At 33.9% G+C, this 72,089-nt stretch overlaps 2 long non-coding RNA genes and 1 pseudogene across 7 annotated transcripts; all 3 read right to left on the minus strand.

The window, feature by feature from the left end:
- Positions 1 to 21,197: 21,197 nt before the first annotated feature.
- Positions 21,198 to 50,820, minus strand: LOC139874421 (uncharacterized; annotated as a pseudogene).
- A 1,499-nt stretch (positions 50,821 to 52,319) lies between these two features.
- LOC139876683 (uncharacterized) lies at positions 52,320 to 56,295 on the minus strand. 5 transcript variants are annotated; one of them, XR_011768245.1, is made up of 9 exons: positions 56,151 to 56,295; positions 55,869 to 56,027; positions 55,736 to 55,772; positions 55,281 to 55,542; positions 54,899 to 55,180; positions 54,341 to 54,433; positions 53,772 to 54,055; positions 53,363 to 53,649; positions 52,320 to 52,516 (listed from the first exon to the last, which is right to left on the minus strand). It is a non-coding gene; the product is annotated as an uncharacterized lncRNA (long non-coding RNA). The 5 variants fall into 5 exon arrangements; XR_011768246.1 differs by having other exon boundaries at positions 53,363 to 54,055; positions 55,118 to 55,180; XR_011768243.1 differs by having other exon boundaries at positions 53,363 to 54,055.
- Positions 56,296 to 62,494: 6,199 nt separating this feature from the next.
- On the minus strand, positions 62,495 to 64,737 carry LOC139877669 (uncharacterized). Of its 2 annotated transcripts, XR_011768715.1 has the most exons (4): positions 63,720 to 64,737; positions 63,333 to 63,433; positions 63,051 to 63,207; positions 62,495 to 62,708 (listed from the first exon to the last, which is right to left on the minus strand). It is a non-coding gene; the product is annotated as an uncharacterized lncRNA (long non-coding RNA). The 2 variants fall into 2 exon arrangements; XR_011768714.1 differs by having other exon boundaries at positions 62,495 to 63,207.
- Between the last annotated feature and the right edge of the window lie 7,352 nt (positions 64,738 to 72,089).

A 72,089-nucleotide genomic window follows, 5' to 3' on the forward strand; every position in this document is an offset into this window, starting at 1 on the left:
CTAATGAGGACAGCTGACTTAATAAACTTAAAACATCAAAATGTATTAAAAGTGTTGTAAATATATTTTGAATATACTTTGATATATATTTACATATTTGTTATAGGTTCGTGAATCGACCAGTGGCCAAGTCTTACTTCCCGACGAAGTAAAAATCTGTAAAAGTGAGTTATAGTCCCACTTTTAAAATCTAATATTTTTGGGATGAGAATACATGCAGGTTTTATAAATGATTTACAAAATAGACACAAGTACGTGAAACTACATTCTATGGTTGAATCATCGAAATCGAATATGCCCCTTTTTATTAAGTCTGGTAATCTAAGAATTAGGGAACAGACACCCTAATTGACGCGAATCCTAAAGATAGATCTATTGGGCCTAACAAACCTCATCCAAAGTACCAGATGCTTTAGTACTTCAAAATTTATATCATATCCGAAAGGGTGTCCCGGAATGATGGGGATATTCTTATATATGCATCTTGTTAATGTCGGTTACCAAGTGTTCACCATATGAATGATTGTTATCTCTATGTATGGGATGTATATTGAAATATGAAATCTTGTGGTCTATTGTTACGATTTGATATATATAGGTCAACCTATAACTCACCAACATTTTTGTTGACGTTTAAAGCATGTTTATTCTCAGGTGAATATTAAGAGCTTCAGCTGTTGAATACTAAAATAAGGACAAGATTTGGAGTCCATGTTTGTATGATATTATGTAAAAACTGCATTCAAGAAACATATGTCGATGTAATATATTTCTATTGTAAACCATTATGTAATGGTCGTGTGTAAACAGTATATTTTAGATTATCATTATTTGATAATCTACGTAAAGCTTTTGAAACCTTTATTGATAAAATAAAGGTTATGGTTGTTTTAAAAATGAATGCAGTCTTTGAAAAATGTCTCATATAGAGGTCAAAACCTCGCAATGAAATCAATTAATATGGAACGTTTATAATCAATATGAAAGGGACATTTCAGTTGGTATCCGAGCGTTGGTCTTAGAGAATCGGAATTTTGCATTAGTGTGTCTTATCGAGTTTGTTAGGATGCATTAGTGAGTCTGGACTTCGACCGTGTTTACTTGAAAAATGATTGCTTAACAAATTTTGTTGGAAACTATATATTTTTAACATGTGAATATTATGTGATATATTAATCTCTTAACGCGTTTGATATTATGTGATAGATGTCTACCTCTAGAACAAGTCTTATTGACTCACCTAATAATAATGAAGAGTCAAATGTAAATTGGAATGATTCGTGGACTGATTCACAAGTTCCCGAAGAGGAACCGGAAGAAGAGTCAGAACCGGAAGAAGAATCGGAACCGAAAGAAGAATCGGAACCGGAAGAAGAAATAGAACCAGTGGGGGAAATAATAAAACGGTTAAGTAGAAGAAAATCCTCAACCAACCAACCAAAGTTAATTATGGTCAATGGTGTTTCCGCCAAGGAAGTAAAGTATTGGGAGGATTACCAATTCTCCGATGAATCGGATCCCGACAAGGATTCCGATGATGTTATAGAAATTATCCCAACACAATTTAATAAGGCAAAAGAGAACAATAAGGGAAAGGGCATAAAATAGAGAAATTTGATTCCAAACCCGATGAACTTTATATGCATCATCAACACCCGTATTTCTTAAGTTGTGACAATAACCCGGGAACCTCTAAACCACCAGGTTTTTCTAAACCAATGTGGAAAACAACGGCTCGTATTAGGGGAACATCATATATCCCTAGAAACTTGGAAAAACGAACCAAAACCGAAGAAGAAGAAACGAGCGAGTCGGAATAAGATAGTTGTATTCGTGTGGTGTAATATATGTAATATAGTGTGCTTATGCTTTATGATATATGTAAAAATTGCTTGTATTAATAAGTATTTTTTTAATGAATCTAACTCTTGTCTATTTTACAGTATAAAAACACAAAATGGATAGACAACCCAATATTTTAAGAGACCTACCCGGAGACATGATTGATGAAATCTCGTCTAGAGTCGGTCAGAATTCCTCGGCACAACTATTTAAGGCGAGATCAGTTTGTAAGATATTCGAAGAACGTTCCAAGAATGCCTTGATTTATAAAAGGCTTTCGTTCAAAAGATGGGGGATATCACATTGGGAAATCCATAAGTTACGATGTGTTTACTTTGACGCATATATTGCGGGGAACCCAAATGCTATTTTACGCAACGGGTTAAGAAATTATTTTGACTCAATATATCCGAATATAGGACTTCGTGATTTAGAAAAAGCGGCTAACATGCAACATAAAGAAGCATGTTATGCTTAAGGGTTAGTAATGTTTGCTTCTCACCAAAGTGAGAACAAGAACATCGGGCTACAACTATTAAACAAAACATTCCCATAAGTGACGGAGTCCGTAATTGGGGTAAGAAATGAGGTTTTTAGGTTATTACGAGACTGTTGGTCATTATGTAACCTTCATCCTTTTGACGACGTTACAACACATTGTCTTACTATCGGTCACAACGGTTATGTTCCACAAAACCAAGGATGGGAAGTGGTATTAGTAAAACCAGAATGCATGACTTGTTTCTGGACGTATGAATTACGTGTCTTTATTGCCTTTGCTGAACGCCTTATTTATTATCTAGAATTATCTTCGCAACTACTTTGTATCAAAGTTTTATGTGCTATATTTCATGCTATATGTAAAAAAAGCGGTATTGTAAGTTTGCAAGTTATTGTATAAAGGTTTGAATATGATATATTTTTTTTTTTTGTGATTAGTTTTTCATATAGAATTGTAGCAGTTGAAATGGTATGTTAGCTACTAAGTATGAACTTAACGGGTAGGTACTACCCGAATTAAAGAGTATAAAACGCTAATATGAAGAAAGTGCTTTTATAAATAAGTTCATATTACGCTACGAAATACTATTGACTACTCTTGATATTCTATATGATTAACTCGTTTCATTTGACTATTTTGAAGGAAATGGCACCGACTACTCGACACACCTTGAATATGAGCGAAGAGGAATTTCGTGCCTTTCTTGCTTCAAACATAGCCGCAGTACAGGCTGCGCTACATACCAACAATAACCTTGGATCTAGCAGTACAGGTTATTGTGTAGGATGCACCTACAAAGAATTCACTGGCTGCAAACCTTTAGAATTTGATGGAACCGAAGGACTGATCGGATTGAAACGGTGGACCGAGAAGGTCGAATCGGTGTTTGCCATAAGTAAGTGTACTGAAGAGGACAAAGTGAAGTACGCTACGCATACCTTCACAGGTTCTGCGTTAACATGGTGGAATACCTATCTAAAGCAACTGGGACAAGATGATGCTTACGCACTATCGTGGTCAGCATTCAAGCACTTGATGAACGAGAATTACCGTCCTAGAACCGAGGTCAATAAGCTCAAGACAGAACTTAGAGGGTTACGAACCCAAGGATTTGATATTACCACGTACGAAAGACGATTCACAGAATTATGCCTATTGTGTCCGGGAGCGTTCGAAGATGAGGAAGAGAAGATCGACGCGACGCGTTTGTGAAAGGATTACCGGAAAGAATCCAAGAAGATATAAGTTCACACGAGCCCACCTCCATACAACAGGCATGTAGAATGGCTCACAAACTAGTGAACCAGATTGAAGAAAGAATTAAAGAACAGACTGCTGAAGAGGCCAATGTGAAGCAAGTCAAAAGAAAGTGGGAGGAAAACGGTGATAAGAATCACCAATACAACAACAGCAATTACAACACTAATCGCAACAACTATCCCAACAATCGCAACATCAATCGCAACTACAACAAACGGCCCAACAACAACAACAACAACAACAACAACAACAACAACAACAACAACAACAACAACAACAACAACAGCAACTACAACAATCATCCCAACAACAATAATAACCGCAACAACAACAACAACAACAACAACAACAATCAGAAGCAGCTATGCCAAAGGTGTGAAAAGTATCACTCGGGGTTCTGCACCAAATTTTGCAACAAGTGTAAAAGAAATGGTCATAGCGCGGCGAAGTGTGAGGTCTACGGATCAGGGGTTAACAGAACGAAAGGAACAAATGGTGTCGGAACGAGTAATGGCGGAGCAAGTAGTGTCGGAGCAAGTTATGCCAATGTAGTTTGTTATAAATGTGGAAAACCGGGCCACATTATTAGAAATTTCCCGAACCAGGAGAACACGAATGGACAAGGCCGCGGAAGAGTTTTCAATATTAATGCGGCAGAGGCACAGGAAGATCCGGAGCTTGTTACGGGTACGTTTCTTATTGACAATAAATCTGCTTACGTTTTATTTGATTCGGGTGCGGATAGAAGCTATATGAGTAGAGATTTTTGTGCTAAATTAAGTTGTCCATTGACGCCTTTAGATAGTAAATTTTTACTCGAATTAGCAAATGGTAAATTAATTTTAGCAGATAATATATGTCGGAATCGAGAAATTAAACTGGTTAGCGAAACATTTAAGATTGACTTGATACCAGTAGAGTTAGGGAGTTTTGATGTGATAATCGGTATGGACTGGTTGAAAGAAGTGAAAGCAGAGATCGTTTGTTACAAAAATGCAATTCGCATTATACGAGAAAAAGGAAAACCCTTAATGGTGTACGGAGAAAAGGGCAACACGAAGCTACATCTTATTAGTAATTTGAAGGCACAAAAACTAATAAGAAAAGGTTGCTATGCTGTTCTAGCACACGTCGAGAAAGTACAAACTGAAGAAAAGAGCATCATTGATGTTCCCGTCGCAAAAGAATTTCTCGATGTATTTCTGAAAGAATTACCGGGATTACCCCCACATCGATCCGTTGAATTTCAAATAGATCTTGTACCAGGAGCTGCACCAATAGCACGTGCTCCTTACAGACTCGCACCCAGTGACATGAAAGAACTGCAAAGCCAATTACAAGAACTTTTAGAGTGTGGTTTCATTCGACCAAGCACATCACCGTGGGGAGCTCCTGTTTTGTTTGTCAAGAAGAAAGATGGTACATTCAGGTTGTGTATCGACTATCGAGAGTTGAACAAACTTACCATCAAGAACCGCTACCCACTATCGAGAATCGATGACTTATTTGATCAACTACAAGGCTCGTCTGTTTATTAAAAGATTGACTTACGTTCCGGGTATCATCAAATGCGGGTGAAAGAAGATGTTATTCCAAAGACTGCTTTCAGAACACGTTACGGTCATTACGAGTTTATGGTCATGCCATTTGGTTTAACTAATGCACCAGCTGTGTTCATGGACCTTATAAACCGAGTGTGTGGACCATACCTTGACAAGTTTGTCATTGTTTTCATTGATGACATACTTATTTACTCAAAGAATGACCAAGAACACAGTGAACATTTGAGAAAGGTGTTAGAAGTATTGAGGAAGGAAGAATTGTACGCTAAGTTTTCAAAGTGTGCATTTTGCTTGGAAGAAGTTCAATTCCTCGGTCACATAGTGAACAAAGAAGGTATTAAGGTGGATCCGGCAAAGATAGAAACTGTTGAAAAGTGGGAAACCCCGAAAACTTCGAAACACATACACCAGTTTTTAGGACTAGCTGGTTACTACAGAAGGTTCATCCAAGACTTTTCCAGAATAGCAAAACCCTTGACTGCATTAACGCATAAAGGGAAGAAATTTGAATGGAAGGATGAACAAGAGAAAGCGTTTCAGTTATTGAAGAAAAAGCTAACTACGGCACCTATATTGTCATTGCCTGAAGGGAATGATGATTTTGTAATTTATTGTGACGCATCAAAGCAAGGTCTCGGTTGTGTATTAATGCAACGAATGAAGGTGATTGCTTATGCGTCTAGACAATTGAAGATTCACGAACAAAATTATACGACGCATGATTTGGAATTAGGCGCGGTTGTTTTTGCATTAAAGACTTGGAGGCACTACTTATATGGGGTCAAAAGTATTATATATACCGACCACAAAAGTCTTCAACACATATTTAATCAAAAACAACTGAATATGAAGCAGCGTAGGTGGATTGAATTGTTGAATGATTACGACTTTGAGATTCGTTACCACCCAGGGAAGGCAAATGTGGTAGCCGACACCTTGAGCAGGAAGGACAGAGAACCCATTCGAGTAAAATCTATGAATATAATGATTCACAATAACCTTACTACTCAAATAAAGGAGGCGCAACAAGGAGTTTTAAAAGAGGGAAATTTAAAGGATGAAATACCCAAAGGATCGGAGAAGCATCTTAATATTCGGGAAGACGGAACCCGGTATAGGGCTGAAAGGATTTGGGTACCAAAATTTGGAGATATGAGAGAAATGGTACTTAGAGAAGCTCATAAAACCAGATACTCAATACATCCTGGAACGGAGAAGATGTACAAGGATCTCAAGAAAAATTTTTGGTGGCCGGGTATGAAAGCCGATATTGCTAAATACGTAGGAGAATGTTTGACGTGTTCTAAGGTCAAAGCTGAGCATCAGAAACCATCAGGTCTACTTCAACAACCCGAAATCCCGAAATGGAAATGGAAAAACATTACCATGAATTTCATCACTAAATTGCCAAGGACTGCAAGTGGTTTTGATACTATTTGGGTAATAGTTGATCGTCTCACCAAATCAGCACACTTCCTACCAATAAGAGAAGATGACAAGATGGAGAAGTTGTATTTGAAGGAAGTCATCTCCAGACATGGAATACCAATCTCTATTATCTCTGATAGGGATGGCATATTTATTTCAAGATTCTGGCAGACATTACAGCAAGCATTAGGAACTCGTCTAGACATGAGTACTGCCTATCATCCACAAACTGATGGGCAGAGCGAAAGGATGATACAAACGCTTGAAGACATGCTATGAGCATGTGTTATTGATTAATGAAACAGTTGGGATCGACATCTACCGTTAGCAGAATTTTCCTACAACAACAGCTACCATTCAAGCATTGAGATGGCGCCGTTTGAAGCACTTTATGGTAGAAAGTGCAGGTCTCTGATTTGTTGGAGTGAAGTGGGGGATAGACAGATTACGGGTCCGGAGATAATACAAGAAACTACCGAGAAGATCATCCAAATTTAACAACGGTTGAAAACCGCCCAAAGTCGACAAAAGAGCTACGCTGACATTAAAAGAAAAGATATAGAATTTGAAATTGGAGAGATGGTCATGCTTAAAGTTGCACCTTGGAAAGGTGTTGTTCGATTTGGTAAACGAGGGAAATTAAATCCAAGGTATATCGGACCATTCAAGATTATTAATCGTGTCAGACCAGTAGCTTACCGACTTGAGTTACCTCAACAACTCGCGACTGTACATAACACTTTCCACGTCTCGAATTTGAAGAAATGTTTTGCTAAAAAAGATCTCACTATTCCATTAGATGAAATCCAAATCAACGAAAAACTTCAATTCATCGAAGAACCCGTCGAAATAATGGATCGTGAGGTTAAAAGACTTAAGCAAAACAAGATACCAATTGTTAAGGTTCGATGGAATACTCGTAGAGGACCCAAGTTCACCTGGGAACGAGAAGATCAGATGAAGAAGAAATACCCGCATTTATTTCCAGAAGATACGTCAACACCTCCAACTGCTTAAAATTTCGGGACGAAATTTATTTAACTGGTAGGTACTGTAGTGACCCGAAATTTTCCATGTTTATATATATATTAAATGAAATTGTTATTTACATGATTAAATGTTTCCAACATATTAAGCAATCAAACTTGTTAAGACTTGATTAATTGAAATAGGTTTCATATAGACAATTGACCACCCAAGTTGACCGGTGATTCACGAACGTTAAAACTTGTAAAAACTATATGATGACATATATATGGTTATATATATAGTTAACATGATATTATGATAAGTAAACATATCATTAAGTATATTAATAATGAACTACATGTGTAAAAACAAGACTACTAACTTAATGATTTTGAAACGAGACATATATGTAACGATTATCGTTGTAACGATTTTTAATGTATATATATCATATTAAGAGATATTTGTACATCATAATATCATGATAATATAATAATTTAAAATCTCATTTGATATTATAAACATTGGGTTAACAACATTTAACAACCTAAAGGTTTCAAAACAACACTTACACGTAACGACTAACGATGACTTAACGACTCGGTTAAAATGTATATACATGTAGTGTTTTAATATGTATTCATACACTTTTGAAAGACTTCAAGATACTTATCAAAATACTTCTACTTAACAAAAATGCTTACAATTACATCCTCGTTCAGTTTCATCAACAATTCTACTCGTATGCACCCGTATTCGTACTCGTACAATACACAACTTTTAGATGTATGTACTATTGGTATATACACTCCAATTATCAGCTCTTAGCAGCCCATGTGAGTCACCTAACATATGTGGGAACCATCATTTGGTAACTAGCATGAAATATCTCATAAAATTACAAAAATATGAGTAATCATTCATGACTTATTTACATGAAAACAAAATTACATATCCTTTATATCTAATCCATACACCAACGACCAAAAACACCTACAAAAACTTTCATTATTCAATTTTCTTCATCTAATTGATCTCTCTCAAGTTCTATCTTCAAGTTCTAAGTGTTCTTCATAAATTCTACAAGTTCAAGTTTCATAAAATCAAGAATACTTCCAAGTTTGCTAGCTTACTTCCAATCTTGTAGATTGATCATCCAACCTCAAGAAATCTTTCTTATTTACAGTAAGATATCTTTCTAATACAAGGTAATACTCATATTCAAACTTTTATTCAATTTCTATAACTATAACAATCTTATTTCGAGTGAAAATCTTACTTGAACTGTTTTCGTGTCATGATTCTGCTTCAAGAACTTTCAAGCCATCCAAGGATCCTTTGAAGCTAGATCCATTTTTCTCATTTCCAGTAGCTTTATCCAGAAAACTTGAGATAGTAATGATGTTCATAACATCATTCGATTCATACATATAAAGCTATCTTATTCGAAGGTTTAAACTTGTAATCACTAGAACATAGTTTAGTTAATTCTAAACTTGTTCGCAAACAAAAGTTAATCCTTCTAACTTAACTTTTAAAATCAACTAAACACATGTTCTATATCTATATGATATGCTAACTTAATGATTTAAAACCTGGAAACACGAAAAACACCGTAAAACCGGATTTACGCCGTCGAAATAACACCGCGGGCTGTTTTGGGTTAGTTAATTAAAAACTATGATAAACTTTGATTTAAAAGTTGTTCTTCTGGGAAAATGATTTTTCTTATGAACATGAAACTATATCCAAAAATCATGGTTAAATTCAAAGTGGAAGTATGTTTTCTAAAATGGTCATCTAGACGTTGTTCTTTTGACTGAAATGACTACCTTTACAAAAATGACTTGTAACTTATATTTCCGACTATAAACCTATACTTTTTCTATTTAGATTCATAAAATAGAGTTCAATATGAAACCATAGTAATTTGATTCACTCAAAACGGATTTAAAATGAAGAAGTTATGGGTAAAACAAGATTGGATAATTTTTCTTGTTGTAGCAACGTGAAAATTGGTAACAAATCTATATTAATCATATTCTAGCTAACTTATATTGTATTATACATATATTCTAATATATTATGTAATCTTGGGATACCATAGACACGTATGCAAATATTTTGACATATCATATCGACCCATGTGTATATATTATTTGGAACAACCATAGACACTCTATATGCAGTAATGTGGGAGTTAGCTATACAGGGTTGAGGTTGATTCCAAAAATATATATACTTTGAGTTGTGATCTAGCCTGAGACGTGTATACACTGGGTCGTGGATTGATTCAAGATAATATATATCAAATTTTTTCTGTACATCTAACGTTGGACAACTAGTTGTAGGTTACTAACGAGGACAGCTGACTTAATAAACTTAAAACATCAAAATGTATTAAAAGTGTTGTAAATATATTTTGAATGTACTTTTATATATATGTACATATTTGTTATAGGTTCGTGAATCGACCAATGGTCAAGTCTTACTTCCCGACGAAGTAAAAATATGTGAAAGTGAGTTATAGTCCCACTTTTAAAATCTAATATTTTTGGGATGAGAATACATGCAGGTTTTATAAATGATTTACAAAATAAACACAAGTACGTGAAACTACATTCTATGGTTGAATCATCGAAATCGAATATACCCCTATTTATTAAGTCTGGTAATCTAAGAATTAGGGAACAGACACCCTAATTGACGCGAATCCTAAAGATAGATATATTGGGCCTAACAAACCCCATCCAAAGTACCGGATGCTTTAGTACTTCGAAATTTATATCATATCCGAAGGGTGTCCCGGAATGATGGGGATATTCTTATATATGCATCTTGTTAATGTCGGTTACCAGGTGTTCACCATATGAATAATTTTTATCTCTATGTATGGGATGTATATTGAAATATGAAATCTTGTGGTCTATTGTTACGATTTGATATATATAGGTAAACCTATAACTCACCAACATTTTTGTTGACGTTTAAAGCATGTTTATTCTCAGGTGAATATTAAGAGCTTCCGCTGTTGAATACTAAAATAAGGACAAGATTTGGAGTCCATGTTTGTATGATATTATGTAAAAACTGCATTCAAGAAACATATGTCGATGTAATATATTTCTATTGTAAACCATTATGTAATGGTCGTGTGTAAACAGTATATTTTAGATTATCATTATTTGATAATCTACGTAATGCTTTTGAAACCTTTATTGATAAAATAAAAGTTATGGTTGTTTTAAAAATGAATGCAGTCTTTGAAAAACGTCTCATATAGAGGTCAAAACCTCGCAACGAAATCAATTAATATGGAACGTTTATAATCAATATGAACGGGACATTTCATGAAAAACGTCTCATATGGAGGTCAAAACCTCGCGACGAAATCAATTAATATTTAACGTTTATAAACAATATGAACGGGACATTTCATGCAATACTAAGAAGGTGGCTTCTCTTTTTGGTGAAGTTTCGTTAGCTAAGTCCACCTCGAATCTAGGTAATGTGGGGTCTTCATTTGCTTTCATTAAGACCGGGTGTGTCAAGCATATCATTGACACCGTTGAAGTGGACTTACAAGATAGACGTTTTTCGAACACAAGCTTATGGGTTAATGAGGTGAATTCAATGATCGTGGATACCAATTGGTTAAATGATGTTTTTCCTTCCTACCTTTTAGACATTTCCAATTGGATAGTTATGGCGGGTCATCCATTTTACGAACAACAAGCTGAAAATGTGCAAGATGCGTTAGTGGTTGAAAATGTGCAAGATGCATTAGTGGTAGAGGATCCATTAATTGCTCATGATGATGAAGCTGTTGTGACAGAATCACAGTCGTTTGATACTCAAGCTATTTTTGTCGAAGTGACTGATACGGTGATCGATCAGGAGGTCAATGATGCTCTTGGTTCAGGTTTGAAATTTGGTAGTACTGATGATGGTGTTCTTGCCAAATCGCCGATTCAAGTTCAAGGTGTTCGTGACTAGGTTGATAATTTTGGTGAAACCCCTGTTTTAGAAGTGACAAAAGAGGTGTTGCAACATTCTGATGTTGCGACCAATGTTGAAGTTGTTTCTTCTACTTCTCTTGGTGAACAACGTGTTATTGAGCGTCCTTGGGTTCCTCGCATAAAGAATGGTAAAAACAAGAAGAAGAAGGATAATGGAGTGTTTGTGCTTCGGGATGAAGATGATGTGGAGCAGTCGAATGGAAACGGTAAAGGCTTTTTTCAACGATTGGAGGATGAAGGCGTGATCCCCCCTTGTGTCCCGGGTTCGATCATCAACGGTAGCTTGGTCGAGGTTAGCTCCTACGACTTCAAATCTAGGAAAGGTAAAGGAGTGCATATCGACAAGGTTGACGGGAAGACTTCTCGTCCGGACGAGAGGAACAAAAAACGTGCCTCTAAAGCCGGTTAATTGGTTTTGCACGCTTTTGGTTTTGTCAATGTGGTATTGTTGATTTATTATATTTGGCATTGTGTTTTGTCTACATGCTTCGTGATATTGTGATATCTGCAGTTTAGATTGTGTTATAGGTTTTGGTTTCGTTGGGCTTGTTTTGACTTAGCGTATAGTTAGATTGGTCTAGGTTGGTTTTCTTGTTTCGAGCCCTTTGTTGGTTTCTTTCTTGTTTTAGTTTGGGGGTCTTTCATCTATTAATGAAGGTCCCTTTAATTTTAATAGTAATCGTTATTTTAGCAACAAATATATATATATATATATATATATATATATATATATATATATATATATATATATATATATTATAAATTACATAATGGTATAAACTCCTTTCCTTTTGTGATATTTAACTTTTTAATAATCATGTTGGCCCGTTGATATTTAACTTTTGATGTGTGACGACCCGGGAATTTCCGACTAAATTTAAACTTAATATTTATATGATTTCGATATGATAAGCGAAGTATGTAATGTTGAGTCTCAAAAATTTTGAACTGATTCATATATTCAATTGACATTTGACTGTTCTCGATGATTCACGAATAATTAATTGTAATTAGATATGTGTGTGTATATTATATATGAATAATAATTAGAAATATAATAGTATATGATATTATCATTTAAAATTTATTTTGTAAAATAAAATGAAATATGATATTATAATAATTATTATTTAAAACAAATCTATAAATAAAAGTATATTAAAAATAAATATGAAATAATTGTAATACTCGTTGGATATTTCGATGGATATTAAGCCAGTTAAAATTCAAACTTATATGATTTTAAAATAAATGGTGATCCGAAAATGGGTTTTCTAAATTATAGGCTTAGTAAAAATGTATTTAGGAGCTATGTATTAAATTTTAAAACTTTTTATATTTTACTTGGGTTGGAGTGAATAATTAATGTAATTTTTATTTAATAATTAATGATTGAATTTTATACCATAAGGACCAAAATAAATAAATATAGTTAAATTAAAAATATGGGATTTTTCTGAACACTTTTATCCGCCACTGTTTAACAACGGAACGCGAAATCTAGTCCATGATAGAAAGTTAAAATAATAATTGGTGGTGGCTAAGGAATTATGCACGTTATTAATGTAAATTCATATTATAATTAATATAATATTAATTTATTATTATATCATATGATAATATCTTTTATATACCACCTCTCACTTTATCTGTCAACTTGAGACATACTAACAATAATTTCATCCGTGAATTAAATTGATCATTGTACTTGCTGCACTATTCGTTTAACTTAGCATGTGTATTATATTTATTATTTATTACTAGTATTTATAAATAGAAATATATATATCTTATATATATACCTATGCTGCATACATATATCTCAACCCTCACCTTGATCACCACTCGTAACCACCATCCTCACCACCACCTCCGCCGTTTGCTATCACCATGACCACCTTGGCACCACCATCGTGCACCACCTCATCGGCCATCCCCACCACCCACGATTATTCGCAAGCCACCATCCTTTTACCAATCTCACAACCATCGACAACCATCAATGAACGCCACCTTCAATCACCATTCTTCAAATCTCTCTCTCTCTCTCTCTCTCTCTCTCTCTCTCTCTCTCTCTCTCTCTCGTTTGTCTTCTCTCTCCCTTTCTTAACTCTTGTAACCAAAGAACCACCCTTCCATCCACACCATCGAGAACCATCTCTCTCTCTCTCTCTCTAAATCTCGTTGATAACCAACACCTACATCACCTCACCTCATTCATCTCCCAACCACCGCCACTACCACTGCAACATTCGATCAACCATCACAAGGAACCACCAACCCGTCAACCAACACCTCCACCATCTCCAAAACTCACCATCTCATTTATTATGTTCCTGTTGGTATTCAACCATAACCACAACAGCCTGTTTTGCTGCTGCACCCTTTCGTTCTATTTTTTTTCTTCGATACAGTAAATGAGGAAACAAAGAAACTGATGGAGCTACAGTAAACATGACCAACGAATTACGCGTTTCGTGTAACACCACACGATCCGTGTATTTTGATTTCAAAACATTACGTGTTTTGCTTAATCTTCCACGCGATCCGCTGACGAGTGATACATGATGAAGATGATGATACGAGTAGCTGATGATCTTGATGTTAAAGGTGATATAAGAGATGCTTTGATGGTGATGATGAAACGGAAATGATAATGATGATTATGATGTCGATGATGTTGATGGTGATGATGGTGGTAACGAAGGAATGATTGATGATGATGTATGTCACGGTGATGACATGATAAGCATTGATAATAATGCGAGTATGAAACTGAAGAGGAGATTGATGATGAGTGAGTGACGGAATGATGATGACACGATGACACAAAGAAGAAGAGACAGACGGTTATAATAGAATAAATAAAGTTTAGGCTGTGTTTTAATTCAGAAAAGAAGTGGCAGAGTAGATGGTTTAGGGGGCGCTTGTTAAGCGAGAGGTCCTGAGTTCGAAACCAGGCTATGGCATTTTTTATTTTAATAATAAAAGCTGTCAATATTGGGCTGGTTGTTGGGGTTGTTGAATTAATTTGATCCTGGGCTGCCATGTTTTCTGTTGGGCCGAGATGAACATGGATTGGTTAGTTTAATAAGAAGAAGGCAGTGGACATGGGTTATAAAGGTTTAATCCGAGAATTAAATCAGAAAATAATAAATAGAGCATTGGTTTGATGTGTTAGTGAGTGAACGAGAGGTCTTGGGTTCGAGCCTCGTCTGTGTCAATTCTTTTTAGAAAAAAAAACATTTTTGAAAGGGTATACACTTTAATTTTCATTTCCATTATCATTATTATTATTATTAATATTATTATTATTATGATTATAGTTACAATTAGAATTATTATTATCATTATTGTTAAGTTAATTATTATTATTACTATCATTAATATTATTATTATTATTATTATTATTATTATTATTATTATTATTATTATTATTATTATTATTATTATTATTATTATTATTATTATGATTATTATTATTATTATTATTATTATTATTATTATTATTATTATTATTATTAGTATCATCATTATTATTATTATTATTATTATTATTATTATTATTATTATTATTATTATTAGTATCATTATTATTATTATTATTATTATTATTATTATTATTATTATTATTATTATTATTATTATTATTATTATTATTATTATTATTATCATTATTTTTGTTATTCTAATTATTATTATCATCCTAATTATTATTAATATCATAACTAATATTAGAATAAGAAATTACTAAGTAATATGATTAAGATTATTGATATTAGTAATATTATTAGTAGTATCATTATTATAAAAATTAACACTTTTATTAAAACTATCATGTTATATAAAAATTATCATTTCTAGTATTATCATTATTATTATTATTATTATTAGTAATATTATTTTTATTATCATATTTATTTATAATATCATTTTATTAAAGTTATAATAATTATTAAAACTACCATTTTATTAAAATTATCATTTTTCATTATTATTATTATATTATAACAAATAAAGAATTTACACATAAAATATATTTATATTACCTATAATTATATATTAAACATATTAACATATTATATATATATATATATATATATATATATATATAATTTAAAATATAATATATAGACACAATGTAATACAAATTCTATATAAACTACAACACTAAATACATAAATATTATATAATTAATAGATGTAATTATTTAATTATCATTATATGTGTTAATATATATAAATGATATAGGTTCGTGAATCCGAGGCCAACCCTGCATTGTTCAGTTGTTCAATGCCGTCATATGTATTTTTACTATAAAATACAGTATTGTGAGTTTTATTTGCTCCCCTTTTAAATGCTTTTGCAATATATATATTTTTGGGACTGAGAATACATGCGATTTTATAAATGCTTTACGAAATAGAAACAAGTAATCGAAACTACATTCTATGGTTGAATCGTTATACCGGATATCGCCCTTGTTGAACTTGGTAGCCTAAGAATTGGTGTTTATTATAATTGCCACCAATTGACACGAATCCTAAAGATAGATCTATGGGCTTTGACACGCCCCAGTCAGAGAATTTGAACTGCTTTAGTACTTCGATATTTATATATGGGGATATTCTAGATGCATTTTGTTAATGTCGGTTACCAGGTGTTCAATCCATACGAATGAATTTTTAAACACTTGTGAGTGTATGATTATTGAATAAATGAAATCTTGTGGTCTATTAAAATTGTGAAAATGATTGATTACGATAAACTAATGAACTCACCAACCTTTTGGTTGACACTTTAAAGCATGTTTATTCTCAGGTTTGAAAGAAATCTTCCGCTGTGCATTTGCTTATATTAGAGATATTACTTGGAGTCATTCATGACATATTTCAAAGGACGTTGCATTCGAGTTGTCGAGTTCATCAAGATTATTACTAAGTCAGTTATAGTTGGATACATTATGAAATGGTATGCATGCCGTCAACTTTAGATGAAATGAAAGTTTGTCTTTTAAAAACGAATGCAATGTTTGTAAAATGTATCATATAGAGGTCAAGTACCCCGCGATTTAACCAAATATAATGTATTCGTCCAGATGGGTTAGGACGGGTCATGAAAGTTGGTATCAGAGGTGGTTTAACGCCGTTGGTGCGGGTTAGTCGTAAAGGAGGTTCTCACAGTGTTACCTGTGACGAAGCATGGGCTCTTACTCCTTGCGATCCCTTACGAAGGTTGGCAATTATCGAGAGGCAGGCCCTAAAATCAGTGTCTGAGGTACACTCAGTGGTCACCAGGCGATTAGCTGGGAAGACACTGGGTGGGACGTGTGGTGTCCTCACTATGAAATGATGAATACTTGGTTTATGAAAAATCGGAAACGGTGGACCCTAAACTAGATTATGTTATTATTGGCGATGTTTCTATTGATGATCTTGCAGGTTCTAGTAGGAGTTCGGAAAATAATGAATTGTCGATTAACGGTGATGGTTCGGATCGTAACAATGATGGGGTTGGTTCGGAGAACAGTGATAATTGAAAACATAGAGCGAATTCTTGTGATGAAGAGGCTACTAATGAAACCAGTTTAACCTGTGCAACACACACCACACACGGACTAACACGCGTAGTGTGTGTGATGTGTGTTGAGTGGTATACTAGTATAACCAGCAACGATGTTTGGTGATCACGCATCACTCACCAAGTTACACACATCATGCGTGATGCGTGGTCAGGGGGAATTTTTGCAATATCCGTAATTTGAAAGCATATTGCTAAGCGATTTCGAAAATGGAGGCATTTTGATAAATTTTCATTTATCTTTTAACTATGCAGGCTCAAAAACATATAATTTATTTGAAGACTAAGTCACTTGATCATTTTAGTTTTATTTATTTTTAAGTTTCAAATTTTACATCATACATTGATTTTTAATTACATTAAGGCTATATGTTATTGATTTCTTTGATAACAACAAATGAATATGATAACATTTATATTATGAATGTTGGAGATATGACTATTCTAATGTCACCATTTTTAATCTAAGTTTTACCATTAGTTTTTTAACTATTGTGTAATGTACGGGGTCTTAGACTAGTTATGTATATAATCTAAGTGATTAACCTATAAGGCTATAATGTACTATGTAAATATATGTAAATGTAAATGATATATTTGTGAATAGATGTCGATAATAAAAAACGAAAATTTGAGATATATTCCTCCTTTATCTAAAAGATAAAGACTTGTGAACACCAACAATATACAGCTTCTTAGTGCGCTCCTTACAACTTCTTAATGCACTTAAACATAATGAGATATATTAATAACGTTAATTACTACGTGTAGTATAATGTTTCTATAACGATATCCCTTTCTATATGAATAAATATCGGTATGAAAAATCTTTTTCTTTGGGTCAGAAAACATCACTTTCATATTAAAATTAAAATTCATAATAATTTAATACGTCCAACTAGTCCCTAGTGTATAGCAATGGGCCTACGATGTATATGGACCCATTCTGTAACATCAAGTTTTTGTGATACAATCAATTTTGTCCTTTCTATATTCGTATACGTAGTATAATATTTCATTTATATATTTATATAATTTGTTATAGTATAGTATAACAATAATAATAATAATAATAATAATAATAATAATAATAATATTGCTCGGCCTTTAAATGGTGTTAAGTTGCTGGGGGCCCCCGCAAGTTCCGATCCTGGTTTTAGTAGTGAACTGGTGATGCTAAGGGTGACCAAGTCCATTGCGCTTATGGATAAGGTTGCTAAGCTTGATGATCCTCAGTGTGAGTTGTTGTTGCTTAGGGCATGTACGAGAGTTTCTAAACTCTACTTTACCTTGCGTACTTGTCCTCCTAGTATATTAGAGGCGGCTCAACGCGCTTTCGATGGAGCCCTTCGATCTTCCTTGGAGCGTATTGTTACTGCTTCAGGGCCTGGGTTTGGTGATTGGCAGTGGCGGCTTGCCACCTTGCCATTTGCATTTGGAGGGCTTGGTGTTTATTCTGCAGGAGATGTTCGTCATTATGCTTTTCTGGCTTCTCGGTTACAGTCTGCTGGGTTGCAGACCAAGCTCCTACGTCATGCGGGTATTGTTGGTTTTGGTCATGCTTTTGAAGATGCATTGGGTCTGTTTAATAATACTGTTGGGTTTGATATTTTAGGTAATCCGAGTGAGGTCGCTGCCCCAATACTCATGAAGAAATTGGCAGATGTTTATTTCACAAAGGTTACCGCTTCTGCAGAATCCACTTTTTCGTTATCTCCCCGACAATCTGCCTTATGGAAATCACAGCAGGGTGTTCACACCTCTGCTTGGCTAAGGGCAGTCCCTATTTTGGGGTTGGGTCAGACGATGAACGCAAAGACTTACCGATGTGTGTTGTGCTACCGGTTAGGTGTTCCATTGTTCTCTATCTCGACGGCATGCTCTGCCTGTTCAAGGGTTTTTACTGGGGATATTTTCGGGGATCACGCGGTGTCTTGTGCTGGTATGGTGGGTATTAAGCATCGACATAATATTGTTCGGGATTCCCTTGTTGATGTTTGTTATCGATCTGGGATTTCTGCGAGAAAGGAGGTTGACATTGGGTTGTCTGGAGGGAACGACAGGGCCCTCAGACCTGCAGATGTGTTACTTTATTCCTGGGATTGTGGTCGCGATGTCTGTGTTGACTTGACAGGGTCTTCTCCTTTGACACAGTCTGGGCTTTCTGACTTTGTCCCTGGACGTGCTGTGGTTGAGGCGGCTCGTCGGAAGCGGTCAAGTACGAATCTTGCTGTCAGGCGATTGGTTATGGTTTCATTCCTTTCTCATTTTCTTCCCTTGGGGAATTAGAGAAGGAGGCTATTTCTTTGCTTAAGCGGGTTCAGAAGAGTTCGATGGCGCAAGATATTGGTGCCGGTGCTGCTGCTCATATTTTTACTAGGATAGGTTTTGCTATTGCTAGAGGTGTGGGGGCCCAAATTGTCTCTAGGCTTTCCACTAATTTTTTGTAAGTTTTAAAACTTTTAAGTTTATTATTATTATTATTATTATTATTATAATAATAATAATAATAATAATAATAATAATAATAATTATTATTATTATTATTATTATTATTATTATTATTATTATTATTATTATTATTATTATTATTATTATTATTATTATTATTATTATGGATGAAATTTAGTGACGAATATATTTATTGTGTTGAAGTGGTTGTAACGTTATAGAACATGAATCATTTATATCACATATTCAATTTATCATTCTTCAATCCACATCAAGTTTTTATATCAAAGTATGTGGTAAGGAGAGTGTGAGTAAGATTAACCCATGTGAAATTGTAAATAAAATGTACGAATGAAAGTTATGAGCATATGAGTGCCAACTATGAGAGTTAAATAAAACATTGATCAGTTAATAAGAGAAAAATGGAACAATGAAATTATATGTTCACAAAATGTTGTTGGATGGATTTGATAAATTTAATGGAATGTGAAAAATGTATATTTTTTTTATTGACATGGAGTCGAAAACGCTAATAGAAAACCTGGGTCAAAAACACGCATCGAAAACGCGAATTGAAAGAGTGCGTTGTAAATGTGCAGCGAAAACAGGGGGCGAAAACGCGCTCCGAAAACACGTTTCGAAAACCAGCTGCAAAAATGTGCGCTGAAAACGTGGGTTGAAATATAGGTAATATGAACATTCTATAGATAAAGAAATTTCAAGATTCTAAAAAATTAAAATCCTTTCAAAATATGTCAACCAAAAGTGGTCAAAAGAATTTAATTCAAATTCCATCAAATTCCTTGAAATTCCGTGAACCAAAAGGGACCTAAAGTTATATTATCAATGTGAGTTTTATATTTAAACATCAATATATCGACGTGATTTGTATTTCAGGACGCAGAATCGAACAGAGACCAAACCAGGTTTAACTGCATACAAGTAGCAACAAGATGCGTTGCTGAACAAGCGTTAAAGAAGTTGAAGGACGACTGGGCCGTGATCGATGGAAGCATCCCGATAGACGTAAGCTACAGTTAATCGCAGTGGCTTGTTGTATACTTCATAATATCCAAATATAAACATGTGTTAACAGTTATATAATATGATTATAAAAATTGATCAAAACCAAACCTCACAATTAAAAAAAGAATCAAGCATTATTACAATAGCCGCTAATAAGCATATTACGACAAACACCTATGATCATGTAAGTAAAACTAATGTCAATATCAAGTCAACAACCTTGTATTATGTCCCCATTGTCTACCAAAACTTGTGGGATCCAAATATGAATATCTAGTAACAATAACTATTAATAGTATATTTATCATAACAAAAATAATCAAAATTTAACCCCACAACCAAAGTAGAATCAGAGGATGCACCCCACAATGTATAACAAAAACAACAACGTAATCACATAGCAACAAACATTATACAATAGAGAATCATCAAGCAACTTGTCTAGGCAAAACAGAGTTGTGATCAAACTAACATCACCAACACCAAAAAAGACTTCTTTTGCCTTATGTTAGTTGGCATCATTCTGTTTAACACTAATTTGTGGAGTAACAAATAACTTTAAACAACACTTCCACAACAAATGGCATTATAAAACCTACAATAAGTAAACACAACAAAATTAATCAAGTAACCAAATAATATTAGAAATCAAGAAATACAAAAGGGCGAGTAAACAGTCTTGCATCTCTCTGTGAATATCTGGCATATTCCCACCTCCAAACGCCTAAAAACAAATACGAGTATGAATTAGTTTAGATAAGACAATCAATAAAGATCACAATATACTTGTCAATTATCAATTAAATGCTTAACATATGCAATGGCAAACATGAAAATTTAAGCTAGTGTATTCCATAAGCATAAATATGAGTTTATCTGTGATATACAAAACATAGTGATTGTAAGCTATATACCTCAGTTTGACTGTTTCCAGAAGCTGAATGCAACAAACTAGAACCCTGCAAATCTCAGTACATCAAAAACGTCACTACAATCTTCATGAAGAGACCTATTTATCATCTCAAATTTATTTTAAATCTATAAAGCTTATTTATTGCATATATCTAATAGTCAAGAAAACATCATGGGTATAAAATTTGCAAAAAAAAAATAAAAAATAAAAAAAATAAAAAAAAAATAAAAAAAAATAAAAAAATAATACAATTTATACATTTAGTAACCAAACTAGTTGTGGAGCCCTCGCTTCGCGTCGGGGCTCCGTTTTGAATGCGAGTTAAAAAAAAGTCTTGATCTATTTTGTAAAAAAGAATTTTTTTTCGACATCTAACATTGAAGGGTTGTTCCTTCTGTGAAAGTTGCTTCTTTTAGCGTTCCTTTTTTTTTTAAAGTTAGTTGATCTTATTTATAAAAAAGAATGTTTTTCGACATTTTTTGGTAGCATTGAAGGGTTGTTGCTTTTATGAAAGTTGCCTCTTTTATCGTCGAGGAAAAAAAAAAAGTAGTTGATTTTTTTGTAAAAAAGAATTTTTTTTCGACATCTTTTGGTAACATTGAAGGGTTGGTTCTTTTACGAAAGTTGCTTCTTTTATCGTGAGAAAAAAAGGGAAAATGACGAAAATATTCCTGGTTACTATTGATGAATAGTGCTACAGGGATTTGTCTTTTAGATAGTAACTAGTTGTGGAGCCCTCGCTTCGCGCCGGGGGCTTCGTTTTGAATGCGAGTTAAAAAAAAAAAAGTCTTGATTTATTTTGTAAAAAAGAATTTTTTTCGACATTTAACATTGAAGGGTTGTTCCTTTTGTAAAAGTTTCTTCTTTTAGCTTTTTTTTTTTTTTTTAAGTTAGTTGATCTATTTTGTAAAAAAGAATGTTTTTCGACATCTTTTGGTAGTATTGAAGGGTTGTTCATTTTATGAAAGTTGCCTCTTTTATCGTTGAGAAAGAAAAGAGAGAAGGAAAAAAAAAAGAAAAAAAAGTTAGTTATTTTTTGTAAAAAAGAATTTTTTTCGACATGTTTTGGTAACATTGAATGGTTGGTTCTTTTACGAAAGTTGCTTCTTTTATCGTTGGGGACAAAAAAAAGGGGAAATGACGAAAATACCCCTATTTACTATTGATGAATAGTGAAACAGTGTTTTGTCTATATATATATATATATATATATATATATATATATATATATATATATATATATATATATATATATATATATATATATATATAAATAGTCATTTTTCATTATGTAATAACCATGGGTATGATTTTAACTGATTTTCTATGGTTGTTATGTTAAAACTTTATACAAGAATTCCCACTTCCCATGCTGCTATTGTTGGTTATAGTTTTGGTTAGAAGAAATGGATATGGTTGCTTTGTATTTGTGAATGAATGTTAACCCACATAGGTGGGAGGAAAAAGTTGGAGGGGACTTGCTTGGTTATAAAAGAGGGGTTAAGTCTTCATTCCAAATTGCACCAATCAATACACTTTAAGTATTTGATTATTTCTTTCTTTCTTATCCTTGTTTGAGAGTTGTATTAGTTAAATATTTTGGAGAGTATAGTTGGCTTAAGAGAGTCGTCTATATCATTGTAACAATTTGTGATATAGTGTATTTCTCTCTTTGGGGGCCGGTGGTTTTTCTCCTGTTTTGGAGTTTCCACGTTAAATCTTGTGTTGTGTATTGTTCTTATTTCTTTACTATTATTGTTGGGCTGGGTGGTGGGAATTAGTGATGTGACGATCGCTCCAAATCCATTTGGCTGAATACGTCATTCATTGATTTCATTGCGAGGTATTTGACCTCTATATGATACGTTTTATAAACATTGCATTCTTTTGAAAAGGCACACCATAAATGAATATTAAATCAAAGGTTTTTGACATCTGATGATTTCTACATATAAACAATCACCTTATATAATAGTTTACAATAATAAATGCAGTCAAAATAGATACATGATGATGGTTTGTGAATGCAACGTTTTCTTGAATAAAGCATGCAAGACTCCATGCACATAGCTTGTATAACATGTAAGCAAACAGCGAAAGACTTCTAGGGAACCTGAGAATAAACATGCTAACAAGTGTCAACACAAAGGTTGGTGAGTTCATAGTTTTAGTGTTTCGCATAATCTGTATATAAAAGTGGATTACAAGATTTCAGTTGTTTCATCCAGAAACGTTTATCAAAATATTCTACGAAATTGAGCACCCTGGTAACTAAACTTAACGTATATATAATTTATACCCTTTGTATAATCATCTTAATAATACACGCAAACCAACGTGTACGCTTCTCAAATAGCATACGTCCGTTAAAAGGCTAGTGCTCTAGCTCGGACGGGGATATCAAGCCCTATGGATCCATATACAACTATTCGCGTCCACCAGTTCTTATAACCGGCAGTTACTAGTTACCAAAGCTAAGGGATTTTCGGTTCAAACTCAGTGTAGAATTTAGTTTGTACTTGTATCCATTGTGTTTAAAATAAATTGCATGTATTCTCAGCCCAAAAATATATATTGCAAAAGCAATTAAAAAGGGATCAATGAAACTCACGCATATAAATCTAGTATTTTCAGTATTTATAAACAGTCGCATGTATTCTCAGCCAAAAAATATATTGAGTAAAAGGGATCATATGAAACTCACTGTTTAATATTGATATACAATATTGTAGAAAAGCACGTAGACGCATCGGAGATGATAAACACGAGATTTTCTTCACAAAAATACCCCCGAACATTACCCATAACCTCCTTGGTAATAACCCATATTTTCCTTAGCTCTAGCTCGCTTGGAACTCGTTTTGAAAATTACTTGGACAGCACTCCGTCGTAATATTTTATGTACATTATTATTTTTGTATCGCAAAAATAATAACACTAATAATAAAAATAATAAGATTAATAATAATCTTAATAATAATAATAATAATAATAATAATAATAATAATAATAATAATAATAATAATAAATATTATACGGAGTAATATATGTGAAAAAAAATGGAACGAATTCGACTGAATTTATAGATGTTTTCTGGATCCAGCCTCCATGCGATCGCATGGAGTTTCTTTGGTATGCTCATGCGATCGCATGAGCTTAAATGACAGCTCACATTTGATTTGTTTTGTAGTTCGTCGACATAATTAAATATTAATATAATATATATAATTTATATAATTAATTATATATTATATTAAATTCACGTGCATAGTTGATTTGTAATTTTCGTTCCGATAAGTCGTACGTCATCACTCGACTTATGTCCCGGTTCCGATTTCTCGAACGCATTTTTGTACGCTTAGAAAACTAGTACTTTTCGTTTTGTGACTCATACCTTTGTCACAATATAACTTAAATTATCCCTAAATTATATCACTCAAATTATAACTTATACATTTGAGTGTTTTGGTCATTTACTTCTATAAATCATTGTCTCGCTATTTGTTAAAATACATTTTAAAATAGTGTTTTACTGTAGCAAAGTTACTGTAGCAAAGTCAATTTTTACTGTAGCAATTCAATGTAGCAAAGTCAATTTCACTGTAGCAAATAGTGATTTTCGAAAACACTGTAGCATTTTGAGTAATGTGGCAATTTGAAAACACTGTAGCAAATTAGTGTTTTACTGGTTCATCTTAAACGTTTTAGTTAACTTATCTAAATATCAATCGAATCAATAATCGAATGTTATTATCGTTTACTAAATAACTTGAAATCATATATATTCAAATAGATATATAAACCAATAAGTTTAATGTACGGTATCATGCAATTAAAACTTTGTTACATTTTCAAGTTATAGTATATATATGTATCTATTTACATATAATGGTTCGCGAATCGTTGAGAATAACCGAAAGGTATTTGAATAGTTCAAAAATTTTGAGATTCAGTTTTACAGACTTTGCTTATCGTGTCGGAAATGTTAATCATACAAAGATTAAGTTTAAATTTGATCAGAAATTTCCGGGTCATCACAGTACCTACCCGTTAAAGAAATTTCGTCCCGAAATTTGAGTGAGGTCGTCATGGCTAACAATAAAAATGTTTTCATGACGAATATGAGTTGATAAATAGAATTTTATTACCGTTGAATAATATGGATAAAACAATCCGATTACTCAAAGCGTATGAGAGAAGTTATCGTAATAGAGTGAAATGGAGAATAGAGATGCGTCTTATCTCTTGACGTAGTAACAATTGATTTCCGGAATTTAAGGAATAGAAAATCTTCATAATCTAAATAAGATTTGATTCTTCAGAATTTGCGGAAATTAGGATTTTCTTTGATTAAATGCGTAATCTACCTCGATTTCTATGTCAGATATTTCGCTATAAATTGACCTCTTCCGTCTCATTATTTTTACCATCCCTACTTTCTTATTTCATACTTACAAAAGATTTGTGAAAATGCTTCATCCAGTTCTGATTCTTGATATTTTCTTGGCTATCATATCATTCATTCTTCTTTTTGATCTGCCACCAGAGGAGGTTATTTTCTTCTACTATTACCTTGGGGTTATATTGTTTTTCATTCTCCCGTGTCTTTATATTGCTATACGCATTGATATACACGATTTGTAATTTCGGGGTTGTTTTCGGGCTTTATATTTTCCATTATATTTCGGAGCTTCATGCTTTCGTTTTCTCTTCCCGATTTTAAGTCAAGCGAATAATGGTTCAAAATTCGTAGATATGGATTTTGAAATGAACATAATTAATGTTCTAAGAAAGAAACGGTAATGGCACAATCTGACTTGTCAAATTACCAGAATACCTCGAAAAAGACCGAATCATCAAGAAAAATATTTTCTCAATATGTTTAGAGGTTAAATAGAATAAAAGAGTTATGTAACATGGTTAATGATGAGGGTATGATCTGTGAACCTTTATCACGTTCCATTAGAAACTCAGCATGACTTACTGTAATATAATCACGTTGATCAAGTGTCATTATATTATATTAACTCATGCTTCAATTCCCAACATTACTTCAAAACATTTATATTTTAAACTTGAAAGTTTCAGAATTTAGAAACTAAAATAGTTTCTTTTATGGTGTAACACAGATATCGTAAAGAGAAAATTGATTTTTGATAAGAATGATTATGAAATTATCTCCAGAAATATGGAGGATATTTATAATGAAAGATACGATGATATCTTAGAATTTCTAATATCAGAGGATGATGAAGAATATTGTCCGCAAGGGTTTAGATTCGGAAGCAAGGTATTCGTTAATGGCTTCAACAGATACTGAATCATTTGGATTCTTTGAAGACAGGTTTTGTCCTTGTGATTTATCCACAGCCTCTTTCATACTTTGCTCAATCCGTTTTCTAGTTCCAAACTTTCTCTTTTTCTCAGCTTTACCACCATACTATTCTTTATCATCAAACTTTTGACTGTTAAGGTCGTTTACAGTTTTTGCTGCTTCATCAACATTTTTCCAAAATTCGGAGAACTAGTTTAGTAGTTTGGGGTGTTTTTCGGAAACTTCACGTTCGAAGTATGTAAGTCCAAGAGGTAGACGTTATATGTACACATATAACTGTTGGCGTAGACGTGCTACAAGATTTCAAAATACTGATTGCTAATTCCTGATAGTTGGTATGGCAATTGCCGTTACAAGATGTGGATGAGTACATGATACGGTTTCAATGAGTATAAGGATTTTTCGGAAGGTCAAAGATCAATGAAGTTGTTGATAAATTTACTGCTAATGTGGTGGAACATGAAAGGTTCCCCAGTAACAAAAACGTATATGCCAAAGTTACAAGTCTGAAAGGTCGTCGTTGACTGGTTGAACGGTTGATAATACTGGATACTTTTGGAAAGGAATTGCAAGGTTATTTTCAGTAATAACAATGCTAAAGGATCTTTCACATTTTTGAAGTCAAAGTATAGCTTTGAAAGATGTAGAGATCTAAGAATGATGTCACCCGTTAAATCTTGACTTGGATTCTGATCCGTCAATATCAGAATATGTAATTGAATTTGTATGGAAACGATTGTATATCGCTGTGAGCATAGTTAATAATTTTTGAATCAAAGTTGAAGAATGTACAGTGTAACATATTAATTGTGAACTTAAATATTACCCAGGAATTACCTACCCGTTAAAGATTTCACAAGTAATATATTGTACAAAAGAATTTTTATTACCGTCTTTATGAAAATATATGTATGTATATTTTCTTCAGATGTAATACAGATTTGATGAGTTAATATCATATTAAGCTCATTTGATTTTTGACTTGAATTAGAAATGAATAAAACATTAAAGATTTAATAATCTTTACGGAGTATTTCACTAATGTAATCAATACTCAGTTTTATTGATATTTTCTCAGTGAATCATGTTGGTGCTCATGGAACTCTTGCTAACTTTGCAAGGTACGAATGATGTTTTCTAGAAAGTTTCGAATACATCGAAGATGAAAGTATAAAATCAACCATATAATTGAATAATATACTTAGTTTATTATGAAATGGAATTCATTGAGTTGGAAACAGAGATTGTAGTTAACGATGATTAAGTCATTAACGAAGTATGTACATCATAGCATATTAGTAATATGAATTAACCGAGTAGTACCTACCAGTTAAGATTCACACGTAATAACTTGGTACGAAAAGATTTATTTTGATTTCAAAATTCATATATATTAAATATACATAAAATTTCTTCAGGGGAAATGAGTTAATACTTCATCGGTTATTGTTGCTGGTATTTCTTAGTAACTACGGTGCGTATGACGTTGATGCTCGTGGAACAGATTGTGAAGTTGAGGTTTGCGATGCGGATGTTGTTGGTGGTGGTAATGGTACTGTTGGTGTTGTTGTCGGTGGTACTGTTGATGCCGGTGATGCTGCTGGTGCTTGTAACCTTTGCACCATATTCTCCAAAGCCACTACCCGAGCGCGAAGCTCGTTGACTTCTTCTACTACACCGGGATGATTGTCGATTCGGACGAGAGGACGAATAAGATTTAGAATGTGAGATAGTATATAATCATGACTAGATACTCTGGAAATGAGAGAGAAAATGGTATTACGAACAGGTTCGCCGGTAAGTGCTTCAGGTTCTTCGCCAAGAGGGCAATGTGGTGGATGGAAGGGATCGCCTTCTTCTTGTCTCCAATAATTAAGTAGGCTACGAACCCATCCCCAATTCATCCAGAATAGATGATGGCTAGTTGGTTGATCCATTCCAGTTACACTTTCTTCAGAGTTCAGGAGAATATCCATATCGGAATAGCTGTCGGAATTTAAGGAATTTGAACTAGATACGGGATCCATCTTGTATAATTAGATAGATGATTTTTGATATGAAATAGATTATAGAATTTAGTTTGGTATTCTTCAATACATAATTTACATATGTATATATAATACCAAATTCCATAAATCACGGAGAAATTTTCGGAAGATGTCAGGAAAAGTTTACAGTAACAGATACGCTAAGATATGAATTTTTGTCTATACACTATTTATGCAATCAATGCAGCAAAACGTGTCTAGACTTAAGAATGATAAGCATGTAATTTTCGACAAAAAATGATAAGCAAACTTTTAACATGCAGACACGGTCGAAGTCCAGACTTACTAATGCATCTTAACAACTATCAGTTAGACACATTCATGTAAGACCTGGTTCGCTAGGACCAATGCTCTGATACCAACTGTGACGATCGCTCCAAATCCATTTGGCCGAATACGTCATTCATTGATTTCATTGCGAGGTATTTGACCTCTATATGATACGTTTTATAAACATTGCATTCTTTTGAAAAGGCACACCATAAATGAATATTAAATCAAAGGTTTTTGACATCTGATGATTTCTACATATAAACAATCACCTTATATAATAGTTTACAATAATAAATGCAGTCAAAATAGATACATGATGATGGTTTTGTGAATGCAACATTTTCTTGAATAAAGCATGCAAGACTCCATGCACATAGCTTGTATAACATGTAAGCAAACAGCGGAAGACTTCTAGGGAACCTGAGAATAAACATGCTAACAAGTGTCAACACAAAGGTTGGTGAGTTCATAGTTTTAGTGTTTCGCATAATCTGTATATAAAAGTGGATTACAAGATTTCAGTTGTTTCATCCAGAAACGTTTATCAAAATATTCTACGAAATTGAGCACCCTGGTAACTAAACTTAACGTATATATAATTTATACCCTTTGTATAATCATCTTAATAATACACGCAAACCAACGTGTACGCTTCTCAAATAGCATACGTCCGTTAAAAGGCTAGTGCTCTAGCTCGGACGGGGATATCAAGCCCTATGGATCCATATACAACTATTCGCGTCCACCAGTTCTTATAACCGGCAGTTACTAGTTACCAAAGCTAAGGGATTTTCGGTTCAAACTCAGTGTAGAATTTAGTTTGTACTTGTATCCATTGTGTTTAAAATAAATTGCATGTATTCTCAGCCCAAAAATATATATTGCAAAAGCAATTAAAAAGGGATCAATGAAACTCACGCATATAAATCTAGTATTTTCAGTATTTATAAACAGTCGCATGTATTCTCAGCCAAAAAATATATTGAGTAAAAGGGATCATATGAAACTCACTGTTTAATATTGATATACAATATTGTAGAAAAGCACGTAGACGCATCGGAGATGATAAACACGAGACTTTCTTCACAAAAATACCCCCGAACATTACCCATAACCTCCTTGGTAATAACCCATATTTTCCTTAGCTCTAGCTCGCTTGGAACTCGTTTTGAAAATTACTTGGACAGCACTCCGTCGTAATATTTTATGTACATTATTATTTTTGTATCGCAAAAATAATAACACTAATAATAAAAATAATAAGATTAATAATAATCTTATTAATAATAATAATAATAATAATAATAATAATAATAATAATAATAATAATAATAATAATAATAATAATAATAATAATAATAATAATAATAATAATAATAATATATTATACGGAGTAATATATGTGAAAAAAAATGGAACGAATTCGACTGAATTTATAGATGTTTTCTGGATCCAGCCTCCATGCGATCGCATGGAGTTTCTTTGGTATGCTCATGCGATCGCATGAGCTTAAATGACAGCTCACATTTGATTTGTTTTGTAGTTCGTCGACATAATTAAATATTAATATAATATATATAATTTATATAATTAATTATATATTATATTAAATTCACGTGCATAGTTGATTTGTAATTTTCGTTCCGATAAGTCGTACGTCATCACTCGACTTATGTCCCGGTTCCGGTTTCTCGAACGCATTTTTGTACGCTTAGAAAACTAGTACTTTTCGTTTTGTGACTCGTACCTTTGTCACAATATAACTTAAATTATCCCTAAATTATATCACTCAAATTATAACTTATACATTTGAGTGTTTTGGTCATTTACTTCTATAAATCATTGTCTCGCTATTTGTTAAAATACATTTTAAAATAGTGTTTTACTGTAGCAAAGTTACTGTAGCAAAGTCAATTTTTACTGTAGCAATTCAATGTAGCAAAGTCAATTTCACTGTAGCAAATAGTGATTTTTGAAAACACTGTAGCATTTTGAGTAATGTGGCAATTTGAAAACACTGTAGCAAATTAGTGTTTTACTGGTTCATCTTAAACGTTTTAGTTAACTTATCTAAATATCAATCGAATCAATAATCGAATGTTATTATCGTTTACTAAATAACTTGAAATCATATATATTCAAATAGATATATAAACCAATAAGTTTAATGTACGGTATCATGCAATTAAAACTTTGTTACATTTTCAAGTTATAGTATATATATGTATCTATTTACATATAATGGTTCGCGAATCGTTGAGAATAACCGAAAGGTATTTGAATAGTTCAAAAATTTTGAGATTCAGTTTTACAGACTTTGCTTATCGTGTCGGAAATGTTAATCATACAAAGATTAAGTTTAAATTTGATCAGAAATTTCCGGGTCATCACAAGTGAGACCGTAATTTCCCAACAACTGGTATCAGAGCGTCAGGATTGATGGGGGGTCTCGATTATAGGAGTCGGAGTATGCTCTGTGGTTGCCACGGGAGTGGATCGTCCACATCAGAAACGAGTTCTATTGATCGTATAGGGTATCTGGTTAGACAATATTTTTTCTGATTCGTAGTAATAGTTGGATTTATTAGTAGCGAGTTGTGGATTTCCAATTTAAAGGGTCCTGGCTACCTGCTACATCTTTTGGCTATTCGAAACGTGAGCAAAATCAGAGAAAGTGTTGTTTATAGGATACGGATACGATGTCGAAGTTCAGTCCAATGAGGTTTGATGTAGAGAAATTTGATGGGATGATCAATTTTGGCTTATGGCAGGTTCAAGTCAAGGATGTGTTGATTCAGTCCGGGTTACACAAGGCGTTGAAAGGTAAACCCACCTTTGTTCCCGGCAGTGATTCTAGCAGTAAGTTGGATGAAGAAGAATGGGATGATATGGATTTGAGGGCAGCAAGTGCGATTCGTTTGTGTCTTACAAAGAACGTGCTTGCAAATGTGCACGGGTTATCAACGGCAAAGGAGCTTTGGGTTAAACTAGAGCAGTTGTACCAGGGCAAGGGCATCTCAAATCGGTTGTGTCTTAAAGAATAATTTCATACTCTGCGTATGGATGGGGGTTCAAAGATTTCAGATCATCTAAGTATTCTTAACGGTATTGTTTCAGAACTGGAGGCTATTGGAGTTAAAACGGATGATGAAGATAGAGCTTTAAGGTTGATATTATCTTTATCATCGTCTTATCAACACATGAAACCTATTTTGATGTATGGGAAGAAAACTCTAAAGTTTGAAGACGTTACTAGCAAGCTCCTATCCGAGGAGAAAAGACTGGAAGGTAACGGGGTCTCGTCATCAGGAGATACGATAGTGTTGTGTTCGGATAGGTGAAAGAGAAACTCTGGGAAGAATCTGGTATGCTGGAGGTGCGGGAAGACTGGGCATGTAAGGGTTAATTGTCCAGGTGGAGCTAATCCGGCAAATGGCTCCAAAGACGCTAACATTGTCTCCGTTGTTACGGAAAGTGATGAATTCCAACCATGGAAAGGGATGTTCGTTAGCGGTTCCACAATTGCACATGGGCATTGGTTTGGCATTGATGCAGGTTGTGTGGTGGAAACTGATGTTGTAGCTGATGAAACTTCCAGGGAAAGCCAAACAGGAAGTTGCACCATAAAGTTTCAGCTGGTTGTTCAACAACATGTGCCGAGGTGAAATGCTTGGAATGTGATATTCTAAGTGCTATACTCTTAATGGTGGAGTATGATAATTCTGTTTAGAGTTATGATTGTCTGTTATGACAATGATTGTCGGGTCTTGACAATGTTCGATGAAGATGCAAATTTTATTTCTTGGGTTAGAGGTAATCTCAGCTGTATGAAGATGAGGATCTTGAAGTTGTCGTCGAGGAAGCATCTACGTCGGTTTCTTTTGCGAAGTAGAAGCATGGTTATCTTCTTCTATCCAAAAGGTGGAGATTTGTTGGTTATAGTTTTGGTTAGAAGAAATGGATATTGTTGCTTTGTATTTGTGAATGGATGTTATCCCACATAGGTGAGAGGACAAAGTTGGATGGGACTTGCTTAGTTATAAAATAGGGGTTAAGTCTTCATTCCAAATTGCACCAATCAATACACTTTAAGTATTTGATTATTTCTTTTTTTCTTACCCTTGTTTGAGAGTTGTATTAGTTAAATATTTTGTTGTGTATTATTCTTATTTCTTTACTATTATTGTTAGGCTGGGTGGTGGGAATTAATGAGACCGTAATTTTCCAACAGCTATAATATCATTGAATTGAATCATATCATTATTGTACCATAAATTACAAAAATGGGGTATAATCTAATCCATTGTTTGTAGTGACCCGAACTTTTCCATGTTTATATATATATATATATTAAATAAAATTATTATTTACATGATTAAGTGTTTTCAACATATTAAGCAATCAAACTTGTTAAGACTTGATTAATTGAAATAGGTTTCATATAGACAATTGACCACCCAAGTTGACCGGTGATTCACGAATGTTAAAACTTGTAAAAACTATATGATGACATATATATGGTTATATATATAGTTAACATGATATTATGATAAGTAAACATATCATTAAGTATATTAATAATGAACTACATATGTAAAAACAAGACTACTAACTTAATGATTTTGAAACGAGACATATATGTAACGATTATCGTTGTAACGACATTTAATGTATATATATCATATTAAGAGATATTTGTACATCATAATATCATGATAATATAATAATTTAAAATCTCATTTGATATTATAAACACTGGGTTAACAACATTTAACAAGATCGTTAACCTAAAGGTTTCAAAACAACACTTACATGTAACGACTAACGATGACTTAACGACTCAGTTAAAATGTATATACATGTAGTGTTTTAATATGTATTCATACACTTTTGAAAGACTTCAAGACACTTATCAAAATACTTCTACTTAACAAAAATGCTTACAATTACATCCTCGTTCAGTTTCATCAACAATTCTACTCGTATGCACCCGTATTCGTACTCGTACAATACACAGCTTTTAGATGTATGTACTATTGGTATATACACTCCAATGATCAGCTCTTAGCAGCCCATTTGAGTCACCTAACACATGTGAGAACCATCATTTGGCAACTAGCATGAAATATCTCATAAAATTACAAAAATATGAGTAATCATTCATGACTTATTTACATGAAAACAAAATTACATATCCTTTATATCTAATCCATACACCAACGACCAAAAACACCTACAAACACTTTCATTCTTCAATTTTCTTCATCTAATTGATCTCTCTCAAGTTCTATCTTCAAGTTCTAAGTGTTCTTCATAAATTCTACAAGTTCTAGTTTCATAAAATCAAGAATACTTCCAAGTTTGCTAGCTTACTTCCAATCTTGTAGAGTGATCATCCAACCTCAAGAAATCTTTCTTATTTACAGTAAGATATCTTTCTAATACAAGGTAATACTCATATTCAAACTTTGATTCAATTTCTATAACTATAACAATCTTATTTCGAGTGAAAATCTTACTTGAACTGTTTTCGTGTCATGATTCTGCTTCAAGAACTTTCAAGCCATCCAAGGATCCTTTGAAGCTAGATCCATTTTTCTCATTTCCAGTAGCTTTATCCAGAAAACTTGATGTAGTAATGATGTTCATAACATCATTCGATTCATACATATAAAGCTATCTTATTCGAAGGTTTAAACTTGTAATCACTAGAACATAGTTTAGTTAATTCTAAACTTGTTCGCAAATAAAAGTTAATCCTTCTAACTTGACTTTTAAAAATCAACTAAACACATGTTCTATATCTATATGATATGCTAACTTAATGATTTAAAACCTGGAAACACGAAGAACACTGTAAAACCGGACATACGCCGTCGTAGTAACACCGCGGGCTGTTTTGGGTTAGTTAATTAAAAACTATGATAAACTTTGATTTAAAAGTTGTTCTTCTGGGAAAATGATTTTTCTTATGAACATGAAACTATATCCAAAAATCATGGTTAAACTCAAAGTGAAAGTATGTTTTCTAAAATGGTCATCTAGACGTCGTTCTTTCGACTGAAATGACTACCTTTACAAAAATGACTTGTAACTTATATTTCCGACTATAAACCTATACATTTTATGTTTAGATTCATAAAATAGAGTTCAATATGAAACCATAGCAATTTGATTCACTCAAAACGGATTTAAAATGAAGAAGTTATGGGTAAAACAAGATTGGATAATTTTTCTTGTTGTAGCAACGTGAAAATTGGTAACAAATCTATATTAATCATATCCTAGCTAACTTATATTGTATTATACATGTATTCTAATATATTATGTAATCTTGGGATACCATAGACACGTATGCAAATATTTTGACATATCATATCGACCCATGTGTATATATTATTTGGAACAACCATAGACACTCTATATGCAGTAATGTGGGAGTTAGCTATACAGGGTTGAGGTTGATTCCAAAAATATATATACTTTGAGTTGTGATCTAGCCTGAGACGTGTATACACTGGGTCGTGGATTGATTCAAGATAATATATATCATTTTTTTCTGTACATCTAACGTTGGACAACTAGTTGTAGGTTACTAACGAGGACAGCTGACTTAATAAACTTAAAACATCAAAATGTATTAAAAGTGTTGTAAATATATTTTGAATATACTTTGATATATATGTACATATTTGTTATAGGTTCTTGAATCGACCAGTGGCCAAGTCTTACTTCCCGACGAAGTAAAAATCTGTGAAAGTGAGTTATAGTCCCACTTTTAAAATCTAATATTTTTGGGATGAGAATACATGCAGGTTTTATAAATGATTTACAAAATAGACACAAGTACGTGAAACTACATTCTATGGTTGAATTATCAAAATCGAATATGTCCCTTTTTATTAAGTCTGGTAATCTAAGAATTAGGGAACAGACACCCTAATTGACGCGAATCCTAAAGATCGATCTATTGGGCCTAACAAACCCCATCCAAAGTACCGGATGCTTTAGTACTTCGAAATTTATATCATATCCGAAGGGTGTCCCGGAATGATGGGGATATTCTTATATATGCATCTTGTTAATGTCGGTTACCAGGTGTTCACCATATGAATGATTTTTATCTCTATGTATGGGACGTATATTGAAATATGAAATCTTGTGGTCTATTGTTACGATTTGATATATATAGGTTAAACCTATAACTCACCAACATTTTTGTTGACGTTTAAAGCATGTTTATTCTCAGGTGAATATCAAGAGCTTCCGCTGTTGCATACTAAAATAAGGACAAGATTTGGAGTCCATGTTTGTATGATATTATGTAAAAACTGCATTCAAGAAACATATGTCGATGTAATATATTTCTATTGTAAACCATTATGCAATGGTCGTGTGTAAACAGTATATTTTAGATTATCATTATTTGATAATCTACGTAATGCTTTTGAAACCTTTATTGATAAAATAAAGGTTATAGTTGTTTTAAAAATGAATGCAGTCTATGAAAAACGTCTCATATAGAGGTCAAAACCTCGCAACGAAATCAATTAATATGGAACGTTTATAATCAATATGAACAGGACATTTCATTGTTAACCAGCCTTACAACCAACTTTTTTGAGTAATTAGACTGTCCATATATTATACATATTAACTAATAGACAAAAGTTATGAATAGTACCAGGGGCATTTTCGACTTTTAACTTTTTTTTTAAATTTTAACTAAATTTCATTTTACCAACAAAGGCCCCCCACTTTTTTGAAAAATTCAAATCGACCCCCCCAAACAGGGAGGTAAAGTGTCAAATAACTATTTTCATAAAAAATCTTAAATAAACTCCACCCAAATTTTCAACGAGTCATATCTTCTCGCTCGCAACGAATTAAATTTTTCCGACACCATCGTTAAACTCGAAATAATTTTAAGAACACAATGTCACTAGCTATACGCAAAACGGACGCTTTTTAATAAACGCAAAATATTTGCTGTACTTTTCATGCACGTTGATTTTGCGTTAAATTTTTAAAATTCGACAATTCCATAGCGAAACGCGGAGATGCACATATATTGTTAATTTAAAATAACATTTAAATCTCTCACGGGTTGTACCTTTTAGTTCGACTCGAGTTGCACTTCAACGACATTATCGTTAGCCACAAAATAATTTTACTGAACGCAATAAAATACATTAAAAATCGAACTCCCGGCGCGAAACGAGGGTTCAATAACTAGTTTCCATCATTATACAAAAATAGATTAGTTATGAGTATGTTACTGTATAGAAGAACCAAAAAAACATATCTTCGATGCAGTGGGCATTTCTTGTAGCGTCGTCTGCTGAACGGCTGGTTTTTGTTTGCAATTCGGGCTTTCACGTTTTTGTTATAAAAAAAAAAAATTAAAAACCCTACAAAGTATTTGACCCGAGAAATTGAATAAAATTACTAATATTATAAGTTAGGGGGTTGTGTCTATATTTATACAATAGTTAAAAGGCCTGTTTTGACATTTTCTCAAAAATATTTTAGAATTGGTTCATTGTATGGTGCAAATTATGACTATAAAACTATATTATTTCAATGATTATTATTTGGATTTTTATGCATCAAAAAGAAGAAGACATTTTGGGCTATTTTAGTACTAACCTATATAACCCATTAGAGAAAACGTAACCTGAATCGCTCATGTTCATTATTCAATGTGTGAAAATTGGCAACTCTATTATCCATCCTACCAATGTTGCCTAACTCGGAATTACTCGGCGAGTACTTGGTTTTTGCAACTCGGCGAGTACTCGGTCAAACTCGGGATTACTAGGATTATCAGTCAAAGTCAAACTTGGTCAATATCCGAGTACTCCCTAAAAAGTCCCGACCAAAGAGATATTTGCAACCTTGCATCCTACTAATCCGAATGCCTTGTGTTATCAACAGAACGTGAAGGAACCCGAGATTAGAACTGCATGTATGCAGGTTCTGTTCTCCATTGTCTACCATTTGAAGTACGTTGTCCTTCCATACTCTTCCGATCTTGCAAACAGATTCTTCATCGAGTGTTAGACAATTGTGCTCACAGTTGCTTGCTTGTATTACTCCATCTTAAATTTTTCTTTTTTTTAACCAATCTGTTGAAGATATGGTATTCATGTAGTAAATAATATGTACATGTGGACTATTATTAAGTGCATCTTACAAGGCTACTTTTGACTAATAAGGGAATGTAATGAGTTCAAGGGAATGTAATGAGTTCAGATGATAAAACCAGTTTCAGTTTGTAAATTATTGTTTTTGCTTATATACAAAATTGAGTATTTTAAGTGTTTAATATCTGGAGGATCGTCGATTTTGTAATATGTCAATTGTGGCCGTTCACCGAGTACAAAGTGGTGACGCGTCAAACATCCAAATCCGAAAGACTTTGAAAAAGGAGTTTAGTGTTTTTCGAGTACTTTGAAGTTAAAAAGGTGAAAGAGTGTTCAAAAGAATATGTAGACCAACAAGAAAAAAAAATGAAAACGATTTAAAAAAAAGCTTTGGACATTGAAAAACTGAAGTTCATTCGATTCTTTGTAATTTAATTATGATAGCCTCCAAAAAAGATATAACTAAGATGCAAAGATCAGGAGATGAAAAAAATTGTACTAGAGCTGTTTGTACAAAGCTATCTCTGTTTGTGAGTTGATCCTTCAATATGTTAGTTTGTTAAAAAAGAAAAATCACATTTTATAACTTTAATCACATCTTCGCTAACTACACAAAAAAGTAAGAATCGCCAATCTATAAATTTGCCTTCGGGTCAAAAAATTATCTAAATCAACAGAATCATTTTGCATATGAAACAGAATCGTTTGACAAAATGAAACGGATCAGATGTCATAAGTCACCCGTCAGTAACATGTTTGCATACAAATTAAAAATACATGCAATGTTAGAAAAGAATACAAGTCACAAGAACTATAATTCATTCATTATAAATGAGTCACCCAAAAAACTCAGAAACCAAGTCTTAAGATTAGTGGTCTATGTAAGTTAGTTTGTGTATTGGTCAATTGTAATGTTTTGTACTTCTTTGTATCTATTAATGAAGAGTTGTTTTGGTTTACAATTCAGTGCATTAAAAGCAGTTATACAAGATTATTCAGGAGCAGTCAATTTGACACAAGCATGACATTAAAACAACTAAATTATTAGTGCAGTTCATACCAAGCACAAGTTCATTACAATAAGATTCATTTATTACAAGCACTAGTTCAATTCTATTCAATTTAGCATAAAAAAGTTGAATATTCTTAATGACTTTAAAGTGAACAAAACAATCACATAAACCAACCATAATCGTTATTTGCCTATTTGAAATCCGGACAAATAAACCAAGCCTGATTTACACCTGCACCTTTATAATCATCATCATCATATAAGGATCAACAGGCATCATCCGGTACTCATTATTAATGTTATCATCCTCCTCCTCCTCTTGAGTTCTTCTAATTTTTTGTTTAGCTATTGGAGGAGCATTCATAATGTAACATCCCGCCTTTTTCCATTTATTTTTCCGTTATACTAATATAAAGTCCGTTATATGTTTATAACATCTCCCGTTGATACGCGTTTTAAATTATCTCGTTTAGGTAATTCCCGCACCCGAACGAAAGTTGAGGGACTAAACTTGACAAGGGATCAAACCCTTGACTAGGTCAAAGGGTCAAACCCCTTTCACCCATTCATTTCCATCTCCCTATCTCTCTCTCTTTCTCTCTAGCAAGAACACACCCAATTTCCTTTCTCATTCATTCATCATCTAAATCCGGATTAGGGAGCTAGCAACCAAATAAATTACATATTCGTGATCCTCTCTTCATCCTCTTCATTTTGGTACCAACTTCATCTCATTTGGGTAATTTTCTAAAATCACTAGATTTTGTGTTCTTGATGTTTTTAACTTATAAAAGTGTTAATTAGTGACTATGGCTCAAGTCTAACATGAATATATGATTTATATGCTCGATCTCGTTGTTTTAGTGTAACTAGCATGAACTTGAATTTTGGTGTGTTGTTCTTGAATTTTGGATGATCATATGTTGTTAGATGTTAAAAGTTGATGTTTTAATTGTGTTACTAGCATCACTAGCTTCAATTTGATGTGTAGGTTGCCTTAGAAAACTTCATGAACTTGATTATTGATTTTGGTGAATTTGGGTTAGGGTTTGATGAACTTGAAATGGACTTTTGATGCATTGAATACCATGGATTATTATTGGTAAGTGTCTAGTTGGATTGTATGCTTGATTACCTTCGAAACGGCATATCATTCATGTAAATTGGTTGCCCGAATCATTGAATTGCATTTATGAACTTGTATGCGGTTAATGTTAAGCATTAGATGCGGTTTTGGTTGTTGTTAGTGATGAATTGCTTGATGAAATGTGTTTAGTTGTTTTCCTTGTCAAATTACCTTCCCAACGATATATAGTATGCATTTTGGATGTTTTCGGTTCATAAAATAGGTTAATTTGAGTTTTGGTTCGTGACTTGGTCTTTTTCTGCAAACTGCATGTTTCCCAGGTATTGCGCGCCGCGCATATGCCCGCGCGCCGCGCATATGCCCGCGCGCCGCGCAGAATTTGAAATCCCAGATGTTTGCCTTCGTGGTTAAGTTCTGACCAGGATTTACACTTGGGTGCGCGCCGCGCAACCCTTTGCGCGCCGCGCATATGCCCAGCTCATTTTAGTTTTTATTTTTCCTTTCACAAAATGTTTCCCGCTTAACCGTAACTCCGATTAACATGAAACTTGGCCATTCTGCTCATAAATGATTTCTCATCATGAGAAAATTGTCGGACACCCGATCCGACCCCGTTGACTTTGACTTTGACCAAGTTTGACTTTTAGTCAAACTTAACCAAACGATTATACAATCGTCCTAACATACTTAACTACTTGTATCGTGCATGAAACTTGACAAATTGATTCACATGCTATATTAATCGAGTCGTAACGAGCCATAGGACTAATTGAACATCTTTGACCTATCGTGTTTACCGTTATTGATACAACCTATATGTTTAGGTCAAGACTAGCTTCGTCTTTGCACGCGTCTACTTGTTGAAGTACTTTATTAACTCTTGTACTCAAGGTGAGATCATAGTCCCACTTTTACTCTTTTTGAACTTATATTTGGGATGAGAAAACATAAACGATTCTTTTGAACTAAGTGAACACAAGAACGGGAAAACAAACATTCTACATACGAGTTTAGAACAAAATCCTCAATTCGATTATCATTAGTTACACTTGCCGGGTGTAAGCGAGAACTTATGTTGTATGGATCCATATGGGTTTGACAAACCCTCATTCAAACGGTTCGCTACCGTTTACGAATGAAATATATTTTCGAGAAACAGTGTATGTTCTAGCACTAAGTGATGGGGTTCAATGGAAGGAAATGTTAAGCATTGATAATTGGGTGCTCGTGAAACAAACTTTTGGAATGTATTACTATTATTTCATTGATGCAAATCTTGTGGTTCACTTGTACTTACTTACTTAAACCTATGATTTCACCAACGTTTTCGTTGACAGATTTCTATGTTTTTCTCAGGTCCTTGAACGATACATGATACATGCTTCCGCTCATTATTTTGATACTTGCATTGGATGTCGAGTATATATGCATACATGGAGCGTCTTTTGGATACTTTTAAATTGTGTCGCATAAGTTTCATTTGTACTTAAAACTTTGTATCGTAACTTGTGGTGGAACTATTCTTGTAAACTTGAACAACCTTTACATTTGAAATGAATGCGACATATCTTTTGGGTCAAACGTTGTTTTAAAGACTTATGACCACGTAACGGGACCTAAGTAGACGGCGCCGTCAATGATGATTTGGTCGGGTCGCTACAGATGGTATCAGAGCGTTGGTTGTAGGGATTTAGAGTTCATTGGTGTCAACCTCGAGTCATAGGGTACATTGATGAGTCTAGACTACAACCGGCATATAGACTTGAAGTAGGAATTACTTGACTACTTGTGCATTTATACTCGAACGCTTCTACTCATATCTACTCTTAGTTCATCTTAATCTCACGTTGTTTAATTTGATTGACACGCCACCTTGACTATATGAAATGATGTCGAATGCACATATGATTCAGGGTAATATAATTTCCGGGATTATATTACGGTGACTCATATGAACGTTCCGACATTATGACATAAAGAATTTAAGGCGAGTCGAGGAAAAACTTCTCTTTATCTTTATTCTATATCACGGTTAGTATTATTGAGAATACTAATCAATGATATTCTTGTGTCTTAAAGGAACAATGGCTCCTCGTCGTGTACGCCGCAATGAAACTCCCGAACAAGCTCTCGAACGGATGATAGCTACCGCCGTAGATGCGGCCATGGCCGGTCACTCATCCAACAACAATAATAATAACAACAACAACAACAACAACAACAACAACAACAACAATGGAGCCGGAAACTCAAACGAGGGATGCTCCTATAAAGCTTTCATGGGGTGCAAACCTCACACTTTTGATGGAACCGGGGGACCGGTCGTGCTCACCCGATGGTTTGAGCAAACGGAAGCCGTCTTTAGCATAAGCGGTTGTCGGGACCAAGACAAGGTCAAATACTCCACTCACACTTTCTCCGGAATTGCTCTAACATGGTGGAACACCTATGTTCAATCGGTGGGTACCGATGAAGCTCATGCCCTCTCTTGGGCCGATCTAAAGGAAAAGATGATTGTTGAATATTTTCCGCGCGAAGAAACCCGAAAGCTTGAGGAAGAACTAAGAGCTTTGAAAGCGGTCGGAAACGATCTTAAAGCTTATAATCAACGCTTCGCCGAACTATCCTTGATGTGTCCTAATCTTGTTAACCCCGAATCTCAAAGGATTGAGCTCTACATGCTCGGTCTTCCAAAAAGCATCAAACAAGGGGTGATGTCATCCAAACCCACTACTCATCAAGCCGCTATGAACATGGCTCGCCAACTAATCGAAACGGTTGACGAAATCGTAGTTCCGGCACCTAAGGCCGAGGATAAATCGAGCGGCAACAAAAGAAAGTGGGAACCCTCCCAATCAAGCAACAACAACTTTGCTAAGAAGCCTTACACCTCCGACGGCAAGAAAGGTTATGCCGGGAACCTACCTCTTTGCAACAAATGCAACAAACATCACTTTGGCGAATGTAGTAAGTTAATTTGCCACCGGTGCCAAGGAATTGGTCATAAGGCCAACGATTGTAAAAGTGCCACTCCAGTTGCTCGAAAGTGGCCCAATGCACCAAAGACGGGCACTTGTTACGAATGTGGTCAAACGGGTCATTATAGAAATGCATGCCCAAAGAAGAAAGATAACCCCAACACGCGCGGCCGAGCTTTCAACATCAACACCGAGGAAGCCCGGGATGACACTGAACTAGTCACGGGTACGTTTCTTCTCAACAATTCTTATGTCTCTTGCTTATTCGATTCAGGTGCCGATAAATGCTTTGTATCCAAGACTTTGACTCATTCTTTTAGCACTCCACCTCTTCCATTAGATACCACTTATACCATTGAAGTGGCTAACGGGAAACTATTAAGTGCCGACACATATTACCGGGGGTGTACGATAAACATTTTGGGTAAGGAATTTGAAATTGATTTGATACCCATGGAACTAGGAAGCTTTGATGTAATAATCGGTATGAATTGGTTAGTCAAAACGAAATCTCACATTCTTTGTGATCTTAACGCAATCCGAATTCCTATCGAGAATGGTGAACCTTTGATTGTCCACGGCGATAAGAGTTGCACCAGACTCAACCTCGTTTCGTGCCTTAAAGTTAGAAAACTACTCCGTAAGGGTTGTTTTGCGATCCTTGCCCACGTTAAGAAAGTCGAGTCCGATGATAAGCATATCGATGATGTGCCAATTGTTAGTGACTATTCCGATGTATTTCCCGATGAATTGCCGGGTCTTCCGCCTCATCGACCGGTTGAATTTCAAATCGATCTTATTCCGGGAGCCGCACCCGTAGCACGTGCACCATATAGACTCGCTCCATCTGAAATGCAAGAATTGCAAAGTCAAATCCAAGAACTACTTGATCGTGGTTTTATCCAACCTAGCCATTCACCTTGGGGCGCTCCGATTTTTTTTGTTAAAAAGAAAGACGGATCCCTACGAATGTGCATTGATTATCGCGAACTAAATAAATTGACGGTTAAGAACCGATATCCTCTTCCTCGCATCGATGACCTCTTTGATCAACTACAAGGGTCTTGTGTATATTCGAAAATCGATCTCCGCTCGGGTTATCATCAATTGAGGGTTAAGGGGGAAGATGTCTCCAAAACCGCTTTCCGAACTCGTTATGGTAGTTATGAATTCCTTGTCATGCCATTTGGTCTCACTAACGCACCGGCGGTGTTCATGGATCTTATGAACCGCGTGTGCAAACCGTATCTCGATAAATTCGTTATTGTGTTCATCGATGACATATTGATCTATTCTAAAAATGAAGAAGAGCACGAACAACATCTCCGACTTGTGCTTGAACTTTTAAGACAAGAACAACTCTATGCCAAATTCTCCAAGTGTGAATTTTGGTTAAAGGAAGTTCAATTTCTTGGTCATGTTGTAAGTGACCAAGGTATTAAAGTCGATCCATCGAAAATCGAAGCCATTAGCAAATGGGAGACTCCTACTACTCCTACTCACATTCGTCAATTTTTGGGTCTCGCCGGGTACTATCGTAGATTCATCGAAAATTTCTCTTTGGTTGCACGTCCTCTAACCGCATTGACTCACAAGGGAAAGAAATTCATTTGGGCGACCGAACATGAATCCGCATTCCAAATCTTGAAAACGAAGCTAACCACCGCTCCTATCTTGTCACTTCCCGAAGGCAATGATGACTTTGTTGTATATTGCGATGCCTCAAAACATGGTTTTGGGTGTGTATTGATGCAACGAACGAAAGTCATTGCTTATGCTTCTCGACAACTCAAAATTCATGAACGAAACTATACGACACATGATCTTGAACTCGGAGCCGTTGTCTTTGCACTTAAAATGTGGAGACACTATCTTTATGGAACCAAGAGTACTATCTTCACCGATCACAAAAGCCTTCAACACATTTTCGATCAAAAGCAACTAAACATGAGACAACGACGGTGGATTGAAACTTTGAACAATTACGATTGCGAGCTTCGTTACCATCCCGGGAAGGCAAATGTAGTAGCCGATGCCTTAAGTCGAAAAGAAAGAGTGGTGCCTCTCCGTGTCCGAGCTTTAAACATCACCATTCACACCAACCTTAATAGCCAAATTCGGGTAGCCCAAGATGAGGCTCTCAAGGATGAAAACATCTCTCTCGAATACTTGAACGTCCTCACCTCTCGATTCGAAGTTAAAGAAACCGGACTCCGATATTTCGCCGGAAGAATTTGGGTGCCTAGTTATGGGGATCTACGAAGCCTTATTTTAGATGAAGCCCATAAGTCACGATACTCGATTCACCCCGGTGCCAATAAGATGTACCACGACCTTAAACAACTATATTGGTGGCCGAACATCAAAAGGGACGTAGCTACTTATGTTTCCAAGTGTTTGACATGTTCCAAAGTCAAAGCCGAACACCAAAGACCGTCCGGACTACTTCGACAACCCGAGATCCCGCAATGGAAGTGGGAAGGGATAACGATGGATTTTATCACCAAGCTACCAAAAACGACGGGCGGTTATGATACCATTTGGGTTATTGTTGACCGTCTCACCAAATCCGCACACTTCCTTGCCATGAAAGAAACGGACAAAATGGAGAAACTTGCACAACTTTACATTAAGGAGATCGTAGCCCGACACGGTATACCTTTATCGATTATCTCCGACCGAGATGGCCGTTTCGTTTCTAGATTTTGGCGTACATTGCAAGAAGCGTTGGGAACGCGTTTAGACATGAGCACCGCATATCATCCTCAAACCGATGGACAAAGCGAACGTACAATTCAAACCTTAGAGGACATGTTACGAGCTTGCGTGGTTGATTTCGGAAAAGCTTGGGACAAGCACTTACCTCTCGCCGAGTTCTCTTACAACAATAGTTATCACGCGAGTATTAAAGCCGCACCTTTTGAAGCGCTATATGGCCGCAAATGTCGTTCACCTCTTTGTTGGGCCGAGGTAGGCGACGTGCAAATCACCGGACCCGAACTCATTCACGAAACCACCGAGAAAATCGTTCAAATCCGAGATAGGCTTAGGACGGCCCGAAGTCGTCAAAAGAGCTATACCGACAAACGACGCAACGATCTTGAATTTCAAGTCGGTGACCGAGTAATGTTAAAAGTCGCACCTTGGAAGGGTGTAATCCGTTTTGGGAAACGCGGGAAGCTAAATCCGCGGTATATTGGTCCTTTCGAAATCTTGGAGCGTATTGGAACCGTTGCTTATCGTTTAGATCTTCCGCCTCAATTGAACTCCGTTCATCCTACCTTCCATGTATCTAACTTGAAAAAGTGTCTTGCCGAACCCGATATCGTCATCCCTCTTGAGGAACTTACTATTGATGACAAGCTTCATTTTGTGGAAGAACCGGTTGAAATTGTGGATACCTCCGTCAAGACATTGAAACAAAGCCGAATCCCGATTGTTAAAGTCCGTTGGAACGCCAAAAGGGGACCCGAGTTTACTTGGGAAAGACAAGATCAAATGCAAAGGAAGTATCCTCATCTATTCGTGAATTCAGAAACGCAAGATCTCGAGGGAGAAACAACGACTACTACGCCTACTTAAATTTCGGGACGAAATTTCTTTTAAGGAGTAGGTAATGTAACATCCCGCCTTTTTCCATTTATTTTTCCGTTATACTAATATAAAGTCCGTTATATGTTTATAACATCTCCCGTTGATACGCGTTTTAAATTATCTCGTTTAGGTAATTCCCGCACCCGAACGAAAGTTGAGGGACTAAACTTGACAAGGGATCAAACCCTTGACTAGGTCAAAGGGTCAAACCCCTTTCACCCATTCATTTCCATCTCCCTATCTCTCTCTCTTTCTCTCTAGCAAGAACACACCCAATTTCCTTTCTCATTCATTCATCATCTAAATCCGGATTAGGGAGCTAGCAACCAAATAAATTACATATTCGTGATCCTCTCTTCATCCTCTTCATTTTGGTACCAACTTCATCTCATTTGGGTAATTTTCTAAAATCACTAGATTTTGTGTTCTTGATGTTTTTAACTTATAAAAGTGTTAATTAGTGACTATGGCTCAAGTCTAACATGAATATATGATTTATATGCTCGATCTCGTTGTTTTAGTGTAACTAGCATGAACTTGAATTTTGGTGTGTTGTTCTTGAATTTTGGATGATCATATGTTGTTAGATGTTAAAAGTTGATGTTTTAATTGTGTTACTAGCATCACTAGCTTCAATTTGATGTGTAGGTTGCCTTAGAAAACTTCATGAACTTGATTATTGATTTTGGTGAATTTGGGTTAGGGTTTGATGAACTTGAAATGGACTTTTGATGCATTGAATACCATGGATTATTATTGGTAAGTGTCTAGTTGGATTGTATGCTTGATTACCTTCGAAACGGCATATCATTCATGTAAATTGGTTGCCCGAATCATTGAATTGCATTTATGAACTTGTATGCGGTTAATGTTAAGCATTAGATGCGGTTTTGGTTGTTGTTAGTGATGAATTGCTTGATGAAATGTGTTTAGTTGTTTTCCTTGTCAAATTACCTTCCCAACGATATATAGTATGCATTTTGGATGTTTTCGGTTCATAAAATAGGTTAATTTGAGTTTTGGTTCGTGACTTGGTCTTTTTCTGCAAACTGCATGTTTCCCAGGTATTGCGCGCCGCGCATATGCCCGCGCGCCGCGCAGAATTTGAAATCCCAGATGTTTGCCTTCGTGGTTAAGTTCTGACCAGGATTTACACTTGGGTGCGCGCCGCGCAACCCTTTGCGCGCCGCGCATATGCCCAGCTCATTTTAGTTTTTATTTTTCCTTTCACAAAATGTTTCCCGCTTAACCGTAACTCCGATTAACATGAAACTTGGCCATTCTGCTCATAAATGATTTCTCATCATGAGAAAATTGTCGGACACCCGATCCGACCCCGTTGACTTTGACTTTGACCAAGTTTGACTTTTAGTCAAACTTAACCAAACGATTATACAATCGTCCTAACATACTTAACTACTTGTATCGTGCATGAAACTTGACAAATTGATTCACATGCTATATTAATCGAGTCGTAACGAGCCATAGGACTAATTGAACATCTTTGACCTATCGTGTTTACCGTTATTGATACAACCTATATGTTTAGGTCAAGACTAGCTTCGTCTTTGCACGCGTCTACTTGTTGAAGTACTTTATTAACTCTTGTACTCAAGGTGAGATCATAGTCCCACTTTTACTCTTTTTGAACTTATATTTGGGATGAGAAAACATAAACGATTCTTTTGAACTAAGTGAACACAAGAACGGGAAAACAAACATTCTACATACGAGTTTAGAACAAAATCCTCAATTCGATTATCATTAGTTACACTTGCCGGGTGTAAGCGAGAACTTATGTTGTATGGATCCATATGGGTTTGACAAACCCTCATTCAAACGGTTCGCTACCGTTTACGAATGAAATATATTTTCGAGAAACAGTGTATGTTCTAGCACTAAGTGATGGGGTTCAATGGAAGGAAATGTTAAGCATTGATAATTGGGTGCTCGTGAAACAAACTTTTGGAATGTATTACTATTATTTCATTGATGCAAATCTTGTGGTTCACTTGTACTTACTTACTTAAACCTATGATTTCACCAACGTTTTCGTTGACAGATTTCTATGTTTTTCTCAGGTCCTTGAACGATACATGATACATGCTTCCGCTCATTATTTTGATACTTGCATTGGATGTCGAGTATATATGCATACATGGAGCGTCTTTTGGATACTTTTAAATTGTGTCGCATAAGTTTCATTTGTACTTAAAACTTTGTATCGTAACTTGTGGTGGAACTATTCTTGTAAACTTGAACAACCTTTACATTTGAAATGAATGCGACATATCTTTTGGGTCAAACGTTGTTTTAAAGACTTATGACCACGTAACGGGACCTAAGTAGACGGCGCCGTCAATGATGATTTGGTCGGGTCGCTACACATAATACTCGCGCCATTTTGGTGGTGGTGTAGTTTGACCACCAAAGTGTTGTATCGTGGTTGTATGTCGTCCATGGGTGGTGGTTATTCGAGTAGTAGTGAGTCGTAGTAGTATCTTCATTAACAAGGTGAGTCCATTTTGTCATTCAACTTCGACCAAAGTGTTTGACTTGCATAACCTTTGGTAAAATCATCTTATCGATCATCTTATCCTCTCCAGTTGGTGCTGAGAAATCGCGTCTAAAAATTCCATACGTATCATCATCATCCTGAAAGAAAGCACCCTTATGATAATACTTCTTCAGATACCTCCTTCTCCTTTTCCCTTTCGGTGCACCGGCAGGCTTCGGATTATTCCTCTCCCACTCTTCATCAGTAACTCTCTCATTATCCTCCTCTCGTTCCATTGCATCACCACGATTCTCTCTATCTCGTTTATTCCTCGCCTTCTCACGAGCCTTCCACGCCTCATACTCCTCCGCTTCATTCAACTCATCATCATCATCATCATCTGTTTCCACCACGTCATCAGAAACAATATTTTTATGAATCTCCATATCTTTACGTATTTCCTTAATAAGCATCTCCTTCGTTTCCATCTTCCGTTTCTCCACTTTTTCACTCGCCCGTGCTTCAGCAGCTTGAATCTTGTTCCGTTCAAGAATAGTATGCCATTCCGTATTTGGTACCCAAACCGGCTTCACCATCGCTTCTGCTATCCCCATCATCTGTATCTGTTCTTCTTCCGAATCATCATCATCATCCGTTTCATACTCAGATGATGATTCATCTTCCTCCTCTTCATCCTCTCCTTCCATTATCATCTTCTTTTTTGCTTCTTCATCTTGCTCCCTCTGCAGAAACGTTTCCTTGATTTTCTTCCTCCTTTCATCAACTGCATCATCATCATCATCATCATCATCATAATCCTCAATAAAATCCAACCGCTTTTCTTCTTCTTCTTCTTCTTCTTCTTCTTCAGTCGAATTAATAATCTCTGTCGCCTGCCTAAATCTTCGATGATGATCAGCTCTTCTTACCTCATCTCCCTTATCATCATCATCATCATCATCATCATCATCATCATCATCATCATCCCTTAACTTATACTTGGTTAACCTCTGCAACCTAGGATCATCATCATCACCTTTCACAATATTATTACCATCATCATCATCATCATTCCTATCCCTACTACTAGGAAACAACAACGCTTTTTCTAAACAAGCTGATGATCTCGACCACATTCTAATTTGTATATTATCGATTCTTCCTTCTTCATCGCCGCTATTATCTGCCCACTCAGGAGCTTTACCACGCCTATATCTTTTTACTTTCGTTTGCCCTATTTTATCTATATAATGTTTATCCCTAATTCTTTCTCTAACACCCGCCGTTACCATCGACATCGTAACAGAAACCCTCGATTAACCACTTACAAAACCTAGCTAGCTCTAGATTTTCAAACGAAATCACTGAAATAATTTTTTAATATACTACTTTTGAATTCGGGTATAGATTTTGCTTACCACCGGGAAAAAAAAAGTCGTCGTAATTGCGTGGATAGAGTCGAGATGATCAAATTATGGAGATTGCGATTGATTATATATAGAATAGATAGAATTTATTATTATTCCCAAATTAACTTGGCCTAAAAACTTGTTCCCAAATTAACTTGGTCTTCAAGTAAATAAATAATTAACTCATTGTTCTCTAAATAAACTTGTGTTCCAAGCTTAACCTAACCTCCAAACTAAATTGATTTTGTTTCATTTTTTGTTTAATCTTCACCCAAAATTATCCCATTGCTATTTTCCTGAAGTGCTATGTTTTTTTAATACTCAGTCGAATATGGAACGAGACACGGTTGTCAAGCTTCTGTTACAAACCATGCAACTATGAGCAGAAGCGTTTTTGGAACACGTGCAACATGTGCAATCGTACAGTGCCCTTGATTTTATAGGACGCAAAATTTTGAAATGTTTATACAATAATTCATTTATACATTGAGCTAATGGGCTCAGTAACTTTTTATCGTTATATATTATGAGTTGATGATATTTGTGGTAAGGGCTATGACTATGAATAAATGTGAATGGAAAACATCAAATTGTGTTAAAAAGTTTAACGTTTTTTACACAGGGGATTGTAAATCACTGAGACAGCCCCGACTATGAGTTACTCGTCAATCAATCACTAAATATGGAAATGGCTATTCTTATGGCAAAGGTAGATAATTTCTTTAATTTATGTAAATATGTAATGCATGGTTGCAAAAATCGGGAGAACTCGGCGAGAACTCGGAATTTCATTCCTGGCGAGAACTCGTTTTGAAATCGGTCAAAAAATCGATCAACGACCAAAAATCGGTCAAATCTCCAAAAAATCGGTCAAATCTCGGAAAAATCGGTCAAATCTCGGTAAAATCGGTCAAATCTCGAAAAAACTCGATAAAATCTCGAAAGTCAACGAAAGTCAACCGCCGATAACTCCCCGAGTTCTCCCCGAGTTCTCCGAGTTCTCATTTTGGAGACCCTGCCGAGAACTCCCCGAGAACCGATTTCTACAACTTTGATGTAATGTAATGTAACTACGAAATTTCTTCTAAACCAATTTATAATGTGACTTGGTTAGTTATGAATAATGAAGTCTCTATTTTAATCTATTAATAAAATTAAAATAAATAAATGATACAAATCGTGGCCGTCATATAAAAGGTACTTGACACGTTCTTGATTTCCCTTCCTAATACTATTATGTTACTAGTTTAGTACCCGCAAATTTGCGGAATTTTGTTAGTAACTTGCAATATGAACGTAATTAAATTAAACTAGAGTAAGGTCGGGCCGCGCGTTGCTGCGGCTTGGTGACGGTCTCTGTGTTGGTGTAAGCACAATGCGATGTTGGCTAATAATATTTATATAGTCATATTACCAAAATGGATACATCACTGATTGAATTCTAGCTAGCATCAAAGTTATAAGTACATTTACAAATTGTCTTTGTGGTTTGATTATATCCGATATAGGTAGTTGGTGACAAAAGAGTCATGTTCCTGGTTATGACTTGCTATTCTTCTTTTTCTTCATGCGGATGCTTCCTTAGCTGCAAAAATGAAGGTGTTACATTCTTTCGTGTTATCTAAATGAGCAATAAGTCTAGACTTTCAGTTAGTGGTTACAATTTCACTTTCAGAGCCAGTAGTTTTCATGTCAAAATGGATCTATTGCATAGAAAAATTTGTCGTACCGAGTTAAAACCATTGTCGTTTTCTATAAAACGTCGTAGTAATCAACTTAATAGCCTTTTTCTTAAACCATATATTATTAGTGTAAGGAAAGCAAACATATTACTTATTAACCCTTATATACTAAAATTTTTTATAGTTGCATGGTATATGTAGTTAGTACAATATGGTCATAAACTGATATTATACATGGAAGCATAGCATATTCTCTGATAGTTTAATAATCAATAACAACTATCAGATAATATCAATGATACATAAAAATGAACGGAAAATAATGATAATACCAAGGATATCATAAAAATGAATGGAAAATAACTTTAATATATTGACTATACATATATCAGTACAGGTACAGTTGAGTCTCTAGCTTTATAAACTAAATTGCAGGATTATTGCAGTAAATTCAAACTACCAATCCAGTAAAATCAATAACCAATTTCACTATAGAAAGCAGACAATTACAAAGAGATCCCATTACACTAAAAGTATGTCGATGCTAGCAAATCTGACAGAAGACTCATAAACCTAACAAAATCTTTCTAAGTCCAGTAACCTAAAGCAACACACACAGAATCAACTTACATGTAAAAAGTAATCAGCACCAACCATGACTAATGATGGCATACAAATTATAACTACCAATAGTCAACATAATGATTATTAATAAGACATAAGCAAAACGTACAGATTTAGATATGTACCTGCTTTGACGGGACCATAGGGTTCTTCCTCCTTCACGATATAAATTTCTTTACTTTAAGTTGAAAGCACAATGTCTGTTCGACCCATTGGAGTCAAATTAGAATGATTACTGATATATCTTCTGACCTCATGCCATTTAACATTGCTGGTGAACGTTATAAAGAACCGAGAATTTCCATGGGCTCGAAAATAGAGAGGGCGTACAAGTAATGAATGTACATATAGCGAGGCCCTCCGGTAAACGAAGCAAGAAGAATCGCGTGTGCTACAACATCAACACCTACTTCTGTTAATAGTAAAATGAAATTAAACAGATAAGAAAATAGAAAAATTAAACAAATGAGGTTCACAAAAATGAAATAATCATTTTATAAATTATAAACGTTGTTTTTTATGAAACGGAAAAACCTTCAACTTTTTTAAAATGAAAATTATGAAACTGCCTCTACGCCATGCTGAACATTTGATTGTAGGCATGTATGTTCTCCATATAGATCCTAGTATTCAACAACTCTATAATCGCCTAAAGAGGTTCTTTTTCTCTAGGAAAGTCTACACGCCCCCTTCACAGCAATGATGATAGCGAAGCCCTAATGAAAATGACCAAAGGCGTTCTTCATACCAAAACAAAGCACCATAGTAACGGCAAGAACAATTGCAGTCACCTATGTCTTGGTAAAAATGTGTCACATCTGCACAACAAAACATAAAAATACATATAAACAGAGACATAGAACAGTCAAGCATATAAAACATATACAACATACGAACATCACCTTTAAAAAATCAGTCTATGTACAAAAAGGGAATAACAAAACAGAACACATGTGTAGGAAAGTAAATCTACCAGTTCCAACAAAAAGGTAATAGATACATACATACAAAACTCCAATCCCCATGTTAAAACAGTTTTCAAAACCATATACAACAAAATGTTACTAACAAAGAAAACCTCTTTAAAGAAACGTGCAATATACCTTCATTCATAGGCAATTCCGATAAAGAATTTGCCAAACTGGAATGACAATGTCTACTGCTTGAATGACACATCGAAGATGAAAGACCAGCAACTACACACAAAAACAAAAAACACCATAGGAAAATACAAAGAGAACCTTACAAAAGCATAATACTAATAAGTCGTTGTGACAGTGGATGTGTGTCAATGTATCCATTATATATGAAATTGTTAAAGTTGATAATTCAGAGATTTAGAACTTGATGTTAACCGCTCTTCATACCAAAATACAGGACCATAAAGACTCGAGTTAAACAGCCAGCAATAAAAAACCATAAATCAGATAACATATAAATCCCCAGCAACTGATTAAAACATACATGAGCAGAAATTTTGAAAATCAAAACGAACATACCATAATAAGTTTGAAATTAATAACTAACCTATAGAAAATAGAGAAATAATACCTTACAGTAGCTGAGTGAGGATAATTAAACATAGCAAACAAAATAGAAATATATGCAGTAACCATTCCGAAATCGAGGAAATGGGAAGAAAGAAAACAACATATACTCACCGATAATTCAGCAAAACAGACGCTTTATCGTAATACACCATAGAATCAAATCTGCTTCTCCCACGAAATTGTAGAAAAAAAGACAAAGTAGAGTTTCATAAGAAGAATCGATCACTCTAGATTGTGCGTAAATTTTAAAATGATCGCATAAGACCAGGGTTTCATTAGAGTAGGGAGCATTAAGAATCGAGAAGTGTGGGTGATTTTTTTACAGTATACCTTCTCCATCTGTTTAACCGTTGGAGTAAAGCATATGGTTAATCTGAACATCTTCAATAACATCTGTACAATCCAATGTAAAGAACATCAATTTAAATAAAATAAAAATAACATCATAAATGACATTTTGAAAAGGAAAAAAAAAAAAAAAACAGAATATTACCAGGTATGAGTACATCAGACTCTTCTGCGAAACGCGTAGCAACAGATGAAGAGTTTATGTGAGCAGATGTAATATCGATAGTTTGCACATTGTTAACAACTTTCAGTATTTCATCTATTCTATTAACTCCAAAGTCAGGTAAGCCATATGTATGACCAACTGAGCTTACAAACCGGTCACTGGAGACTGGTTGCGACATCGAAGAGGGGAATATAGATCCCACGCCAAACGCATCACATGATTCATCTACCACTACAGTTTCCTATTTTACAGACATTATACTAATCAAAACTAACACTATATTACGAAAATTAATAACCATAGGAAATCAAATGCATAATAGTATAATGACAGCCCATCAAGAACAGCAGATATAAGTAAAAAAATTCAAACATTAAACTGGGAAAAAAAACTGATAAAATTAATAGACATGGAATGAAGAAAAAAGTAAATACCTTTACAAAAGTGATAATCGAAATGCAGATAACTCACCTAAAACAACAACATCACAAAATCAGATAAACATGAAAAACTAACATATAAATAGTTAGAACACAAAGAATTAACAAATGTACTGAAAGAATATACCTACGGATTAATCGATTACTGAAACTAAGCTTCAGTCAACGATGACTAAAGAAGGTAAGCAAACCTTCAAAATCTCATAAAAATTCGAAAGAACCGAAATTCGCCATAAACCATACCGTTGAGGGGAGCTCTTGTATTTTTAGAAGAAGAAGATTGTATCTGTGTAATTGAATCTGGTAGGTTAAACTAATGAGATAGATAATCAAACCCTAATTAAAACTAATAAAATAATAATAATAATAATAATAATTAAAATTAAGGAACTAATAATATAAATCATACTTTAAATGTTACAGCAGGGATGATGCAAAAACTTTAATTCAAGAGGGAGCTTCAATTTGATTCAAGCCTTGGTTTATCCTTTGTTTCTGAAGTCGCCGTGTAACTCGATCTATAATTGTTTGGAAAGGGATTGATTGATTTGGGGAAGAAGTGAAGAAGGCGACGACCCTTTTTTTTGTGCGAGAGGAGATGGTGAAGGTGCTGGAAGGAAAGAGCGGTTTCAGAAGGTAATGAGATGTCGTTTGAAGGGATTTAGGGAAGAGAACGACAAACTTCCGGGTGACTATTAGTATGTAGGGGACTATTAGTATGTAGGGGTAATGATGCAATAAAATATGTATTCAAATACAGAATATCGAACTTGTAGGTCTTGTAATCTTTCATTGTCTGTGTGCTTACAAACTACACATTTAAGAGCAGTACACATGAATCACCTGCAAGAATCTTTTTATTAGCGAGCTTGTTGCTCAACTTTATCATTATTTCGAAGAAAAAAAAGTTACACATTGCAGATAATAAAAGTTGCTACATGTTGCAAAAGTATAACGAAAAACCTTCACAAAGGTAGTGCAAGTAAGAACTATTAGGTTACCTATCACATAAATAATAAATAATATTACATAAAGCTTTGTTGGCTAGATCCAAACTTCAGAAAGATTCAAGATTGACATTCAGATTAGAATTAAGAGAAAAATGTTGTAGCAAAGCACTTGCCAAATTTATTTTTTATTTCGGAATTAAAAGGCAACATTAGATGTGAAAGACATAAGGTAACATGACAATTTGTAAGAAACGTATCATAGTGTTTAAATTATTAATCGACTCAAGTAGTTAGCCTATGGTGGGATTAACAATCAGTACTTTTAGTTTGAAGAAGATCCCATTACTTAGATCATACTTTTTTGCAATATAATAATAGACATTAGGAACATAAACTTTTCAAGAACTGCTTATGCTATAATGTAATTTATATGCATAGAACCTCCTTTAACCTATTTTAACTAAAAAAAAAGTATATCTGTTACATTTAAGATTTTTTAAATTAAACTACTTAGAGTACAAAAACTGTTTTGGATTAATTCAAACAAATATAGTCCGTTTAGAAATTTGACCCCAATAAAATTTGACCCATTATCCAACCAACCCACTTTTCTACCTTACCATTTGACATGGTTTGCTTAACGTACAAGATAAATTGCAGCTTCCAAAAGATAAACATATATGCATAAAGCAATAGCAAATTTCACTAACCACAACCCTGGTACAACTCATCCATAACAAATGATATAAGTGCAAATTGACATGCTCTCATCTTTTATTTCCTAATAGTTTACACACATACTTATTTTATAAATTACTGTAAATATATTACGAATACATTTGCTAGTTGTTGATATACTATACTACAAATGTTTTGATGTTAGGATCAAATTTAAAGTAAAACTTTATTAGATTACCAACAAGTTTAATACAACCCACATTGTATAATGCTAAAATTGAAACCAATCATATCTCAACCTCATTTACTTATTTTTTACATATTTTACATTAAAATATTTATAATAGTATATTAGACATTCATCCAATAAAACAGTAGTATTGAAAAACCATTTCTTTGTTACGTAGAACATATTTCATATTTCAGGTGTCAATATGGGCAACCAACATTTAAGCAGTATTCAACTTATGTAATCTTGGTAGATAGTGGGATATGCTTTTTGAGCTATCATTTATCTAAAATATAATATAATAATCCATATGATTAAATGATTAATGGACCCTGATGACCGATTTGTTTGGACAAAAAATACAGTTTAGCCAGCTTAACTGACTGATATAATACATGATGCATTTTAGTATGATTGTCTACTAACCGTAATAGATTGATTAGATGTTATACAAGTGAAATAATATCAATCCACACATATAAAACTCACAAAAAACTACTTCAGTTAAACATTGTGTATTCAAATTTACTAACCTGGAGTGGCAGCACTTCGTGTTCAGCGGCGGAGCTTAGTGTAACCTAAAGAGGGTATCCGCCCCACCTGAATTTAATGGGAAAAAATTTTTTGCACTAAAAAAAAAAGAATTTTACTATAAAATAAGGTTTTTATTAGTGTTTACCCCCGCTGAAAATGAAAAATTTATTAAATTTTCGCATCCGCCCCATCTGTCTTTGAGTTTAAGTTCCGCCACTGTTCGTGTTGTTATACCATTAACTAATGCAGGTATGACATGATTCCGGTTATAAACTTATAATGGATCAAATGGGTTACACAATTGGATGTTTGGTTGTTATACATTAAAACCCGCTTTATTGGTTGGTGCCCCAATTTTTATGCAATCTAACACCTTATCATTTGAAGTTTTCATAGAAACTTAGAAATTGTACTCATCGAATAAGGCAAAATAGTTTACCTTTAATAATAATATTCAATCCAACTTTCCCTACAAATTCACCACCTATTGTATCAAAAATAAGACAATCAAAATCTCATAGATCTGTAGTTAGGGTTTATGATGTAGAATCGGGTGAACTTGCAAAGATTGGGTTACAAAATTATTGGGCTGAAATTATGGAGCAAATTAGTGGGCCTTCGAATATTAGTGTGCATGATTATTTATGATTATTTTGGAGAAACTACTCGTGGGCCACCTATTAGGCTAATGTATCCAAAAAGTAAACAAGTTGGAAGTATTAAAGGATACATGATCATTCTGGAACCTACTGTACGGGCAAGTCAAGATATCAAGTTGGAGTTATTTTTAGATTTTATATTCTATGTTTATCCAAAATACAGTTACCTTGTTATCCATATTTTATGACTTTAAAAGTCACGTATGTTTTAGATGAGAGATTAGTTTTTGATTATTAATATTTGGTGAATAAACTAAGCCGTGTGCTTTCGTTTTCTATCTATTCGTATTTCTGTTTGGCCACGTCTTTGCATTATTTGGTATCCAGAGCTCAGGTTTTGGCCAAACAATGTTTCGTGGAGGTTATCGAGATGACTATTGCAGAACCGCCGATCGAGGCAGCGATGGGGATAATCGTAGACTCGCCGAAAGAGGCAACGAAGACCCTCGAGACGCAGAAATTGAACGATTATATAAGCGAATCGCCGAGTTGGAACTGAACCAACAACGATTCCCTGCGCGGTACGATTCAGAACGAATCGATTCAGAAATCATCTATGATACGGATGGTGAGGATGAAGAACCCGTCTATGATACATATAGTGAGGATGGAGAATCCATCTATGATACCGAACCCATCTATGATACCGATTGTGAGGAAGAGGAAGAGGTAGAACAAGTGAAAGAGGAAGAGGAAGAGGAAGAAAAGACACAAACAGATGAGGTAAATATTACTTTAGCGCCTTTGGTGTCTCTAATTACTTATGATAATGAAGTAGATGGTTATTCTGATGTAAAGTCACATCTAATATCAAAAGCCGGATACATATTGTCAAGTATGTTGGATGTTAAAATAGTTATTCATTGGGAGAGTGAAAAGTCAGAGGTGCACAAAAAGGTATTTGGAATAACTATTATCTTTACATACCAGCGTGATATTGATTGTTTTGCAGTTAAAATTGATTTATCATCTCAATTCGTGAGGAATATAATAAATATTGAGTCACGTGATCTTTCAGATGGAATTCATACTCAAGATATGCATGATCATTTAAAAATCAAATTCACTGATTTAGAGATATATTTATTTTTGACTCTCTATCCTTATATTTTTGTTGTCATGGAAAAACTCAATGTTGGGCTTCCACTTGTTGGGTTGCACCACTATTTTGGAGAAACACAAGTTGGGCCTCCCATTGGGCCTGTTGATCTACTTTCCCTACCTATTATGGATCACGTACATGTTGAGAGACTTGACCGTGCAGGACAGTTTCAAGATTTGCATAAAAAGGTACGTGATCAAGTTATGAAACAAGATACTTCGTATGTTTCGCGTGTTCTAAGGCGAGTTGTTTATAAGGAAAGTGTCTTAGCATCGATTTATTTACGTAAAGAAAGGTTTCTAACGGGTCCAACAACACGTGGAAGTGATGATGACATAGACTCGAGGTCGAGTCTTTTTGAAGAAGGGAGGAATGATGTAGAATCGGGTGAGCTTGCAAAGATTGGGTTACAAAATTATTGGGCTGAAATTATGGAGCAAATTAGTGGGCCTTCGAATATTAGTGTGCATGATTATTTTGAAGAAACTACTCGTGGGCCACCTATTAGGCTGATGTATCCAGAAAGTAAACAAGTTGGAAGTATTAAAGGATACATGATCATTCTGGAACCTACTGTACGGGCAAGTCAAGATATCAAGTTAGAGTTATTTTTAGATTTTACATTCTATGTTTATCCAAAATACAGTTACCTTGTTATCCATATTTTATGACTTTAAAAGTCACGTATGTTTTAGATGAGAGATTAGTTTTTGATTATTAATATTTGGTAAATAAACTAAGCCGTGTGCTTTCGTTTTCTATCTATTCGTATTTCTGTTTTGCCACGTCTTTGCATTAGTTTACGTATCTAGTAGCATATCACGCACGATAGCAATATTTTATATTGTTGATTATTGTAAGTTGGCTATGTTACTCAATGATAAATGACCAATTAGGCAGATATCATGCTCATTAGGTTATCTCTTTTTGGCGATCTAACGGAAATAAGTTTAATTGATCATGAAGTAGTATTCAAATCTTATATTAATACAGTAAATCACATTTCATGATCGAATATTAAAAAACTTCAAAATTTAGTATAACTTAGCGATGATCGATGAGACATGATCAACAATAGATCTGTGTAATCCCATTCTAACAAACGTGGAACATTCATGTGAACACATTTACTTATTATTTTAAAAGTGATTCTTTCGAGAGCGGAAGCTTGGATTTGAAGGATTACTCTACCGAGCAACACCACAAGACAAATTACAATCTACCATAAGTCAAATATCTCACTGGTAACATGGCCATTATACAAACTAATAGCACAACTATATTGGTGTACCACAAACAATATACCAAGAACATTAATTCAACCAATTATAACACATCACAAAATAAGAAAGGTAGGAGAAGGGGTGAATGTATATGACAATTTATAGCACGCTGCATGCGTTCTCCTGTAATATATATCCCAAGCATTTATGCTTTAATATTATAATTAGCTTTCCAAAAAACAAAAGAAGAAAGGTACTCACTTGCTTAAAAGGATGAGGTACAGATAACTCACCTGCAAATCTTTAGCCTGATTATATAAAACAACATAAAAACAAAAGTTAAGTCAAGCCCAAGACTTATCTATCCAGACTAACATAAAAGCATTGAACATTTTATTTTATTAATTTGAAAAAAAAAAATCTAATATAATCACTACCTGCAAATTTTGAAGAAAGCCTAAACTTCTAATCCAATTCGTGACTGTGAACAACAGCAGCAACAAATGTGCAATGATTTGATGAACAGTTTTTTGTGAGAAACAAACAACAATAGATTTTATATGAAATAAAAAAAAATTGTAAGCAAACACTACATTCATTAACATAAAAAACATTATTAGGTTTAATCGATTAGATTTATTTCATAATCATATAATCGTCGCTTCATCGTTTAATTATCACCAGATCCTCCATACGAACCCTATAAAAATTGAAACAAATCAAATTCAAAGTTGTGGAGAATCAATTTCATCAATATATCAATTCAATGGTTAACGTACCTATTGCTTTTTTCAAGAAGACGATCGATAACACGAGTAATTCCACATATAGAACTGATTTGTGTGAAAAATTTTAGGGCAACGACGAACCTTGTTCATCATTCAGAATCCTTCATCATTCTGAATATGCAAGCGTTTAATCGTTTTGTTTTCAGCATCGATATGAAATATGGAATATGATTGAATATTGGGATTAGGTTTCGCATAATGAACGATTTTGAAATTTGAATGTGTTTAATCTCCGTTATTTTTTTTTTTTCCTTCTAATAATTAAAGGGTATTACAGGGATTTATCAACATGATTAGCTAACGAGTTTTATGTTGGATTGAATTGAATGGTTAATATTGAATTTTGGCATTGATCTTGTGGTTATAAAGGGCCTCCTTTTTTTAAAGAGGAAGGTTCCTCTTTTAATATATAAAAAGAGATTATTGTTACTGACTCGTTTTTTCGCGGGAATTAAATATAACTAGTAAAATGACCCGTGAAATTACGGGTTTGTTTAAACGAAACAGTTTAATGATATATTTTAGGTACTAGTGAAATGACCCGTAAAATCACGGGTTTTTCAAAAAGATATTTATATAATTAACATGAATAATAATCACCCGCAAAGCAAGTATTTTGACATGATATTACATCTACAGCAGAATCTCTTTGAAAAAGATAGCCTGAAAGAAGAAAGGGCATTACTTCAAATCCTTGAAAAGGGCATCGACTAAGTTAGCGAAATATGTGTTGCATCTACAGGGCTAAACCCTCTTGATTTCAGTAGGCAACACCTATCAGTGTCCCTCCATGTACAGAGTTACCTACACACAAGAAGCCTTATAAGAATATATTGATAACAATACATAAATGAATTCATGCATTCTGGGAGTATATATTACTAAGACATTAGATATCGTGAAGTTTGTACCCACATATAAATATATTGATTACCAAACAAAAAGTTTTTTTAAAATGGATTACCGTCATATTAGTAAATAGTTGACTTCAAATTGGTCAACAGTATCTAACTCGTTTGGGTACTTAAACGAAATCGACAGCTAATTAAAACCATATTTAAAATGTAACATTTCTCCTACTACCAATACAAACACTACCTATTTTCTACAATACCTATTTTCCAGGTCTATGTTTCATAGTCGAACCTGTTAACCTCACTTCTTTCGGGTTGTCAGGTTTAGTATAACCCCAGTTCACTTGGAACCTCGTGATTTCTAGGTTGGCTAGCTAAACATGCATATCTTTTTGTCTTCTTTCCTCATCCATCTTCTCATAATGCCATTACTCTTATCTGATCTTGTGCTACAAAGGCAAACAAATACCAATAATATTACCCATAGGTGGCAATTTTGACCGACTAATATATAGACATGGACATTTTGATCATTGGATTATCCCAAACGGGCCAAATCAATTCAAAGACCAACCTTTGAAAGTTATGGCGAACAATCCTACCGATATCACTTTATCATCAATGCCCATTTTCTGCTTTGTCTGCTCCAATATCACCTCTTCAACCGAGCCAACTCTGACCAAAACAAATATCATTACCAATACATATTTCTTGGTGTAAACCTCTTAGCAAAGAGATGAATAAAGTCGAACTACTTATTTCTTTGCATCAAACACGTTTCATGAAAATTATGCAAGTGTATCAGGCTAAATAAAAAGTTGCACATAACTATTTTAACATTAAAAAAAACAAAGTACAACTATTTTAACATTAAAAAAAACAAAGTTAACCTGAGAAAAGGATTGACTTTGACTTTTATTACTTAACTATTTTAAAGGACTCAATTGTCACGAATCAGTACCTTCTATTCCTTCTTTACTCTTTACTCTTCCTTGTAGTGTAGTGATTTTCTTAACTTATTAATTCAGAGCAGGTACCATATGATCATTTGAAAAGAGCATCATCTTCATTGCTTATGCTAAAGAGAACAAACAAAACTAATGAATTGACATAAATTATATTTATGAAACTGCCTCAACTAAGCTAAAGAAAGTACACAAGCATAAAGAACATGTTTAGGCAGTAGCTTAATTCTTTATTTAAATGGTTGGACCTGATTCATTTAAAAGCCATATTTTTGCTTTAGCAAATGGTCTAAAATTGCCAACCGTAATTTATATGAATAATCTATATGAACTGTACTATTTATAAATATAGGTTTATTTTTTAAAAATATACTCCGTAATACCTTATTTTGGTGTCAGATTGGGTCCTGAAAACTATATACAAAATATCAATGCACATTAGATGGTCTACACAATTTGATTTATAGACATGTAGCTGATCAACATGGCAATATTAGATGAATAATATTATCCACATACACTATATTGGGCCTGAAGCTTTTGTGGTATAAAATACTTAGCAAAGCAGTTGGTTGATACATCAGTGTAGTGTGAAACTAATTTTTATTACCTGAAAGTAATATGAACTCATGAAACCACTCACCTATCTTAGCTCTTGAGGTAATGGACTGAAATGTACATAATAATACATTAGTTATGCATATCATATTTGAAGTTTTAAGCAATATTGAAAACAATAACTTTGAAAGATAAAGTAGTTAGGAATTAAGAGCATGTAAGCATTTCATCGAACACCTAATAGGCAACAGCTTCAGTGACAATTCGAAGGCTCTATACCACCAGGTGACAACATATTCGAAAAGAACTCGATTTCAAATGTTTTTGTGAGTCTAGATTCACAAATTTGAATCCCTGGAGCAAGCAAAGAAGTGAATCATAGAAAATATAAAATCCTGAATATAAAATCAATAGACCAAAGAGATGAATCATAGAAAAATTATAAACCCTGAAAAGTTAAACATAAACCCTAAGATATAATCAAACATATAAAAAAACTTTAAAAGTTGACATTAGTACATTTAAATTTTGCAATAACATTATAATTATAATTAACACTAAATTTATAAAGAAACATTATGTTGGTCATATACAACTTTTCAAAAATCAAAAGAGAAACATTATAACTAAATAACCTTTGAAAAACACGAGGAACATTCATTTATCTTTTTTGACCTTCAAAATGTGTCCTCCATTTCAACCAGCTACAGTGAACGTTCATCTAGCTATTTTGATCCTTCAAAATGGGTCATCCATTTCAACCACCTATGCAAAAAGTAGATATTGGATGCATTGGTTCTACTGTGTATACCTTGAGCATCTTTAATTGAATGTTTACCTTGAGCAAATCAGATGTTGGATGCATTGGTTCTATTGAGTAAGATCATACGTTCAATTGGATGTTTACCTTGAGCAAGATCAGATGTTCTTGCATTTCTATATACGTTGTTGGACGGTGGAGAGAACATTTGGTACAATAAACTATTCAAAACAACCACAATCCAATACTACAATAAAAAACTATAGTCCCAAAACCGTCACACATGAATGCATACATTAATCTTAGAAGAACATGTGAAAACCATGCATACCTTATGTGCTTTGACATGTTACCGACTCCGTATGACCCACCCATTTTGCCACCTCTAAATTTCTTAGAACGATATAGCAAAATACAAAATTGTTCACGGATGGTGATAAATCATAAAACAACTTCACGTTATTAGCGTTCAACCATCTCTCTTACTATACTACCACTCTAACCGTCTTATAAAATCTAAAACAAAATGCAAAACTTATGCAGTAATAAAGACGCTGAAATAGATAAGATACTATAACATACCTTATGTGCTTTTGTTACTCATTAATATTTTGGTAACTACACAAAACCACAATGTATGTTAGCAGGGTTATTCTCTGGTCAAAAGTTTCTTTGGAAACATTCAAAACTTCTTTAAAAAACCAAACAGTGTAGCAGCAACAGATGAGGTTCCTTCATCTAAATCCCATCAAAGGCACAAAGCATGAAAATAATATCATTGATTCATAAAGTTAAATTTACAAAACATGGAAAGAAATAACTTTGACATCACGAAATAGAAGATAACTGTAAACACATTTTATATAGATCAAAGAATCATCAAATTTTAATACGCAAATAGCAGCTTTTGACTACCAAAAACTATAATTCTATTTATGGGCCACAAGACCAACATCAACATACATATTAACATAATCAGTTCCAAATGCGTACCAATACATACGCATGAGTAAAAAAAACTACTTTATAAGTTACAGAGTATCTACTAAAAAACCAATTTACAAAAATAACTATGTATCTAATATCAATACACACCTGACTTTTTTTAAAAGCTTTGGTAGGATCCAGTCCAAAATTTTCAAGACCTGCACAAAATCAGTAATAATAACCAAATTACAACTCAAATTATCAACTCAATAACAAATGGTGTAAAAATATACAGTTAAATGCATAAATTGCGAGTCAACTCAAAAAATATCAATAGTAACAATATATAGAATTGATTTACTTTGCGGCTTTGCTCTATATATCTCGAACAAAAGTCTTGAATAGTCCATATCTTTTATTCTGATCACCAAAGCCAGAAGTAAAGAACACCACCACAGAATTAGTAGAAACCAGAGATGAAGAAGAAGATTCAGATTTTAAAACTATTTTCAAAATTCTTAGAAGGAATTGAATTGAAGAGGCGTGCTTTTGATGAGGAAGTAGATGATTCACATTTTAGATATTACTTACTGGTTGGATGGTTGCAGATAACCATTTAGATCTCTGAAAAAGAAATTTGTGACCTGATTTTGGTAGCTACAGGATTAGAAGGATGAAGAAAACCTCAATTGTATCCTCTTACAGTGATCGATGGTTAGATTTAGTATAGATTTCCTAGGGTTTTGATCTACATTTGCACAATTAATTTTCTAGGGTTTTGAGAGCATGAGTTTATTTTTCTGCCCAACAATTAGGAGAGCGTGCGTTTTTATTACTCAGTAATAGATTATATATTTAAAATTTTAATTATATAAATTTTTAGATTAATAACATCATTCACATATCCTCAAAAGTTTTCAAATTTTTTTTTAGTTTCTTTTATGAAGGAAAATAGCTTTATTATGACATCATCATTTTAGCATTATAATAGAATCTATAGATTAAGTGAATGTAACTGCTCAAGTCATTTGGTTTAATGATCCATGGAACCACGGATTTTGACTAAAAAATGTGTCGTTGTTTTTACAAATATATTGAGACATGTATTTTCGCATACATATGTAACGTAATTAATCCCGTAAAGAGAACTCATATTATTTAAATATAAATAATATAATATTAGTAACTTAAAAAAATAATTATAATTGTAATTATAATTATAACTATAAAAATAAATAATAATAATATAGTTTTTAAGTACTTAGAATATTTTAATTAATTATTTTAATGACATCGTTATGGAGTCTTGAAATTTTTCTTTTTATTTTTTAATTTTTTTAAGCTTGGATAATTCTAATTTATGACATGATCATTTTAGAGATTTAATAAAATGTATAGATAATTTAAGATTTAGTTGGATATATTGTAAAACGAAATTTATATGAATAAAAGTATAGACGGACTTGAAATTGAATGATATTATGTAGTTATGTAAGTGAGTATGTTATAAATATGACACGTAAAATAAATCATAAAAATAATATGAATTTTAACTAAAAAGATAAAACCCTTGTGGTTATAAACGAGATTGTCAAATCTACATATGAAACAACCCCAATTTCGTTTACCAAAAACGAGGCACACATTTTTTTTTATATATGTTAGGTCCCATTAAAACGTACATTATGCATAACACCTTCAACACTGTTTTAACCAAAAACATATTATCGTAATGACACGTTTAACAATTTAATATAACCCTTGGTACACAAATGACACATTACAAAATCATTTGTAACAATGACCCAATCACACAAATCACGGGTTAATACTCAATAACCCAACCCAATACCAAGAGCATAATCCCGAGGATCTACCAAATCTCCAATCCACGTCCGTATCCGAAAGCTACCCCATCGAGCCCAGGCGCTCCTACGCATCTAGTCTAACAACTTGCTAGATTCACAATCACAATACCTGTAAAAAGGTAAACAACGAGAGGGGTAAGCTAACGCTTAGTGAATGCAAAAATTATACATATACATATATAATCTACTTACTTGCAATCACTTACACAATACCGCATACAAGCTAGCAATTCAACAACCATGCAAACATCATGCATAAACTAATATCCGCAATTCACAATAAGCTAGCAACACCAATAGTGTAGTGACCCGAACTTTTCCATGTTTATATATATATTAAATGAAATTGTTATTTACATGATTAAGTGTTTCCAACATGTTAAGCAATCAAACTTGTTAAGACTTGATTTATTGAAATAGATTTCATATAGACAATTGACCACCCAAGTTGACCGGTGATTCACGAACGTTAAAACTTGTAAAAACTATACGATGACATATATATGGTTATATATATAGTTAACATGATTTCATTATAAGTATGTATCTCATTAGGTATTTTAACAATGAGTTATATACATATAAATGAGACTATTAATTTAAGAAACTCGAAAACCATATATATAACGATTATCGTTATAACAACGTCTTACTAGGTACATATGAATCATATTAAGATATTGATACACTTGGTTAATTATGTTAAATGATAAGTAAATATATTATTAAGTGTATTAACAATGAAATACATATGTAAAAATAAGACTACTAACTTAATGATTTCGAAACGAGACATACATGTAACGATTATCGTTGTAACGACATTTAACTGTATATATATCATACTAAGATATATTATATATCATAATATCATGAAAATATAACAATTTAACATCTCATTTGTTATAATAAACAATGGGTTAACAACATTTAACAAGATCGTTAACCTAAAGGTTTCAAAACAACATTTACATGTAACGACTAACGATGACTTAACGACTCAGTTAAAATGTATATACATGTAGTGTTTTAATATGTATTCATACACTTTTGAAAGACTTCAAGACACTTATCAAAATACTTCTACTTAACAAAAATGCTTACAATTACCTCCTCGTTCAGTTTCATCAACAATTCTACTCGTATGCACCCGTATTCGTACTCGTACAATACACAGCTTTTAGATGTATGTACTATTGGTATATACACTCCAATGATCAGCTCTTAGCAGCCCATGTGAGTCACCTAACACATGTGGGAACCATCATTTGGCAACTAGCATGAAATATCTCATAAAATTACAAAAATATGAGTAATCATTCATGACTTATTTACATGAAAACAAAATTACATATCCTTTATATCTAATCCATACACCAACGACCAAAAACACCTACAAACACTTTCATTCTTCAATTTTCTTCATCTAATTGATCTCTCTCAAGTTCTATCTTCAAGTTCTAAGTGTTCTTCATAAATTCCAAAAGTTCTAGTTTCATAAAATCAAGAATACTTCCAAGATTGCAAGTTTACTTCCAAGTTTTCTAAATCAATTCCAAGTAATCATCCAAGATCAAGAAACCTTTGTTACTTACAGTAGGTTATCTTTCTAATACAAGGTAATAATCATATTCAAACTTTAATTCAATTTCTATAACTATAACAATCTTATTTCGAGTGGAAATCTTACTTGAAATTGTTTTCGTGTCATGATTCTGCTTCAAGAACTTTCAAGCCATCCAAGGATCCTTTGAAGCTAGATCTATTTTTCTCATTTCAGTAGGTTTATCCAAGGAACTTGAGGTAGTAATGATATTCATAACATCATTCGATTCATACATATAAAGCTATCTTATTCGAAGGTTTAAACTTGTAATCACTAGAACATAGTTTAGTTAATTCTAAACTTGTTCGCAAATAAAAGTTAATCCTTCTAACTTGACTTTTAAAATCAACTAAACACATGTTCTATATCTATATGATATGCTAACTTAATGATTTAAAACCTGTAAACACGAAAAACACCGTAAAACCGGATTTACGCCGTCGTAGTAACACCGCGGGCTGTTTTGGGTTAGTTAATTAAAAACTATGATAAACTTTGATTTAAAAGTTGTTATTCTGGGAAAATGATTTTTATTATGAACATGAAACTATATCCAAAAATTATGATTAAACTCAAAGTGGAAGTATGTTTTCTAAAATGGTCATCTAGACGTCGTTCTTTCGACTGAAATGACTACCTTTACAAAAACGACTTGTAACTTATTTTTATGACTATAAACCTATACTTTTTCTGTTTAGATTCATAAAATAGAGTTCAATATGAAACCATAGCAATTTGATTCACTCAAAACGGATTTAAAATGAAGAAGTTATGGGTAAAACAAGATTGGATAATTTTTCTCATTTTAGCTACGTGAAAATTGGTAACAAATCTATTCCAACCATAACTTAATCAACTTGTATTGTATATTATGTAATCTTGAGATACCATAGACACGTATACAATGTTTCGACCTATCATGTCGACACATCTATATATATTTCGGAACAACCATAGACACTCTATATGTGAATGTTGGAGTTAGCTATACAGGGTTGAGGTTGATTCCAAAATATATATAGTTTGAGTTGTGATCAATACTGAGATACGTATACACTGGGTCGTGGATTGATTCAAGATAATATTTATCGATTTATTTCTGTACATCTAACTGTGGACAACTAGTTGTACGTTACTAACGAGGACAGCTGACTTAATAAACTTAAAACATCAAAATATATTAAAAGTGTTGTAAATATATTTTGAACATACTTTGATATATATGTATATATTGTTATAGGTTCGTGAATCAACCAGTGGCCAAGTCTTACTTCCCGACGAAGTAAAAATCTGTGAAAGTGAGTTATAGTCCCACTTTTAAAATCTAATATTTTTGGGATGAGAATACATGCAGGTTTTATAAATGATTTACAAAATAGACACAAGTACGTGAAACTACATTCTATGGTTGAATTATCGAAATCGAATATGCCCCTTTTTATTAAGTCTGGTAATCTAAGAATTAGGGAACAGACACCCTAATTGACGCGAATCCTAAAGATAGATCTATTGGGCCTAACAAACCCCATCCAAAGTACCGGATGCTTTAGTAATTCGAAATTTATATCATATCCGAAGGGTGTCCCGGAATGATGGGGATATTCTTATATATGCATCTTGTTAATGTCGGTTACCAGGTGTTCACCATATGAATGATTTTTATCTCTATGTATGGGATGTGTATTGAAATATGAAATCTTGTGGTCTATTGTTACGATTTGATATATATAGGTTAAACCTATAACTCACCAACATTTTTGTTGACGTTTAAAGCATGTTTATTCTCAGGTGAATACTAAGAGCTTCCGCTGTTGCATACTAAAATAAGGACAAGATTTGGAGTCCATGTTTGTATGATATTTTGTAAAAACTGCATTCAAGAAACTGATTTCGATGTTACATATTTGTATTGTAAACTATTATGTAATGGTCGTGTGTAAACAGGATATTTTAGATTATCATTATTTGATAATCTACGTAAAGCTTTTTAAACCTTTATTTATGAAATAAAGGTTATGGTTTGTTTTAAAAATGAATGCAGTCTTTGAAAAACGTCTCATATAGAGGTCAAAACCTCGCAACGAAATCAATTAATATGGAACGTTTTTAATCAATATGAACGGGACATTTCAGTTGGTATCCGAGCGTTGGTCTTAGAGAACCAGAATTTTGCATTAGTGTGTCTTATCGAGTTTGTTAGGATGCATTAGTGAGTCTGGACTTCGACCTTGTTTACTTGAAAAATGATTGCTTAACAAATTTTGTTGGAAACTATATATTTTTAACATGTGAATATTATGTGATATATTAATCTCTTAACGCGTTTGATATTATGTGATAGATGTTTACCTCTAGAACAAGTCCCATTGACTCACCTAATAATAATGAAGAGTCAAATGTAAATTGGAATGATTCGTGGACTGATTCACAAGTTCCCGAAGAGGAACCGGAAGAAGAGTCGGAACCGGAAGAAGAATCAGAACCGGAAGAGGAGGAACCGGAGGAGGAAATAGAACCGGTGGGGGAAATAATAAAACGGTTAAGTAAAATAAAATCCTCAACCAACCGACCAAGGTTAATTATGGTCAATGGTGTTTCCGCCAAGGAAGCAAAATATTGGGAGGATTACCAATTCTCCGATGAATCG

Source organism: Rutidosis leptorrhynchoides, chromosome 11, assembly GCF_046630445.1.
Source record: "Rutidosis leptorrhynchoides isolate AG116_Rl617_1_P2 chromosome 11, CSIRO_AGI_Rlap_v1, whole genome shotgun sequence".
Classification (NCBI taxonomy): Eukaryota; Viridiplantae; Streptophyta; class Magnoliopsida; order Asterales; family Asteraceae; genus Rutidosis; species Rutidosis leptorrhynchoides.